Source organism: Perna viridis, chromosome 9 (genome assembly GCF_037379345.1).
Source record: "Perna viridis isolate PV_CMFRI_1.1 ecotype Kerala chromosome 9, ASM3737934v1, whole genome shotgun sequence".
NCBI lineage: Eukaryota > Metazoa > Mollusca > Bivalvia > Mytilida > Mytilidae > Perna > Perna viridis.
In genome coordinates, this window is record NC_142453.1 from 3,015,241 (window position 1) to 3,076,188 (window position 60,948).

Consider the following 60,948-nt stretch of genomic DNA (forward strand, 5'->3'; position numbering starts at 1 on the left):
AATAGTTTTTGCCATGATAAAATATATTATCTCTGTCAATTGGTTATTTATTAATGTAATATAAGTAACGTAAATTGGTGTCATCACAATGTCATTTTACACGTCTGTGTAAATTATCTCTTGTATAACAACTAATATTGTGAATATGTGTACAGCATATCGAATTTTACAATATATAAAAGTGGTATTTTATGCATTCAAAAACTTTTTTATCTTACATGAAAAAATCAATAACAATACTCAGATATCCCCTTATAACCAGAGGATTATGTAACACAAATATTTGCTAAACATTACTTTTGCCTGCACAAAGTGTGGCAAATTGTACACTGGTTTCTCTCTCATATCTTTGTCTAAATCACGAATTGACATGTTTTTCTCTCATTGTTGTGAATATTGAAAAAATTGACACAAAGAGTAATCAAGGGAACCAAGGTTATAGCGGTAATCAAACGAATGTAATCCAGGGACAAAGACCAGACATGGAAAACAGACATACACAACAAAGAACATAAAATAACTAAAATGATACTTACAAAGTAACAAAAGTAAATGAGCAACTCGGACTCCACTAAAAACTGGGAGTATGGACCAGGTGCACCGGTAGGGTAAGCGTCCTCTGCTTTTCTAGAAACACCCGCCGAGTTGCTCATAAAAGTCAAGTCCGTGATAGACGAAAGAGGAAATGATTTTTTTTTCTGTCAATTAATCGTATATCAATGAAATGTAAGTAATGTTAACTGATGTCATCACAATATCATTTTACACGTCAGTATGATTTTAAAAATGGTTTACTTCACATAAAAAAAATCAATAACAACCCTGTGATAGCCCCCACTTTTCACATTATTATGCATCATTATAACATACATATTAGCTAAACATTCATTTTGCGTCAGAAAAGTATTTCATACCGGCGAAATTTACAATGATTTCTCCCATATATCTTTGTCTAAATCACGAATGGACATGTATTTCTTTGTTTGTTGTGAATGCTGAAAAAATGAAACCTACAAAAAAGTCTATATGCGTACCGACAAACGTTTTCATTTGGTAAAGTTTGCGCATGATCTAATACTTCATTTTGCTTTTGGAAAGGCATTCTGAGTGCTACAGATGAAAAGAAAATAGATGATGCAAAACAACAGCAACCATTTAGGAAACACAATTAGAAATGATAAGATTTCAGCCACAGCTTTCGTTTTTGAAAAGGATAAAAGTTTACATACAGCTTTAACTTTTGAAGGTGATACAATTTAATCCACAAATTAATTTTTGAACATAGCAGAATTTTATCCACAACTTTTGACCTCTGATCATGATAACATTATATACAGTTTTAACTTTTGATCATATGATAACAATTTATTCCCAGCTGTTACATATGAAAAAGATAAACTTGTTCTATTTTAAAATTATAACCATACGTAATAATAGTTGGTTTCTTTTGTAGCTTAAAGACAGTGTTTTTCCAGTTTTGTCTTTAAAACGTTGTTCATTTGACTCTCCCCGTTGCTTGACTTATAATATAAACAGTATTTTGTGTGCACTTTTGTTTCATATATAAGAGAAAAGTGGTGATTTTTTTAGTTAAATAATAACAAAAAAAGTATCCATTATAGCATTGAAAGTCTATGATTTAAGAAAAAATCCAAAAAAGTACACTAGAGCCTAACGTAGGTTCTCACCATGAAACAGACAGTATTATTAATAACATTGGACGGGTAAAACCTGAAAACATTTCATAATTTCATGATGCTAGGCCTTATATATTATTCTAATAACCTTCCAATAATGTAAAAACCATGGTCTGAACAGTTTTCTGGTCGAACTGCCCGTCATTAATTAGTAGAGTATGTCATTTCTGTAAACTTTTTGTCTCGATCATGCCAATCATCCTTATGGCGAGTGTTTTCAGAGAATGGCTTGTTTCTCAATTGCGTTTACAAAGTATACGAATATGGTGCTGCCATGCATTATGCTACATTTCCATACGAACTGGATACTGATGGTTTTTTTCCAGTTCTAAGTTTAGCGGACCAAGCTGACAATTCAACCATTAACGCTTCTTTTGTATAAAAAAAAGTTTTATGTCTTGCAAAGTTTTGAAGACCTCCGTTTTGATAAAACAAACATGTACAAATAATTAAAAGACAAACAACGCACTAAACATGATTAAGCTTTTTACTGCTCTCCGCAAATAAGAACTGATATTGATTTTGAACTTGGTTAGCTTTTTAAAGATTACTGTTACATGTAATCTGTTTGTTTCTTGTCCCAAGAACGTGTATTGGCTTTGTGAGGATTATTTTCAAAGTTTTGTTAACAGTTTTACAACATTACGTCAGTGTTGTGTGAGAATTATCACCGCAAAATTTAAAATAGTTCCACAGCCTGAACGAATTTAATGGTCTAGCTAAACATATAGTAACCATGAGACAGGCACCCCGTTCTGACTAATGATTCTGTATCCCCAGTGCAAACGGTTGTTGATTCAAATTCTTAATATTATATATTTAGATTAAAGTATAACTTTTTTGCATATGAATTAGCAGAGTATGCTTAACCCCTTTATCGCCTACGTATATCACATACCCGTCAAAGACTATACTTGAAGTACGGATAAAATATATCATATAATGAACATAACATGACATCTCAAAATCTGTGTGGCCCTTGGAGTGATATAGGATTCATGGGTTATTACAGCATTTGATACAGATTTTAATATGTTATATTCAGTCTTAGAGAAGCAGTGGTTTTGTACCATTAAGGTATTGAGTATACCTATGTTTTAAATCGGTACTATGGGTAACCGCAGCCGCAGCGAACATGCTCTTTCGGAATTCTTATCATATGCGAATGTCTTACTTGTACCTAATAAGGGCGTAGCTAGATAATGACAGATATATAGGCACAGAAAATACGGTGATGGATGTGGGTGCCGCTGAAAGCCCCCAGTGGGTCCATAGGCTATGTAACACATATAATTAAGGAAAGTTGTTTTATGTTGTTTAAATCAAATACATTAATGCGATACATGAGTATATGAGTATTTACTGAAGTTTTTTTTCTGGAAACGTACACGATTGGAATAAATGAAGTTGAACATGTCTAACTCTTGAACTGTCACAAGCCTGTCTGTTGACGTTTGCATGGTTTGGGTGGAATAATATGACAGTTTCCTAACCAATATGATCTAAGACATGTTAAACACGATATTCATCATTGCTTTTCCAATAAAAAGAGTAATCAAGGGAACCAAGGTTATAGCGGTAATCAAAAGAATGTAATCCAGGGACAAAGACCAGACATGGAAAATCCCCGATATCAGGATTGTTAAAGAAAAAACGTCATATGTATAGCGGAAACTGAGATTGCTCATTTACTTTTGTTACTTTGTATGTATGATTTTAGTTACTTTATGTTCTTTGTTGTGTATGTCTGTTTTCCATGTCTGGTCTTTGTCCCTGAATTACATTCGTTTGATTACCGCTATAACATTGGTTCCCTTGATTACTCTTACTACTTCCTTAAGCATAACACAATTGTACTTCTTCTAAAAAGTATTGCAATCCTTTGAAACAAAGAGGGCTAAAATGTGGTAAACAGTAAAGTTTATATAACTCCTTTTGCAGGAAACTGGTACACGTCAATACACTTTGTATGTATGATTTTAGTTACTTTATGTTCTTTGTTGTGTATGTCTTTTTTGTTTTTCATGTCTGGTCTTTGTCCCTGGATTACCGCTATAACATTGGTTCCCTTGATTACTCTTTCAAATTGACATTTACTGATAATATATGTTATTTTGTTTTACTAAATACTTCGTTTTATCTTTTATAACATAACAAAACAGACAAATTTTCTGACTTATACCGTAATAAGGAATCAGTCTACACCTATTTAATTTAGAGTTATACCCCTTACACCACCAAACCAATGTACCAGTAGTAAGCTAATGCATCGATTGTTTATAGACAATCACTAGTGAATATAATTCTAAATTGATCCGATTTGCATTAGAAACAACCTTGCATTAAAAGCTTGTTTTTGGCATCATGTCATTTGCAATTAACAATCCACCAACCATTAGTCATGTTAAGTTATGCGTTTATATTAATCGTCCTTCTTCTACTTTTTTTCAACTTATTGTCAGTGAATGATATGTTATTTTACAAATAATATGACACAAATCGTCCACTTAACCATTAAGTAAGGTAAAGAATAAGACTTTTGAGAAACATATATTGAATATGTTTTATATTGATAATTAATTACACCTTTGTTATTGTACATTGTGTATTCAAATCTTGATAATGCTGCATGTAACTTCTGATTGATTGCTTAGAAAATCACTTCGGAGTATTCAATTCTATTGGCTGATCCTCTCACAATCGGGCTTTGTGGCTGTTGTTGAGTATCGAAGTCGATGTCAAGGTATACTAATCTTTGAACCAACTGTAAGATAATCATGTAAAATGAGTAAATGATTATAAGCAAATAGATAGTTTTTTGTCAACAAACTTAAACTTAAAACAAGTTCGGTTGAAAATGACCATATCTTATAACATATCGAAATGTCAATCGATGTTAAATTTTGTGGTCTTCTGATACAAAAGCTGGGTTTTCAGACGAAATACCTCTTGACATATTTTTTTTTGTCAGGCCAAATCTTTATATAATTGAACAAACATCACTTACTTGTTGTGAATTTTCATCACCAAATCCATTGCCTTAAATAAATATATACCAAAATGTTAAATAATCTGCACACCCTTGATAACTCAAAGCATACATTTAATTTGAATATTTAACGTTTATATAGCAAGGGGAATGCTTGTTGATACAAGTTAAACATCATTAGAAAAAAAATAATAATCAGATTGATTTATCAGTGGAATACATAAAATTCAGAAAAAAAAAAGAAAAAAGGTACGTATAACCCTACACGATTTATTAAAACCCATTGAACGGTTCGGGAGAAGTTGTTGCTGCAAAATTGGTTTTATCTACACCTATCTGTTCAAAAGTATGTTTATTTAGACCAAAATACATTAGAATTGTGCACCACAGTATCAGACACGCCATACCTTTTCTAAAAATAAACCCTGTTAGAAGTTTACTTACTTGAGATATAATATAAAATTGATTGAGCGACTTATATATATGTAAGAGACCTGATCTTGCCCAATAAACACTTGTTAAGTATAGTTTATCTTACACCAATTAAATCATCATTTCCTACCTAATACAATCATGATAAAACGACATGTAACAATCTAATAAAATATATATTATACATGTTTTGTGAAATATGAGAATGTTTGCCGTTTGTATAAAACATGTACCAGCATATGCGAAAACAGCGAACCTATACATTCTGTCTTTATATTTAAAAAAACAAATCAGAGTAAAGCTGGATCATTTAAAGTTAAATGGATTAGAAAAAATATTGAAAATAAATATGATATTATTAAGATAAGAAGAAAAACATATCTGACAGAAAAAAATGATTTAGTTAATACGCTACAAATACAGCATGTATTAGAGTGATAGAAACGTCCTGTAGACTTTAATGGATGTTGGAATCGATGTCTTTTGCAAATGCCGTATACAGCTACGATACGATTACTCATTTTTAGAGCATCTTGCAAGAAGTCCCCCATATTTGCGTTGTCGATATATCAGTGAAAGGATGTCTGAATAAAGGCACCCCCTTCCATTATAGGTTAAGCCTAATGTCATGTTAACAAATATTTTTTATATCTTAAATTAATCGTTTCAGATTTAAACAAAATATATCTAAAATATTTGTTTAACTCTAAAAGTAAAACATTTTTTTTTATTTTCAAAAGGGAAAATTATGTCACTTTAGAGCATATTTTCATTTATTCGAGGTTCGGCATGCGTTTAAGCATATATATAGAAAACATATGTAGTGAGTTAAATTTCTTACACACGTTATAGAAATATTTTGAGAGTGCATTACACGTAGTTTAAATATTACCTTGTACAGGATTATCATTGACATCATTATCATGTCTTTAATGAAATAATTAAAATATACTGCACATAGATTAGCAAACACAATGAAAAGACAATGATGTCCAAGTGTAGAAAGGACTACGACAAGGATAATTTTTAGTTGTTTTACCCGTTTGTCTTGAAAAAGTGGAAACAAAAACATCCAAACGCTTTTGATGTAATTGTAATGAATGTAAAATGATTCTTTTTTTTAAATGTTGCATTCTTATATTAAGGATACATGTATAATACATTTACATATCATTAAGGCAATTATAAAAACAAAACAACCCTTACCTGACTGAAGTCCTGAACTTCATGACTGAAAACACAACCGAGACTGTAAGGCAGAATGATTAGCAAATTTACAGTTCATATCTTGACCTACACTTTGAAATCGATGGTAAAGGAAAACTATTGACCAAACTTTACGACAAACGTGATGACTTTTCATTCAGAATTGTCAACTTTCCTTTCATCTGTTGGAACATCCCTTCGGCTCCTTCGTTAGGAGTGTTCATATCACAACTCATACGTTATGCCAAGCTTGCCGAAACTACGCAGACTTTTTGTATCGCCTTGAACTTTAACAAATAGGCTTCTGGAACAGAGTTATGTTGCTACAAGATTGAAGTCATCACTACAGAAGTTTTATGGTCGTTATCATGAGCTCGTGGATCGTTATGGTGTATCCATCAGCACCATGAAAACTGATTTATTCAACGGGTCATAGTTTTCCTTCCCTCGTTTGTCTACCCCGGACTTGACTTTGTATGAGCAACTCGGCGAGTGTTTCTAGAAAAGCAGAGGACGCTTACCATACCGGTGCACCTGGTCCATGCTCCCAGTTTTTAGTGGAGTCCGAGTTGCTCATTTACTTTTGTTACTTTGTATGTATGATTTTAGTTACTTTATGTTCTTTGTTGTGTATGTCTGTTTTCCATGTCTGGTCTTTGTCCCTGGATTACATTCTTTTGATTACCGCTTTAACCTTGGTTCCCTTGATTACTCTTTTACATTTATTTTTTCTGACAGTAATAAATATGCATAAATATACATATATATTTTTCATGAATTTCAGATCACTCACAAATGATTTATATTATGAATTATGCCACTGAAGTTAAGACTTTGCACACACATATTTATAGTCAAGACCGACAGAAAAAAACTGTGTGTGAAAACATAAAGTGAAACATATCAATTGGCTTTTATAAGACGCAAATGAATGTTGAATATTTTCCTTATACATATATATTAAACGTGGAATTTTGTAATTATGAATATCCTAATACAACAAAAAATACAGGTGTGACCATAGGTGCATGTTCAGGTAAATGACAATGAAGCGTGTCATATAATAATCAATAAACAAACCTCTAAAATAAACAAAATATACGACTGCAGCAACAAAAATGAAACCGGAAGTAATGCAAAAACTGATAATTAGCATGTTTAAATCTTTCCCTGGATACCGTTCTGTATTTTCATCTGAAATAGTAGAATTGGAATACAGATCGTTTCTTGTATACTTCTCACATTTAAAGAATAAAATTTCATATAGATTTATTCATGTGATTCCCGCCCCTTTTCGAATCCAACTTAAATTTTTTTATAATAAGTTTATGTTATATATAACTAAATGTATGTATAAATATAAAAAAGCTGAAACGTTTACGCTGTAAACACGATAATGTGACTACCATTTGTTAAAATCTTGTAGTGTATAACCGTACGTATTATATTATCGACTTTCTCGTACTATATATATACTAATTTAATCTTAAATTCATTGAGAGATAAAAGGTTATACAATAATGAACAAACGATACATCTTAAGTAATGATAATTACAATTCATATTCAATTGAATCTTCCTGCTAGAAAATTGTCCACTCGAGTATTTCACTTGGCACCATATTTTCTTCCTGTTATTAGACTTTTCGATCATTAAAGTATGGTTAGTAACAAATGTTCCGGACCTTCTGATCAAAGTTTTCATGTCAAGTATTATTTCAGTTTCATTTGGCACTGCATCACTTGTTGTTTTGCACATAATCGGAAACTCGGTTCCAACTTTTAATGACGATAGTATCGTCTGATTGACAACAATATCAACATCTGTAAAAAAATGTCATATAATATTAAAAACATTTTGATATAATTCATGATAATGTATTATATACTCAACACAACCATATTAATGGCGAATTATCTTTATATTCATATCATACAAACAACATACATGTAACTACGAACATGCACACTACACATGTTTTATTTAGTGCATTTTTTTATTCATGTTGTTATCGACGAACTTGGTCAAAGTAATGTGTGCATATTGCCTAAGAAATGCAATTCCTTCAGACATTAATTAATGTTAGTTTTTTGCACCCAACTCTCTAACTTCATTAATTTGCTGCCAAATTTTTACATATGCACATATATACCCATGTCTTCAAATTTACGTGTACTAACCAAAAACATAATAGACCATATTCAATGAGGTTTACCTATTGAAATTAAAACAAAGCTTTTTGACATTGAATGGTCGTCTCCAATACATCGATATTCTCCTCTTTTGGCCTCATCAAAATCGGTTATTACAATAGATTTTCCATTGTCTATTTTTCTAATCCAATTAACTTTCTCGTCTTTGTGGTTTGAAAATAATATTTTATCCTTGGGTCCTTTCCATGTAAAAATACTGGATTCGATTGGACAGCTCAAGTTTACACTTTTTCCTATTTGAGCAAACAGAAAGTGATCAGTCCGTATCCCTGCAATGTAAGGATTAGCATTGATATTTAAATCTGGTATAAAGAATTAATGAGCCCTACTTGTACTGAAAAAAAAAACATACACATCATAACAAGTAGAACAGTTTGAAACACATAAGGTGAAGGAGAAATATTTTTTGTGTTTAAATAACAGTTAAAAACAATGCAATCAATATACTCTGCTTATCTTGATCATTATAAACCATTTATTAACCAGATAGCAAATCTTAAAGAGTGAATAATCAAAATATAACCACGATTACTTATATTTTGGGAGGTCATGATAAACAATTGATAGGTTTATTAATCAGAAAGCTTTCCTCCAAAATTCGTAGCTATTTACAAAACTGATTGTAAATTTTCCGATCCGCAGATTTATATTTGGGTTGTGACAAGCTGGCGGAAATATCCGGAAGTAATATTTCCTGATTTATGTCACATATGAATGGTCGAAATTCTATAAACATTTAATAAACCAATACTAACTATGAAATAACGATTGTATATCACATTAATTGAATCGAAGTCTAAACATTTTTTTACCAAACCAATATTGATTTTATGTTGGTACTATGACGTTATTATTAACTTTGATCGGTCCGCAATATCTATTTCAATAATCCAAAATAAAATCAAGTTTTGATAACAAACAAGCTATATTAGAAATTAAATTATTAGGAATATTTCGGTGTTAATAATTGTAAACTGATGTACATGTAAATCGCGTATTTTATATTATTCGTATAATCTGTTAAAAAAAAAGAAACCTTTTTTTTAAATGAATTGATGTTTTCTCACGTGTTACATCCTTAATTAAGAAAATATGTTTGTTTCCGTTGTCCCAGTGACTCAAAGTACATTAATGCCAATATTAATTTTGTATGTATTCGTAAACATGCAAATTACTTGCTATCAATTTCCGAATAACATTCAACACAATTATTCATACAGTATATATTCATCAAGATGATAGAAATATGAGAGAAACAAAAGCTATTTTTTTGTATACGAAAGTATTTGTATTTGAAGAACTTGATGTTTTTTTCCCCTTTTCAATGAGGAGTGTATGCGTTTTTGTTTTTCTTTTTGAACGTCCGTATCATGTATAAGGAAATATTCTAAAACGTTATATGTATTACCTTGCAAACTTATGCAGGTTATGATCCAACATATGTAAGCAACGGCTTTGATCCTCATTGTCAACGATGGCAATGTAATTAATATGACACCATAAACGGGAACTATCGTTAAAAAAGTAAAAAAATTAGAATCGGGAATTTTTTTCGATTCAAACGGCAATTTAAACCAGTCTATTTTTGGCCGGCATTGTATGTTTTTTAATGTAAAACTGGAAAATCCTGTGTATTGATTTGACAGTACTAAAAATCATGCATTCGGTACAAAATGATTAATAAGTTTTTAGTCCTGTTTATTTATTTGAGAGTAAAAAATGTGTTTCATCATTGTATTTGATTCCAAAACTATCTGAGTTTATTTTCTTGTAGATTTTCTTTCAGTGTATTTTATACCTGAAATTAACTTGTCAAATGGTTGCATTCAACCGGATACGTGTTTGTAAATTTCAATATTCGAAGTAAATACGGGCAACTGATACGACATTCCTTAAATATCATTGTCTTTAACAAACGATTCAAATCTATCTTTTGTCGAAACGATAGCAGCCACATTGTGTACGACATGTACTACATTTACACTGTTGTTAAAACTGTCAAAGCCGAGGTTGGAAAGGATGAATAATCAATCATAAAACTGCACTAAAACGGCATGTGACATTCTACATGTTCTAGATTGGACTTATTATGACTTATGACAAAGCAGGTAGAATATACCACGGTAAAATAGAAACCATCTGTTTAGTATGCATTTAACACTTTTAAATGGTTATGACCAATACTGATTAGCACACATTGGTGAAGACTGTTTGCTATCTACTGATGGAATGACTCTTCTTGCATTATTGGTAGGCACAACGACTTCAGTATGTTTTTCCTGTTGTTAAAAGTCATTTACATTACACTGACAAGATGTAGGCAGATCAAGTTTTGTTGTTTCTTTTTTTACGATATGTGTGTATATGGTTTACACCAATTTATTTTTCATGGTAAAAATGTAACGACTGGGTATTCCTCCGCTGGTTAGTATTGTAATATGCATATATAAATGAATAATTGTGTTATCTTTATGTGCTAAATGAGTTACATGTCATAATATCTTACGCCGTACTTGCACTATAAAAATCCTAGCAATCCTAGTGGTGAGATAGATAACCAAAAAGTGATATTGTTATCAAAAGATGGAGTTTAACAAATTTTGCAAGTTAAAACTATTTTTTAAAGATTTTACAATATCACTGATAGGCACACGTGCAATCTTTAATTGAATGCGAATACTTCCGATTTCATTTCGCTTTTAATCAGAAACATGTATCATGTGAGTATTATATACTAAAATGTATTCACGGTCCCTTCCGATCTACAGGTTTAAATGCTCACATGGTTGCTAGTTTTAGAACATGGTATTGTCATTGACATTGAACGTACACACTTATACAGCTAAATTATTTTCCAAGGAAGAACTTTGATATACGAAATCACGTTTTATACGTTATCGTTATGTATAATAACCGGATATCATGCATTTTCAAAAAATGCGGAACGGTTTCGATAACTGTCATATACATGCTTAGTTAACAGGTATCTCCGAAATATACTACAAAAAATATGTTTCAAAGCGAAAATTCGGAGAAAATTTGTCGTTTTGTCATATGCATAGCTAACGATCAGCTCATTGTCTTACATACCAAAATCGTTGTCGTCAACATTTGTCTTGAAAACTCTAACTTTGTTCCCACTCTTGTGTTTTCTTATATTTTTTATATAATAAATTCAAAACTCCCCATTGTTAGCTTTACCTGGCATAAAAAGTCATGTGTGTTAGCGCCGTCACTTGGCGTCGACTTCGTCCCTCGTTCGTCGTTGCCAGTTTTTTGTTCAAAAAGCTTCTCCTCTGACAATACTGGACTAATTAGAACAAACTTATTATGACACTGCCATGAAAAGTGGCAGTCACCCTAAATTGAATACTTAGTCCGTCCGTCCTATCCGTCTATCTGTTAAAACATGTATCCAGGCTGCAACTTTGTTGTCGTTTCATGTATGCTTTTGATATTTTACATGTGTGTATATCACATTAAAATGTGTTGCGTGCCGAGGATGCGGCATGTGACCTTGAATATTGACCTTAAGGTCAAATTCCTATTTATGGCTGTAACAAAACATCTCCAGGCTATAACATGATTATCTTTCAATGAAGTGTTTGGTATTTGGCGTGTAGATACATATCACTTAATGACAATGTGTCGTGTACCATTCATTGTGGCCTATGGTCTTGCACTTAATACCTAAGGTCAAATTCCTGTATTTTTGCCGACAAAAATCACGAATGTGATGGATTTTTTTTGTCCTTGAATGTTATATTTTTTTTATAAATGGCATTTGGTGAAGTTGCGAATAAATCGGTTAAGCCATACTATTGGCCCTTTTTGACATCTTTTTTCATATTTTTAAGTAATTTCTTGTGCAAAATTTTTTCCTCAGAAACTACATGACTGAATTTTTCTATACGATGTTATATAATAATTATATCATTATGCATTTAACACAATTTAAAACAGTAAGATCATCATTGACTACGCACAATATGTTGGAAGATTTTCTTTTTACAAAAAAGTATTTGTAATATGGTTATGTACAGTTGTTATTTACTAGAATGCAATGGAGTTTTGTTTTTCTGAGGTTTTCGTCTTTTCCGATTGCACGGAACTGCTTCTTTTTACATGCAGGGACTTGGACCTGCAATTACATATAAACACGACATGTTATGGCAAAGGAGAAGTATCAGTACAAAATTAAAAAAAAATGTTGCTTATTACAAAACCAAATGAATAAATAAAACAATACGTTGATACATCAACAAACATTTTTTCTTCCTTTCCATTTATTGCCAACTAATTACGATGACCAGCTCAACTGTTGGACAAAATATAGATTACTTTATTGTTGAACGTGCAGACTGTAAAAACAACATAATTATAAAAGTTTAGACGGCGCCATAAGTATTTCCTGTCAAATATGAACAAGGACATGGGATGTATATGTAGAGTGAAATAGCTGGCACGGTGTATTGTACTTATTGACGCGAAAAGGATTTTCCTGTTCCTATTAATTGAATGGATAACATAGCATTACATATCATTTTTAATGGAAAGAACTAAAACGTTTTTAAACAAAACAAAAAAGATCATGTCGATTTGTTCTCGATAATTCATTGAAAAGTTAATTTTCAATTAGCAAGCCTTTGCTCGTTGACCACATTTTTATTTCGTGGTAATATACATTTATATAGAACAACTTATAAGTTGATCTCTTGTATAAAATATTTATAACAACATATTACTGACTTGGCATAAAACTAATCTATGGATTAGGTTAACAACAGCGGGATCTTGCAAGGTTGTAATGGTGGTAATTTTCACCAGGTCGAGCCGAATTCGTATATCATATAAACTATATATCACTTCAGCACCAGCGCATGGAGTTATCTTATTAAAGCTCATAAGTCATGTCAGAGCTTTCAGTAACTACGCAGATTTTTTTTGTATTGCGTAAGACTTCATACAATAAGGCGTGTACTTTTATTTATTTAGTGCAGTTGAACAATAATACGGTCACTTTTATAGTTGTCCTGTGAAATCTCTAGTTACAGCAATATAGATTAATAACGGAGGTTTAGCATACTATGAAAACTTCTGTATCGACTTTATTCTACCATTACCATCGGAAATGATTTTACCATTTCCGGTGATGTGTACAACTTTCCGGTGTTTGCCTTGAATAAGCCATTTACGATATCAAATGTACTTAGGAGAAATCGGAGTTATTCAGAAAGGTCATTTTGTCAATGGCCAACCTTGAATTGCTAACAGATGGTGGACGATGGCGTCAGTGGCCAGAACCTACACACACACATAGTGCTTCAAAACTTAAAATAGTTTTATGTTTATATATTTATGAATTATATTCACCATGAATTGTTTAAATTAGTGCATATGAAGAAAAACGATCATTTCTTCCACTACAGTTTGTCGACAAAGGTATAGATGCAATTAATTTGGCTATCATCCTTCATCACAAAAACGTTACCAACAAAATTCCCCGATATTTCAAAGACAAATCCATACCAATTATTTCATATTCCTATACTTCACCCAATTATAAAAGCCTAATGCAGAACCTCGAGATTTAGGACTTCAAGACTAGGCTAAACCACCTGACTGTTCTTGCAAAAATTCTCCATTCAAATATAGTCCTTCTGGTCACGTCGTTACAGAAGATTTAACCACCATCGAAAACGAATCCCTGCGTAATATCCTTTCTAAAGGTCCCAAAATACCGTAAACCACGCTCCATAAATTTGAATTATAACTTTAAATGGATAAAACGAGAACAAGAAGACATTGATTCTCTGTCAGAGTGGTTAAAAGCCGTGAGGTCTTTAATTTTGAAACGAATGAAAGATTAAAGTAGGTCAATGAGTGCCAAGGCTACATCGGTTTTCAAAGACACCGATGTAGCAAAAACATTGTCTACTATACATGACAAATATGATGTCGTACCAGCAGTCAAAGCCCAAAACAACATAGTTTTTGTCTGCAAAACGTTTTACATCCAATGTTTATTATCAGAGGTATTAGAAAATATTAGCAGTAGTAAGACTTATTCGGCTACCACACCCTCCAAAGAAGAGATTTTTGAAAACCATAAATCTGTGCTATCCTCTTTTGGTCTCTACCAAGGACGATGATTTTGATTTACCGTCTAGGTACTGGATTCCTAAACGCCACAAGAATCCATACAAACAACGTTTTATAGCTGGATCTGCAAAATGTACCACCAAACCTCTTTCAAAACTTTTAACTTCTATATTCACAACTGTCAAAGAGGGCCTTCAGTCCTTCCACAATACTTGCCACTCCCGTATTGGTATTGATTCAATGTGGATCCTAAATAATTCGACATAGCTATGATTTGTCAACACTGTATACTTCTATTCCTTATACTCAGTTAAAATCCCGACTTAAAAACTATTATACATCGTTGTTTTTTTCCCAAAAAGATGGTACACCTAGATACAAATATATAGTTCTTGGTAGAGATTCCTCATACTTTGTAAGAAATAATTCCAAATCATCTTCCAAATATACAGAGGAAGATGTTTACAAAATGCTGGAATTTTTAATCGACAACATATTTGTCCAGTGTGGTGGACGTGTTTTTCAACAAACGGTCGGCATTCCAATGAGAACAAATGTGCTCCCCTACTTGCTGACCTACTCCTTCACTCTTATGAGGTTGACTTTATAGTTGATCTGATCCGAAAGAAAGAATATCGTATTATTACGTATTATCTTTAAACAATCCTAATTTTGGAGATTAGATACATTGCATCTACCCCACAGAACTTGAGATAAAGGAAACTACAGACACTGTGAAATCAGCCTCATATCGTCAAAACGTCAAGCGTGCAGTATCCACCATTAGATGAGAATATATCATAAAAAATAATAAATAAATAAATCAGCAGAGAAAAGAAAATGGAACACCACAAACCCAACGTGAAATAAACATTCACTTCGTCTTTAGTTCTTCGTCAGATGACCCCATTATTTCGCTATTTTCTGAACTTCAGGTATGCAAAAAAAAAATGTAGGTCGTATTAGTTCTGAGCATTTCTTAATCTTCATATGTAAATAAAATTAGCATCCGACATTCGCCTCTTAGCGTATTAGACATGATGAAACAGTGTAGGCCGATCATGATGTATTTGCAAGTGTTAATCAAAGGTAAAATTTAAGGTTTCTCTTTGCTTCTTTTCTGAAATGTAGCTACTCCACATTTAACGACGACCTGCAATTTATCGTGGGATTTATCCACTACAATAGTTACTCCAAAACTGCTTTCCTCCTAAGTTTTCATAGGCTTACAAATTATTATTTCAAAAAGGAACTGTTATTGATGCAACGAAAAGTAATCAATTAACAATACCGTAATTATTATGCATGTGTACAGTCCGAAAAGAAACACTTGGATTTACCCCCACCCCCCTATCATCAGCTGTAAACCATTTTCGTTATCGCTTTGCATTCTGCTAGTTGGTTGGTCATTGCCCGCATGGAGGGCTTGGCATGATCGGTATTGTTGGTTGTCATGATCATTCGCTACTTGAAAACATAAATGCCATGTTTGTTCAAAAATGCATTACATTAAATCAGATAGTCAATGCCAGCTGTCGATGTATGAAGACGAACATAGCTATGCCAATTTTACAGGTACTGCAAATTGTGGTATGCTGTACACACGCAGATAATCCTAAATACAGTAAAACTCATGATTCATTCGGTAAACATGGCTCTTCGAATTCAATGACAGCTTCGGATTTTGGACAAAAGCAACCATTTTGCAGGTTTTTGCGACGATTGTTTTTGTATCTAGTATTACGTGTTTTATTTATCTTTTATCAAGTGGTCGTGATAAAGAAATATTACACAGTACTATTTAAATATTTTAATTTATTGATTTTATGATGTATAAAATGGCGTAATAGTAATTTCCTGTTATGGACACTTGGTTGAGTCTTTGTGCGTTAGACCTTAAATTTTAAATGTATATCTTTAAACTGTCAGGATTATAACACTTTGTTGATATGTTTTTTGTTCTCATATATATACAATACAAACAATTGTATTTTTCCATATTATACAGTAAACCTGTATTAAAATCGTACAATGTGTCTTTATATTGTCTGATGAGCTATACAAACACCTATTTTAAGTTGTTTTGTGGTGACTTGAACTCGGTATGTATACATATGTATTAGCTTATCAAGTGAATAATAACACCAACCAAAATCACAATATAACGTCATTTTTTCAATAAGTTATAAATTATGTTTAGCTATAAATTAAAGCAGAGAAATATGAATAATACATTTACCATTTTCTCTCTTGAATGTGTGTCCCTTATATTATTTCTACTGGTTATCTAATTAGTATGATAATTTACTTTTATTTTGATCGAGAAAAGTAATTGCAAATGAATAAAAAGTAAAACAAGCATTTTAGTAAAGAAATAGAGGAACCAATGACGTATATCAAAAAACAAGAGGCTCACAGGAGCCTGAAACGCTCACCCCCCTTAACCTTTTGCCTTTCAGTTGCAATAACTCTGACAAGGAGTTGTCTGACAACTTTAATGTCCGCATACTGTTGTGGGTCGTATCATCAGGATCATATTAGGAATCGAAAGTTTATATCCACATTGTGTACTAAGTTACAGCCCTAGATTAATCCCACGAGGAGGAATGACCCAGGCAACGAAAGCTATATTTATTATATTCATAGCTTGCCGAGTGATCTAGGGCGTTGGACTTTGTGCAGGCAGTGTTGCCATATATGTCAAAGCAGAGATTGAGGGAAAGACCAAAAATTTGCTAGTTCTAACACCGTTGGGAATGTTTCAGACCTTTGTATATATTGGCTGGCAACTATCTTTTATTTGGCCTATGGCCAAGTGAGCTAAAATATAGTGTATTAGTTTACATTGCATTTTGGAGGCTGCATGAAATCAACATGTAAAAAAGGGAATGATATTCAGATACAAAACCGATAGCATAGAATAAACGATGTTTAAGCAGAACATACCAAAATTATAAGTTAAGCCGTTAGGTTTCTTGCAAGTTACACATAAGGTGCATAAAACGGGGGGGGGGGGGGGGGGGGGGGTAGATTTAAGAAAGAAAAAAAAATAAAAATCCCCTGTTCCTTAGAATATTTGTAAATATTTCAATAACAATTATTCCACGAACTATCATTTTTTTTCATAATATATTTTGTTGTCTTTAATAAAGTGTATTTATCTTTTATTTACATCAAAATTTACTGTGATGACTTTCCTAACTTGTATTGCATTTTCAACATTCATAAGAATCCATGCAAAAAAAGGTATATAGCTTGAACTTTATCTCCACGAAGGAGATGTCAATTCACCTTACAATAATATACTCTACAGTGTAGGATGGACAGCAAGATATTTGCAATACCACCTACTCTCGTAGTGGAATTAATCATATGTGGATACTTAAAACTTCAAAACCTATAATTTCGCAGCTTTTCGGAAATTAGTTCCCTGCAAACTTTTGACTTCTCAACCATTTCCACTACGTTTCCACATGGTAAATCTCGTTTGAATGGACTTTACCGTAAATCTTTGATATTTCGAACAAAATATATTGTTCTTGATTATACATCCACATATTTTTCTAGGAAATTGTAGCAGGGCAATGCTGTATACAGAAAAGCAGGTTTGCTATATGCTTGATATCATCAATGATAAAACATATGCCACATTTAGAAGAACCATTTTTCAAAACAAGTTTGCATTCAAATAAGCACTAACTGTGCTCCTCTCCCAGCCTATTTGCTTTTATATTCATACGAGAATGAATGTCATAAAAGAATAAAACTATAAAAGATGATTAATCATATAACTTTACATACATATAAATTTATGATGTATTGTCCATCATTGTTTCTCATGGTCCAAAATTAAGAGAACTATGGTATCTCGATTGGAAACAATTTCAAAACCATAAAAGGAATAGGACATTGAAAATAATAACCCAGGAAATGTAAAAGTACTAATTTTGACAAAGATAAAATCCTTACTAACGACAAGTCCTTTATGTCTTCTCTTAACATCGAAACAAATTTTGATGTCATACCTTACTTGTGTTGGATTTCCAAACGTTATTAGAATCCATACAAAGAAAAATGTAAAGGTGGATCTTCATCTTGCTCCACAAGTGAGTTTTTAATTCATTTAAGAAAGATATTTCTGGTTTACAGCATGATTGATTTTCTCATTGATAACATATTTGTCACATTTTGAAGATCAATTTCCATCAACAAGTTGGCACTCCAACGGGTACTAAATGTACTCCTCTCCTAGGTAACTTGGTTTTTTTTAGTCATTCAAGGCTGACTTTCTTAATAATCTCGTAAGAATAAACATATAAAATATGCATAATCCGTTACTTTCACATCCAAATATATTAATGATGATGTATTATCCATTAACAACCCTTCGTTTGGTAAATAGTAACATTTGATACATCAACCAGAGCTTGACATAAAGGAGACAACAAAAACAGCTTTCTCAGCATGTTTTTGGACATCCATATCAAAGTCGACGACAGTGGTCATCTTGGAAGTAAGATTCATGATCAAAGAGACGATTTAATTTTTTTTTTAATTGTACAGTTGTCTTTCTTATGAGCATTATACATATACCTTCATGTCCTGCATATGGTATTTTTATCCTGCAATGAGGTTATTTGTTAAACGAATAAAAGTATACTGACATTTTTTTTTCTGTATCCGTACATTAGCAGGTTATCGACTTTCTGACTCACGTGATCGGCGAAACTATTTTTTTATATGCGTAAATTAATCATGGCCGCCACCATAGATACGATATAAACACATTGCAATTGCGTATCCGGTTAATTTTTTTTTTTTGCTGTTTTGTTTCGTTTTCACCTGAATGAAATAAAAGATTTTATGTAAACCAAATAATGATTTTGTTTGTATTTTTTTCACCGTCATATATATGGCAAATCCCAAATCTCGCTCAGATTTGATTCATTATCAGTTTGCAGACGACTTCCCCTGTCATTTCAGTCATGTCAGACTCGTAGCCAGAGTGTTCGTCACAATTTAACATAAACTGGTCCTCACTTAACGAAATTGAAGCATTACAATATGATAAAACTCTTGAAGAGACAAATGACCAGGAAACTGTTATGGTCTTGAAATTATTACTGCCTAAACCCCAAGATAATGAATCAGAAGAACACTACATTATAGATCTACCCATACAACTGCCTCCTCTTCTTTAAAAATCTCAAACAAATATTTCAAATCCCAAAGAAACTAGTGCACAAATTTCATCCCTGAACCCTCCTGCCATATACCAAACAGAAACAAATCAGCTTCCACCTTCCGCGCGTAATTCAAAACATTAATGTCTTAAAATCGACTTTACAACATTCAAAATAATTGTATTTATTGTTCATTTTACTTATTTGTCTCTTGAAATTGAGTAAATTTTGATACATTGCTTATTTTCTTCAAACAGCTTTGACGGATTATATGGTGCGGATTGAATTTCAATGTTTACTGAGTCCTGCACCATGCGTATTAATTTTTTTCTTCGGGTTTAACGATCGGGACTCCTCAGGGGATATGCATTTTAAAATTTTATTTTAAAAATGTACACAAGCGCGAAACTATTAATATAACATGATAAAAACAATATAGGTACATTGTCGAACATTATTGAAGATATGTGTATTCGGCTTGGAACGGGATAAATAGCTCGGCGAAGCCTCCAATTTTCTACCCGTTCCGTCGTTTCATCACATATCTTCAATAATTTTCGACAATGTACCTATATTGTATATATATTTTACAATTGGTACGCTACGCTAGAGCAAGTACTAACTAGTCTGATTTCCTTTAATACCATAAGTATTTGCGTAACAGACTTCTAAATCAGGGGTACGAGGAAATTCGTCTGAAATGGTCTCTTATCATTTTTTTTATATCAGTCCATGAAAGAGTTATCAAGGTAACCAAGATTTAAGCGAAATCAAACGAATGTAATCCAGATACGGAAAATGGAAAATCACATCAAAGATCAGAGAAAATAATATATATAATACTCAATTTCTTCTAAAAATTGTGTCTTTTTTTTGTATTTTTTTCTTTATGCTAATATAACTATTGACTTATCAATTATGACACTATATATTCTGCAAGAGATTTTTTAATAACTACCGGTCTATTTACATCTGAACGGAAGAAGGATGTTTGGCGCACTGTAACCACCGGTCTGTTCACATCTGAACGGAAGAAGGATGTTTGGCGCACTGTAACCACCGGTCTGTTCACATCTGAACGGAAGAAGGATGTTTGGCGCACTGTAACCACCGGTCTATTTACATCTGAACGGAAGAAGGATGTTTGGCGCACTGTAACCACCGGTCTGTTCACATCTGAACGGAAGAAGGATGTTTGGCGCACTGTAACCACCGGTCTGTTCACATCTGAACGGTAGAAGGATGTTTGGCGCACTGTAACCACCGGTCTGTTCACATCTGAACGGAAGAAGGATGTTTGGCGCACTGTAACCACCGGTCTATTTACATCTGAACGGAAGAAGGATGTTTGGCGCACTGTAACCACCGGTCTATTTACATCTGAACGGAAGAAGGATGTTTGGCGCACTGTAACCACCGGTCTGTTCACATCTGAACGGAAGAAGGATGTTTGGCGCACTGTAAAACGTATATTTTATCCTTCATTTTGACTGAAATTTCTGCTGTACCAAGTCAGGACCACTGTTGTACTATCTGTTAAGATGGTGTAATATATATTTTCTCTGATATAATTTGGTCATGACTTGATTATTGCTTGGATTAGTGATCGATAATTTTCTTTTTCCCTTATTAAAAAGTTTGAAAGTCAATTACATTATTGTTCAATTCTCTGTAGATTCACGAATTTGTCGAAACATTTTGTTCAACGGTTATCAAAATTTCATACGTATGGTAGAATAGAGGCAGTAGAAGTTAAGTGTTTAAATGTAGCTACGCTTTTATATTGTCAACTGGTCAATGAATTTAACTGCGTTGTTTAGGGGTGTCTTTCACAAAGATTTGGATTACATGTACATTTCAAAGTAACTCTTCAAGCGTATTTTCATAACGTTATATATTAACACAGAGAGAGCTTGTGGTGTCGAATCACATATTGGAAAAATCTTGAGATACACCTTATGCTCAGTCATCTTTCGGAAATTAATTGTAGTAAGGACGATAGATATTCATATTTTCGTATGTATCAAAATTAACGTTGTTGTGTATTCATTTCGCTAGATTGCATTCCTTAATTAAACTTTAATAAAATTTGCATGTGTGTTTTTCTCCATTTTGCAGGGTAATTATTCTTTTATGTTTTGAAATTTTGATTAATAACAAATCAGATCTTTGTGAATGCCAAGGTGTATTGACTCAGTCCAGGAATTGTGTTCACTTGATTTCCGGGTTATGCATGTTGAGGTAGGTATTAACAGTGAATGTGTTCATTAAAAACTTTTAAATCGTGTGCTTTCCTACATTCATATGTCATTTTAATCGCAATATACAAACTTATTTTATGTTTTGCCATAACAAAATAAACATTTATTTGCAATATTTTTTTTTATGTTCATGGCATTGTGATGGAAAAATATTCCCACGGGCACAACTCTGTCTCATTCGACTTGAGTACAGCCTTTTGGTTACATTTATCCACTTGTACTATTTTACACATTTCGTCGTCAATGCTACTTATCAGGATACCATATCTGAAATAATGTAATAACATCAGTTTTCTGGAAATTGTTTTAAGTGACTTTTCAGGAAAGCACAACAATTGTCACATACGGCATAATCAAATTTTAAAGTATCAGCAACAAAACGCAGAAGTGCCAGCAGTAGAATGATTCGTCTTAATCTAAAACTTGGCTTAATCGTGAACACAGAAAACAAAGACGATTTACATATGCAATGTAGCAAACCGAATAGAATTGATTACCCATACATAAAACTAAAATAAAAAAGTTTCAAAAAAAAAAAAAAAAAAAATAGTTCAAAAAAAAAAAAATACAATATTGACTTCCATAAAAACCCAGAAGTCACATCCGATGTCTTTTGGATAATAGGCATGTCCTTCTCAGCCTGTAAGCAAGGTTATTGCTAAATACAGGTAGCCATTAGTACAGGTTTAACTAACGATTGATCGTATTCAAACAATTAAAGGTTTTCAGATATATATTCAATGGTTTGTCCTGATAAAACAAAACAATAACAAAATGTAAAAATGAATGAAAACACACACACAAAATAAAAAGCACAAAACACTAAAATATTATTTAAAGTGGATGCTAGGCTAGCCAATCATTGTCAGTTGTATTTGTTTTTATATTGGAAAACAGATATCTTATTTTCTTTTTTAAGAGGTGGACACAAACAAAATTGTGCAGCTCTATGTCTCTGGAAATCAATGATAAAAACTTACCCTGAACAACCCACACGCCCATCTTTGCAGTAACAATTAAAACAATTTTCAGTTTCAAATTGCGACTCGTTGGTGTATATCTTTTCTCTGAATACACAATCACCTAAATTGAATTAAGTAGTAGTCTTTGTGAGTATGATGCAAATTATGTAATATGTGATGCACTATTCCCGCCCCCCCCCCTTCACCAAAAAAAAAGTACACATTTTTATTTGTGCTATGACGTTGCCTTATATGTCTATATGATGAAATATATAATTATTCCAATATGTCTGCTATTAGGGGATAATCCACATTGAAATTCAGACAGTTTATTTTTTAATTAGTGTCAGTTACAGAGTTATCTCCCTTAATTTCGAATTCCACACAACGTTCTATGTAATTTATATCTCGTATGAACAAGGGTTACATGAACATTTACATATTATTTTCTGTTTCCTTTTTAACAAAAAAAAATAAAAAAAATAAAAACAAAAACAAAAATATGTATCACATTTTGCATGATTCTTATCTGTAGTGATAATTTAATAAGCATACGTCTGAATCTAAATATACTGTTCGGTGACACCTTGTCTCCTTTTTTTCTCAAATAAAGGCCAAATATCGATGGCACCTTAAAATATATTGGCGGCAACATATTTTTATTGAGTTCGTCTTCTAATCTATGCTTATCAAAAAATCACCTTTTGAGAAAAAAAAATTAGGAAATCCTATGGACAATACGTATAATGTAAGACTTTTTGTAAATTAAATTTACTACTCTGTTTATCCACTTTGGGAAGGTGCTATTGCGAGCACCCATTAACGATAAAATACATGTTTCCTCTTCTCTGCTAGTGTATTATATGAACAACTGCCCTAGACTGTTTCTATTATGAAATTTGGGAGTTTTCCGTCAGCTGCAATTTTTTTAATTAGTTGATTAGTAAAGAACTGAGTAAAAGTGGAAAGCACATTTAATCGGCAAAACCTGGATTGAGAGACTTAATATATATATTTTAATTAAAAATTTACCTGTCTGCGGTAAATGTTGGCATGGCTTATATGTTGTGTTACATTTCTCTAAGAAGTACAATCTGTAATATAGATTTTTTTTACCGAGGCACATCAAAGTTACAACAATAAACGGGCAATTTTACCCATTTAGACATTATTTGTGAATCTATAAAATGCGTTTAAATCTTTAAGTTGAACACTATTTTTTCATGGTAGATTAAAATACCCCAAATAAAGGAATTGGATGACATTAAGACGTCGGTTGGTAAACTAACAGCGAATGGTAATAACAAATAATATCATTAAGAGCAAAGTATTTGTGCAATTAAACCGTTCAGTCATTTTCAAAATTATGGTTCAATTCTCTTCTTTCGATTTTAATTGTGTGATAATTGTTTACTTTCTTAAACTGTCAATCTACGAAATTACACTGAGTACAAGTAAATGCAAGCAAAATTTATTTTTAGTTTCACTATGTAACAATTATAATGTTTGGTAAAGAAACAAGAATTAAGCTATGCACTTGGAAATGTAAACACTTATGCACGATCATCAAATATGGTTCCATATATTGCAGTTTGAATATTTCATTTTGAAATTGATATCAGGGAAGAAAAGCATTCCAAAATTCGATATTTTAAACGGTTTACATAAATTTTACTTCAAATTCTACATCCACATTTGAAATCTAAACCAGGCTTTCGAATAACCCTAAGGTATAAAAAAATAATGTTCAGTGGCTGAAATGCACAACCAAGTAAAACTGTTGATGGACATTATCGTACACATTTTCTCCCCCACGAAAAAGAAAAAAAAATACAAAAATACAACAAAACGTCTTAATCATTTCATCCATCAACAATGTTAAATACTTACGGACAACAGTACATTGCACCATCCATACACACACACTCTTCACATTCAGCAATTTTATACGTGTTTCCCTCCTTCACGATATCCCCATTGTAAGCACAGTCTTGGCAAAAAGAAAAAAGAAATAAAAGAGCAATTCGTGATAAAACACTCATTTAATAATACGAAATTAAATGAAATTTCTCCTGTTTACTGCTGTGAATCTGGATTTGAAATGGCCTCACCAGTGTCCTGGGCGTTTCGCTTTGGAGAAAGAAGCGTTTATATTGAACTGTACCGACATGTAAAATGTTTATATTACAATGCAAAAATCAGGAAGAAAAGAACTCAAGAATAAAAAGTCATTTGCTGAGGCGTTTGAATTAAAAGGGTTAATGCAAATTTCCGTATATTTGTGTTTTGCTGTCCATTCGTCTGTCGACACATTAACACTTCAATTTTCACATGTATAACCCTCATACTGGAAAAAAAAATCAAGCAGAAAATAATATTAAAAAAAGTTTCGATGTACACAGGTTAACTTTATACAATCATGGAAATCAAAATTTATATGTGTAATTTTATGTAGTAAAGACAGATTCAGATGCCTGTAAGGTAGCATGTAAAAAACAGCAAAAATGTTGGCAATGACGTAGCTAAATATTTAACATTTTCTGGGTCCGAGTCGTGCGATAGTACATGTAAAATACATTCATTTCAATGCTTGGTCACGGTGATTGAACAGACTTCTTATAAAAAGTTGCATTTGGTATAAACACTATTTTAATGATCCTGCGCCATTTACCTGATGGAAGTGACTCAAACGTAGAGCCATCCGTACCAAAGAATGGACAAATCCCTACCGTCAATACCACCAAACACCATGTTAGTTCGGACGTCATCTTCAGAAAAAAATGACCATTTCAACACATAATTTAGTAAATAGATACTAAATAGATACACCATATGTAATTAGCATTGAAGGTCATATGAGTCCTTTTCAAAGTTCAAATAGCCACTGATGGATAACATATCCAATTAAGTAGTTTTTGCCATGATAAAATCTTCTATCTCTGTCAATTGGTCATTTATTAATATAATGTAAGTAATGTAAATCGGTGTCATCACAATGTCATTTTACAAGACCGTGTGATTTCTAAAATGTTTGCTTCACATAAAAATTTTAACAACAACCCCATTATAGCCCCCAGCTATCACACGATTAGGCAACATTTTAACATATATATTTGCTAAACATTCCTTTTGCTTGATCATATTGGCGAATGTTACACTGATTTCTCTCCCGTATCTTTGTCTAAATCACAAATTGACATGTATTTCTATCTTTGTTGTGAATGATTAAAAAATGAAACCTGCAAAAAAATCTACATGTGTACAGATATTATCCAAAAGAAAAGAAAAAAAAACACTATACATGCGTGCAGATATTATCCAAAAAAAAAGAACGGTACCTTAACATTATTGACTTCTATTGGTCTGCAATTCGGTTTAAAAAATATCAAGCTGAGTAATATTCTGATTAAAGATCCAATATATTAGGAATTTTTTTTAAATTTACTTAATTATGCTAACAAAAACCAAAATTAAAAGTTCATACAATATTACTGTGTTACATTTTAATAGTAAAGAAATAGAAATAAAATTGTTGTCGAAAGTGAATTAATCGTTAAATAGTACTTGCACCTAACATCGCAATCATTGCAGCAACGATTTTTACTGTCATTATTCGTCAGAGTATATCTTTCCTCTAAATCAAATGAAATGAACATGGAAAATTGTAATTTCAGTTCATATACACTACGAAGTTATATAAGTCTGAATAGGGTAAATTGTGTTCTAACTTGTGCTAATATTGTCTTAACTTTTCTAAAAAATGTCTGAAAGATACTCGGATTGTCTTGACCGAATCTCATCTTGTCCAAACTAGTCTCAACTAGTCTCGACCGTGTCTCGACTTGTCTTGACACAATATTGACCCGTCTCGACCATGTTTTCACAAGTCATAACTTGTCTCGACCAGTCTAAAACAGTCTTACCAGTCTCGAATAGTCTCGACTTAATATCAATTTAGTCTCAACCAGTCTCGACCAAGTCTTAAACTGTCTCGACAATTTAATTCAAAGCACGAACACTCTCTACAACCTTGTTATAACATTATAATGTTTGGAAGTTGTCTTATTTTATTTAAAAGTAGGAATGTTTATTGTATTTGAAGTATATTTTTCTGAATAAAAATACTTATTATTATAAAATATAAATATTAGATATACCTTTACTTTAACATTTCATGATATTTTGGCGTTTTGTCAATTTTGTACCTTTGATTTATTTTTTTTATTTACTTACGTTTTACCTTTTGTTCAGTAAGTCTTATTCGTTATTGTAATTAACGTTTAATTTGAGCCACTTCACAACATATAATATGTTTATTTTCCCTATCCGAGATAGTTGTGGGCCTTGAGATATTGCGTTTTATCTTGGCCTGTAACTTATGAAATAATGAAAATAAAAATATACTTCATTTTCAAAAGTTCTTTAAATTACACAAATGTTCCCACTTTTTAACAACATTACATACATGTATTTAGAAAAACTTAAAGTTTTACAATGGACGAAAACACTCATATGAGGGGTAGTACCCCATTTGCAAACGTGGGGGAGGGGGTACCCCTAATTTGAGGTCTTATAATCTCCGACTGTCGGCAAGGGGATATTTCCTTCATGATCATTTCGACTGTTTTTATGTGGGAGATTTTCCGTGAGAAACTTTTTCCTCCTCAAACTATATTAAAAAAATTCTTGTAAAATGTTCTGGCTATGCAACATTTACATTAAACTATTGTGATAGATCAAAACGGATTGTTTTCCTGATTTTAAAACACTGCAACTTGTTTCATAATTAAATAATCATGTTGCACCATATAAAGTCCTACATTTACACATGTCTGCCAATCGCAAGCCCACACCTGTGTCAAAAGATCCTCGAACCGCCAAAAAATAAAAGCTGCCCACACTATCTTTAATTGAGGAAAAAGTGTCCATTGAATACATAATGTATTTGCAAATCAGTCCAAACGAAAAATGTACGTTATGAATATATACATCATCGTGGATTTATCTCCTGGAACCCGATTAACTAAAGAAAGTAAAGAGCCGACAACAGGGTTGTGGCACAATCAACATAAACCGTCATTTAAAAAAAATGGTACACCTAGATACAAATATAGAGTTCTTGGTAGAGATTCCTCGTACTTTGTAAGAAATAATTCCAAATCATCTTCCAAATATTCAGAGGAAGATGTTTACAAAATGCTGGAATTTTTTATCGACAACGTATTTGTCCAGTGTGGTGGACGTGTTTTTTAACAAACGGTCGGCATTCCAATGGGAACAAATTGTGCTCCTTTACTTGCTGACCTATTCCTTCACTCTTACGAGGCTGACTTTATAGCTGATCTGATCAGAAAGAAATAATATCGTTTGGCTAGATCCTTCAATCTCAGTTTCCGCTAAATAGATGACGTATTATCTTTAAACAATCCTAATTTCAGGGATTTGATACATCCCATCTACCCAAAAGAACTTGAGATAAAGGATACTACAGACACTGTGAAGTCAGCCTCATATCTTGACCTACACTTAGAAATCGATGGTAAAGGAAAACTATTGATCAAACTTTACGACAAACGTGATGACTTTTCATTCAGAATTCTCAACTTTCCTTTCATCTGTGGCAACATCCCTTCGGCTCCTGCGTATGGAGTGTTCATATCACAACTCACACGTTATGCATATACGGTTTTAATGAACTAGAACCGATGGTCATAGGAGACACAGCCTTTACACAAACTTTAAACGCAGACTTTTTGTGTCGCGCTAGAACTCTAACAAAAAGGCTTCTGGAACAGGGTTATGTTGCTACAAAATTGAAGTCATCACTACAGAACTTGTATAGTCGTCATCATGAACTCGTGGATCGTTATGGTGTATCCATCGGCACCATGAAAACTGATTTATTCAACGGGTCATAGTTTACCTTTCCTCGTTTGTCTACCCCGGACTTGACTTTTTATGAGCAACTCGGCGGGTGTTTCTAGAAAAGCAGAGGACGCTTACCCTACCGGTGCACCTGGTCTATGCTCCCAGTTTTTAGTGGAGTCCGAGTTGCTCATTTACTTTTGTTACTTTGTATGTATAATTTTAGTTACTTTATGTTCTTTGTTGTGTATGTCTGTTTTCCATGTCTGGTCTTTGTCCCTGGATTATATTATTTTGATTACCATAAGGATTGTAAAGCTTTTATGTTCACAAATCCATCTCAAAAAAATACACAAATATTATACGTATTGTAGTATAGAATGAAAGTGGTGAACAATCTTACTAGTTTAAGAGATAATATGGAAAAGATCAACCTATCGATAAACAACACCAGCAACAACTGATATTAACTGACCTTGGTTCAAGCAACAAGAGTTACCTCCCCTAGACCAAACCAAACAACTACAAAAAAAACAAAGACCTACTAAATAGTAAAGATGTAATTCAAACTAAATGCACGGGGTTAAAGTATAAGGTTGGTATGGCCAGGTATATTAGTAAATGTTAGATGACAAAGTGTTATAAGGAATTGTACTCAATCACTATTGCACCCTTCTAAGTACCTATTTAAATTCTAAATTTATCAAAAGTTTAACTTGACTATTTAACTTTTATAAAGTAAACACAAAAATATATTACTCAATATCCTTACTGTGTTGGTAACACGGTATATGGGTAAGTATACACACTGATGTTACTGTGCACGAATGGCTTTCAAAAAATCTCAATGTGTATTACAATATGTCATAAACTTACATGTATACAACTGTCACATTAGTGAAATGTGACCTATGACTACAAGTATTACTAAATGAATAAATAGAAATGTATCTTGAAAACGTCCTAGTGTATGTGTGAATAAGGAAAGACTATTATTAAATCAAAGTAAGAAAAAAAATATATAAATCATAAACAAAAATAAACAGGAATTGCCTAACCACTAACTTCCGGTTGACCTTGACCTCAAGTGTGTATTGGGAGTTGAGAGTTTGAGGGGGTTCGGACCAATCTACATGTATGCAAAGTTCAATAATCGATAGAACATACAAGAAAGTATTCAACAAAACAATGTGTTTCATATATTATCACTCTATTACAAATGCGTGATGGGTACATGTCATTGAAAATTCAAAGTATCAAGTTGCTCACTTGATGTTCATTAAACAAAAGAAAACAAAATTCTGAGTTATTCTAACAAACTTTCTATGTCTATGATTTTCACAAGTTCAAATACACAGACAAACTACAGTATGACAAGACATTACATACAACATATAGACATAGAACAAATAACTTATGATAGTTACCAATGCTACCATCGGCAAATATTGTTCGTTTTTTCGACGTCTTCGATATTGACACTTCCGGAAGTAGACAAAATCACTGTACGATATGACGTAGAAATGTTCTAAATTCAGATACGTATCACTAGTTATGACGATTCAATCTCTTTGACGTCACATAAGAAAATTGAAATCGATCACTATTTGGGGAATTCCCACAGGTAAATGTAGACAGGTAGACTAGTCAATCAATACACAAACTATCGAACTTGTATACGATGAAAACAATAATACGTTCGGCGCCATTCTGTAATAGTGCTAGAGTTGCCATAAAACACAATCCCAGGTTCTGATTGTTTATTAAGCATCATGTACATCAGAATCATAGGAAACAATGAAAAATACCCTGCAATAACAAATAACCATTGTAAATACACGGCATGATCAATACGTGAATAATAAAACATTTAAGATGATCAAAATAGGAAAAAAATAACAATGTTTTCCTTATATTCTAAAACTAATTTCTGGTAAGTCTCTAGTACATATATATCACATTTTATAATCTAATTCAAAATGTGAAGATCATGGAAATAATACCATGTATAATATATGCATTTGTTAATTACACATATTAATCAAATCACACAAATATTAATCTGTGAATTATTCAAATAACTAAAAATAGCAACATGTGAATACAGCCAAAGGCATATTTCTGCAGTAAAAAGTAGACATAAAATACTACGGACATAACATACCTCACATGTTTGTGTAAAGGCTGTGTCTCCTATGATCTTCAGTTCTAGTTCATCGCAATTATATAAACCTAAAGTACCAATATTTATAATAATAGATATTCAGGTCATATAGATTAAATGCATTACTGTTGTATAAATATAGTGAAAATAGTTATCCCCCTTATATTTACATATTTTAACGAAGTTAAGCAGTATTAAGTTTATTTCGATATAAATGATGTATCACTCACTCATACATTCCACCACAATTTAGCCAGATGCCTATGGAATTATGCATTTAAATTGTTCAGATTAAATTTATGTAAATTTAAAAGATATATTAAAGTTATTTAGTGACAATTATTTAAATCTCAAGTTTATATAAGATTTATGTAACTCTAACTCTCGAATCAATCATACAGAGCATTCAACTCAATCACCAACTTTCTCCACAAAGATTACTTACGCTGAGAAATTAAAGGATTGAATGTTATAAATACTAAATTGTTAATAAGAAACAAACCTCAAAATATCAACAGTTTGCTAGATATAGAATGTGCCGGAGGACAGCAGCTACCATACAGTGCATTTATAGAGGCAGAATCACAACTACTGAATCAGGACACCACCTATTCCTGTGTACTACTTGTTGTATCTGATAGCCATAACACACACGTACCACTTCTATTTCGCACCAACGTACTGCAGATAATCCATGACAACATCAAAGAACATCTTGGAGGGCGATTTTGTCAGTCCTGTGCTATAACTACACACTAAGAGAAAGAGAATTGACCCGTTACAACCTTAGCAGTAGTGAAGAACACTTCAAGGACTCCTGTTACTATCAAACCAAATACCAGTACACAATTTCCTGCGTTCATAGATAAACATATACCATATTGCCCAACTCCTGCAATGCTACAAACCTAATTGGAAAATTTTAGAAGTAGAACAAGAACGAATTGATTATCAATATGGTAGGTCAGGAACCATCTCCATACAAGTTGCCCATGTTACTACCAGAAGTATTACAATTCCACCGAAAGCAGTCTTACCTGAATTACAACCAGTTACCATCGAACACCAGAAAGATGTTTCAACAGCTTCTTCAATACCTGTCCTTGAACAAGTGAAGATTACTGAAAGTGCTTTTACATATGATCAACTTAACGCTGGAGTCTCATCAAGGAGTATGAAGACATATTTGTCAAAGCTGATGGAGATATTGGACACACTTTAATGAAACATCGTATTAATCTTCATGATGACAAACCCTTCAAACGGAGGTATCGATGAATACCGGCTACCATGTACGATGAGGTTAAGGAACATCTTCATCAGCTTCTGAAAGCTGGAACTATCAGACAATCGCACAGACCGTGGACATCTAACGTGGTACTTGTGAGAAAGAAGAATGGAAGGCTTTGTCTTTCTGTTGACTACCGACAACTGAACTTGACAACTAGAAAGGATAGCTACAGTTTACCACGAATTGAGGAACTACTCGATTGCCTTGCTGGAAGCACCTTCTTCAGTACCATAGATTTGAAGAGTGGATACCACCAGATGGAAATCCCAGAAGAACACACCGCCTTTACTTTTGGACCGTTAGAATTCTATGAGTATAAAAGAATGCATTTATGCATCTCCAGAGGATGATGAAAAGGAGTGCTTGTGGGATATGGACCTTCGGATCTGTTGCATCTTCATCGATGATATTATCATCTTTGGACGATCGTACGAAGAGCACTTAAATGATTTTCCAAGATCAGCCGACCTTTGACTGAGTTGATGTCTACACCAGGAAATAAGAAATCCAAGGCAAAACAGCAGAAATCATGGAATTGGGGTACTGAGCAAGACGAAGCATTTGAGAACTAAAACATGACCTGTCGACAGCACCAGTACTTGGATATGCCATCAACGACAGCCCGTATGAACTTCACACAGATGCTTCTGGGTTTGCTCTTGAAGCTGTTTTATACCAACAACAGGAAGGAGTGAAGAGGGTGATAAGCTTTGCAAGCAGATGACTTACCAAAGCAGAACGGTGATACCCTCCACAAAAGTTAGAATTCCTGGCCTTAATTTGACAGTCTGCGACAAGTTTAAGGAGTACCTCTGGGGCAGCAAGTTCACTTTCTTGACAAATAACAACCCCATGACTTATGTGTTGACAACAGCAAAACCTAATGCTACTGGACACAGATGGCTTGCAGCATTGTCATCATTTGACTTTGAGATTCTGTATCCTCCAGGCAGGAAAAATGCAGATGGAGATGGACTGAGTAGGATTCCACGACAATCCGAAGACACAGATTCCGACAACCGAAATGCCATCTAAATCGAGTCTGTTCAAACCATTTGCAATTCCAACCTTCCTAAAGCACACATTGAAAGTTTGACTGTTAATCCGGATGCAATACCTTTGCAGGAAGAGGAACTCACTGATGACGACATCATAGGTTGGGCAGCTGTACAGTCTAAGAATCCAGTCATTCGACCATTTACAAATTATGTCACAGAAGGACGCAGACCTACACCACTTTTGCGCAAATTTGCTCACCTTGCTGTTAAGAAAGGCGTGCTTTACAGAGATTTCATGATTGGAGATGACAGGAAATCCCAGCTGGAACTACTATCTGCACATGTTGATATCATACTTGAGTCACTTCACAATGACATGGGCCATCCAGGTTAGGATAAGACGATGTCGCTGGTCTGAAACAGATCTTACTGGCCCGGGATGGACAAGGATGTGGAGAATTGGATACAACAATGCGGACGACGCATAAGACGAAAAACTCCAACTAACCAAAGAGCTCCACTGATCAGCGCTTGCTTGGACTACTTAAAACTAGAGCGTTCATACGGAGGATTTCAGAACGTTTTGGTAATTACAGATCACTTCACCAGATACGCTCAAGCTGTCCCAACGAAGAATCAGACTGCTGCTCGAACAACAGCACAAGTTCTATTTGATAACTTTATACTACATTATGGTATTCCTGAGAAGGTCCACTCTAATCAAGGCGGATGCTTCGAAAACAACATCATTAGAGAACTTAGTCGTACGATGGGAACGAAGAAGTCCAGAACAGCAGCATATCATCCAATGGGGAATGGGATGTGCGAGCGCTTTAATCGTACCCTCATCAACATGTTCGGCACATTTGAACAACTTCAAAAGCCCAATTGGAAGGCATATTTATCACCTTTAGTTCACGCCTACAACTGTACACAACATGAAACCACTGGAGTTTCACCGTACTTCTTGATGTTTGGGAGGAATACTAGACTTCCAATCGACCTTGCATTTGGCTCGCGGAAGGAAACCAAGTTGCCGACCACGAAGTATGTGAATGAGCTACACGACAGGTATTCACATGCATATCAGCTTGCAGCTGACGCAGCCAAGAAAGCTCAAGCTACACAGAAAGGGAACTACGACCAACGTGTTAGAGGTGCAGCCATCCAAAAAGGAGACAGAGTTCTTCTCAAGATCGTTGTATTTGACGGAAGGCACAAACTGGTAGATAAATGGGAGGATGTGCCGTATGTGGTTTTAGATCAACCAAACCCAGATATTCCTGTATTTGAAGTTATCAGAGAGGGCAGGGAAGGATGTATCAAAAGACTTCACAGGAACTTACTGTTGCCTGTTGGTTTAATTAGACCGCCACTAGACGATCCATCGGTACATAAACAGAAAGCAAGACCACAACCGAAACCATAGTCCATGTAACTTACCGAAAACAGATAGTACTTCGATTATAAATGGCAGTACTCAGTGCGTGATCTATCTGCTGAATATTTCAAACCCCAGCGTGCAAATTAATTGTGCATGTGAATTATACATGTACGATACATATGCTGCGTAGAAAATGAGCATCCGTACCAAACATCACACAATGAAAATAATTCATCCTTAAGGTGATTCTATGTTTATACTTGAGCTGTCTAATCTTTGAATAAAAAAATCATATTAATTTTATACGTGTAAAAGTGGAGTAAGGGAAAAGCCTTAAATCTCCATTCAGATCGGAATTTTATCAATTCCCTAAAATTATTTGTTACAAGCGTAGCTACATGTGCATAAGGTTTAAATTTTATTCATATTTCTCATCTTCACTTCATTTGGTCAGTACTAGATTTTATATCATTACTTTGATACCAAAATGATACGTGTACAAGTATACCGCTAGTATATTACATAAATAAGTCACCTCATTATCTGTGTAATGTCACTGAAGACGCAATATACACGCGTGTCACATATTAACTTACCATGTGTCTAAATACGTGTTTTTATGTTAAGTTCTGAAAACTTATTTAATTATAGAATATTAAAGCTCCTGATTAAGGGTTTTATAATATGGGGACTAACCCAAGAAAGGACGGCTTAAATTTAGCGATGAAACATACGTGTAATATTATAAAGATTACTATATACAAAACAGTAATATAAATGTACACATTGATAATTCATTATAAAGGTACATGTGCATACATGAAGTTCCTTTTAATTTGATACAGGTCAATAACTATACAAATGTAGGAAAAGACATATTTAACCTCTATACCCCGCGTTACTGGCTCCTCTCTGACACCAATAGACACGTGTTCGTATAAAATAAACTCGATCTAAGTATTACACTGAAACTACCGTCTAAACGAGAGTAGCTTAGAAACCGTAGAAACAACCTGCTTACATCCCAGATGATTATGAAGACTGTGTTTTATTGTTAACAAATTCAAACATTCGATTCTATAATGTATAGCCATACTAAAAGGAGTCAATAATTGCATGTTTTTATAACTTGTATATTGTTAAACATGTAATTTATACAAATTTGCTGCCTCTTGTCTGCTTTTTACGAGATAGTTCATAAACCTTGGTCGGGTCATTCCTCCTCTCGTTGGATTAATCTAGGGTTGTAACTTAGTATACGATGTATGGTAGTACGAGACAGTTCATTAAGGTGTTATTTTTTAGGAAAGAGGATGAAATTAATGATACATGTCACAACAAATCAATATTATACAACGTTGTAAAATGTGAAAACTCTATTCGCTACATTGCTCCTTTGGATCAATTTGATATAGGGAAGATAATGTAAAGTTATAGAAGGGACTAGGCAGTTTTAAATGAAATTATCTTTAAGCTGTTATGTGTTGTTTAAGTCAATTCGTATACATTTTGCGGGTCGTAAATATACTAAAAGCAAAAAAAAATGGATTTGATGTGAAATATCATTCAACAAATTAAAACCTCGTTTTCAAAAGGGCTGCTGAATCCAAGAGATTACAATAATAAACTTGAAGAAAGATCGAACCGAAAACCTTTTGTGAACATGCAATGTGTCGTCTTCATGTCATTTTTTGATTAAATAGTTTTTCGTCTTCTTTAAACATGAAATACTATGGCTATCTTTATGTTAAATTACAAGAGGAATTACCAAATGTAATGCTATAACCTAGCAAAGAACCGTATTCTGGTACGAGGGTGAACTGTGTGAAGTGTTTACCTATTTTACATGTTATAGAGCAAGGGACTTTTGATTATAGATTATATCGTACATTGAATGGACAAATTTATTAAGTTTGTATTTTCGTAATAATTGACCCATATCCATACTCTTTAACTTGGTTGATGATCAATGCAACCCTAGGAAGGTATAAATCAATGAAAATGGTGTGTTTTCTTGTAAATATATTTTAGAAATTTTTTATATTTAAGACCGACTTTATTCATTCATTAGCCTTTGTGTACATCTGCAATAAAATTGTTGCATAGATATAGGTTTTGTTTGTTTGTTTGTTTTATTTGTTTTTTTTCTCTGATATTGATAAATCAACATACATGTATGTGTATATATTCAGTGTTATATTCACGTGCAGTTTATTGGTGTAGTGAGTCGAATCGTTGGGGAAGACATGGAAGCATAAAGTCGCTTGAAACTTGCAACATTACGTTGTAAATTCGCCGTACTAAATAACAAAGACGCTGTTCAAAAGTGAAAATGAGATTTACTTCTGCGAATGAAAACAAAGCTCATTTCATGAATAAAACAAAAATAAAAAAGGAAATATCAGATTCTCAAGTGCGTACTTATTTTGTTCTTGTGACGACGTCAGGGCTAACCCGAGATACCCCGTTAGAAAGCAAATATCAAAAACCTATTGCCTTCCTGTATTTACTGTGTTAAGTACCGATTGCAATAGCATTTAAACACTCAAGTTATGTCAGAGGTTTTGCGCATTTAACATACTACTGAACTGGTGAATTCAATTTGCTAAAACGTCAAATGAAATGTTCTTTTATATTGTCTTCTTTAAAGCTAGGAGATGTGGTATGATAGTCAATGAGATTGTCATCCACCAAATGCCAAGGAAACGAACAATTGAACTTCAACAGTTTACCACACGTTCTTCAATGTAGGCAAAAGCCATAAAACATAAAAGGCCTCACAATGAAATTAGCTTCGTTCTCTTTACTTGTATGGGCAACGTAAAGTGAATGATAACACTTATATGTGAAATTAGCTTACGTATATACAATGTACACTGAAATAATATGAAACAAAAGATACAATAAATTTGATTCTGTAGTATTCTTAAGAACAGGTTTTATCTTATGATATTGCTTCAGAGGATTACGTTTATAGTTGTCAATGATTTCAGATTTCAACCACTTCAAGAACTTATCCAGGGGGATAAAGAGCCCCACATTCATTCTTGTATGCCGAACATTCAGAAATTAGTTGAGGCCTCCATTTTGTATTTACATTGTCATTATTTTCATTAACATAAAGTACATTTTTGACCAATCTTAAAGCTGCCGCTTTGTCTACAGATAATGACCCAAATTTTGTCCATACACTATTATCTTTATTTTCCAGAGCAGAACGTTACAATTGTAGCTGTTCCTGATCCACTCCCCTCCCCCGGTACGTTTGGTACTTGTGGCCTTGAAATTTCTATAAATCAATATAGCACTGAATGGAGCTAGATCGTTTTTGTCAGTGGAAGTTTCTACTACATTGTAATCGTGTTGCCCTATCTTTTTATAGAGGTCCATATACATACTATTTGTGTCTTATGATCTAATTAAGCGTTTGAAAAAAATGCCATTTATCTTGTCCTTAATTATTGATTCAACTTTCGACATTTCTTTATACAATGTTTCTAATGCTTCACAGAAACAGTCCTTGACTTTAATATTTCTATATTATAGTTCAATACCTTTATTTATCATTGTTATTCAATCATTGATTTTTTTTTCATTACAATCATTCGGTTATGTTATATACCCCACGCCGTTTTACCTCTAGTTCTGTTGATATTCAGTCCTTGCAATTGGGTGACGAAACTAATGTATGAAGGCAAGAAATGAATATGTATAGCTGGTAAAGACGCATAATTACTTTATCTGAAAAAAAATATCTAAGAGCATAGTAAATAGTTAAGATGATACACTATAAGAGAAAATGAAATGCACATTTTTAGGTCAACATAAGACCGGCTTCAGTGCCTAAATACATGACCTACATAGTTATTTTGTTTAGTTCGTATCTTCATGACTTAACAATCCGATGTCAATTAAGATTGTTAATTGGTTACTTCCTTTATACTTTATTTATATAAATATTTGAATATATTACAACCCAAACTCATAGTAAAATGTCAAATGAATATATCATATAGCCGATATCTTTTTTTCAGCATTACAGTAAGATAATACTGTTTAACTCTTTCTTCAAAAACAAAATTAGGAAAGAAATTTGAAAAATCAAGAAATGGAGCAGTAATACAATGAACTAGTAGATTGTCACAGGAACCAAACAATTTTAATTTCATCCGAAAAAACACTGTTGTAATTTGTTTATCCAAAAGATGATTTGACCGGTTGTTATGCTCTTTGATAGTAATAACGAGGTTGTAGAGATTCTCCTGTGTGTGTTCGGTAGATCTTAAAAAGCGACTTAGATTAAGGTCTGGTTAGTATGTGTAGTCATTGCAATGATGTATTCCCTGTTGAAAGGTTGTTATATCTCGCCAACACATTAGATACAACAGTGGAGAAGTAAGATGGTGTTTTCAGTTTTCCCAGTAACATGGCAAAACATGGTAAATTCCTGTCTGATGACTGATGTTGTTACCACGTAACCTAAGTCTGCTGCTTTGTAGCCATGTGATAACAAATGGTCACGGAGTTAATCTTAACGATTAAAGGATGTTTTCATATGAGTAAATGTGCCGAATTCAGTTAGCCCGGTATCTTTAACAGAAATATCAGTAAAATAAATTTTAGTGTCAGAATTTCGATATTGAATTTAATTCATGGATGAGCACTTGCAAATCTATTTTCCAATATCATTAGGAACATTTGCACAAGAAGACGCCATGTCTGTTCCAAAGCTGTACTGTTTAATTGATGGTAGTATTTGTCGTTGAAATGATTTGATGGTACAGTTTTCGCATAAAGCGTTCGGAAAAGAATGGCGCCATTTTGCCCTATATCTGTAATGTGAATTTGAAGGTAGTGTCTGTCTTTTGACTGATATTGTTACACCTCAAGAAGAAATTTATTCATTTTACTAGACTGTCATTAGGGGCATTTTACTCATCACTTGAAAATTAAACAAGAAAAAGGTATAACTTATGTATCTTTTCAAGTACTGTTCTAGAATCCAGTTTGTCGGTGAACAACCTATTAATAGAAAAATGAATGTAAACCAAACATACCTCTAAACAGCAATTTAAGATCTGAAAGACGCACCGAGGAGAATCTCTTTTGTGTCCCATGGGATTTTTTTTCTCCCATGGGATTTTTTTTGTCTCATGGGATTATTTTTGTCCCATAGGATTTTTTGTTTGTAAATCAATTCAGTTAGAAACATATAAAAATGGGTACATGTATATGAAGAGGTATTATGATAAGATACCAGAAAGTACAAATGTGTGTGTAGATTGAATAAAGCTATAGAATTTAAATAATTTTACATCTCTATTATTTATAAGCAAGTAATAACCAATGCAGTCTCACATTTAGTAAGTATATTTATTACTTTATTAAATTTTATAAGGAATGTGCATGTTTTTATGTAATAAATTATTCAACTTAAAAAATAATTGAAGCTAAACTATCTTAATAAGTGTTATTTCTTGAACATGCTTTATAACAAAATGTAGTTCATTTGTTTTTGCATCGCAAAAGTACTGATATTGTTGATAAACTACATAAAGGTTAGTCTTTCGTCACATTTCATAACCATATCCACATTCAACACAAAAGTATCTGTATTTTTTGGCATTTTATGTCCATTCTTAAACAGAAAGTGTTAAAACGCAAAATCAACTTTATTTAATACACCCCCCTTTTGTGTAAAAATTGGGTTGATTTTGTGCAAAATTGTGGCAAAAAGAGCAAATTAACGCCTAAACCTTCTTTTATAATTTCCAAGGATATGAAATAGATGCCCGTGCAATTTGACAGGAATTAAATGTCTGAATCAAAGTCTAACTTATCATTTTGAACCTTATATCATGGGCAAGAACCACAGTTCATATAAACTATTCCAATCTGGCTAACATAGACATAATAAAAACACCTAATATTGTCATGAATGTAAACAGATATAAAATTACTTAAACAGAAAATGAATGCTTGATACACACTACAGCACATCAAATCATAGTAAGGTACAATAATGTATGTTCTAAGTTTTTCCTGAATCGGCAGACATTTATTAATGATTATTTAAAAAAAATAAAACCTTTTTTGCAATGTTGGGGTTTTGAATAAAATGAATTGATTTCTTCTGATGAATAAACGTGTAACTACATTCCTATTTCAAAATTTACATGTTTGTTGCTTATGTCTAAACCCCTACAGTTTCCTCCAATTTTACCCTACTGTGAATGAGGCTGATACATCTAAACTATTTCTTGAATGTCAACACTTTAGCTTCAGTGGGAATAATATTAGCAGTCACAAGTACATGTATGTACATATATCATATTTAGATGGCAATGATGATTTCTTTACAACTGTACTCAAGTATCACCAAAAGAAGATTCTCAATTTCTCATTTGATGGTAATAATAGTAAAAGCTCATGTTATGTACTCCACACTTTGTAGTGATAATCCGATCATGATAGTGTTGCTCTTAAATATAATGTGAAAATCCTCCTAAAATTTTGCAGGAATTTCTTGCTGTATACCAGTAGCTATTCTGCCATAGAATCCCAACCAATAATGTTACCTAAAAAATAGTTAAGAACTAACAATGTCATAGTATTGGGTAGATTTTTAATTTTAAAAAATGCAAACAAAGCACAAAAATGTGATGTCAAGGTCAATGGTAATTAACCCTAGAGCATGTAGAAGGCTATACATCTTGCATATAAATGCTTAACAATATGCCAATTATCAAAAACCTACCTTGAAAGATAATAAAGTAACAACCTAATGTAAACGTGATTTGTGTTACTGGCTGACTAATTACTATGAGGGTGATTGGTCAGTTTCAGCAGGCAACAACCACCCCCTCACTTTTCAACGCCATGCAAAGCATAATCTGTAGTTCTTCAACTCTTAAAGGTTTCTTACAATATTTCTAACTTATTAATGTATTCTGATTTATATGGAACTCATTCATGTATAAAGACAGAACTTAATGTGCTAAGTTGAAAAAAACTAACTACAAGTAATATGCTTCTTGTGCTCAATTAACTAACAGAGTGCACAACATTAATAACAATTTGAAGTAAACTGATTACCTAAAAAAACCCATCAAAATCATGTACAAGTAATGCTTTACCATGCATATATAGGAATACCTGTAATTACAAGTTATCACATGTTGCTCTCACTACAGGATCCAAAACCCAATCCATTAGGTTGGTCAATGTATTAATAGTCATCTGGTATTATCAGGTTGTCTCTACAATATACAAAGCTAAAAGTACTACTGATGCATTTCTTCACATATTTTTTTTTAAATACCTTGAATGGTTTTGGAGAAGCTGTGCTAACAAGGTTTTCACATTCAAAACCAATCAGTTTAAGTATCTCCCTTTATGGGTCTAGTGCATATATTATATCTTTACATAAAGCCTAACTTTCCAATTTTAAAAATATATAAAATTTAAAATGCCAGCCACATGTGTTGAGTTAAATATGGTTCTGTTGAAAACTTTCTGTTGGTATTGAACCCTCCCCCCTCCAAAAAAAACAAAAAACAAAAACAAAAAAAAAAACAAAAAAAAACAAATTCCAATCAACATATTTCAATCTTTACACACAGCATATCTTATTTTAAGTTCTATTTATGAAGAACTTTTAAGAACTAACATGTATTAGGAACACATACTAAGCAACAAATCCAGTTAAAACTTTTTGCAGGATTGTCAGGTAGTGCCTGTTTTGTACTATAAGTAAACAAATTGTAAGTTTATTCTACTGACTGAAAACTTGTGACTTGTTCTTGTAATTGATGTTCAAATGAGGATGAATTGATTACAAAAACTTTAATTCTACTTTGACAGATAAGTAGCTATATGCTGGGCAGATCCAGAAATTTGTAAAAAGGGCTGGGTGTTCATTTGTTCACTAAATAAGTATAGCTGAAAAAAACTACCCATTAATTAAAAAGACATATTTTCAAATAGAAATATTGATTTTGCAAGCTGGTTAAATATAAATAAAAATATTGCACTTGCGAAGCAAAAATTTTCATCCGCCCCCCCCCCCCCGCTTTGTAATGTCCATTATTATTTTTATAATAATGGCACAGACGGTACATATACAGTAAAGCTCACGGTGCTCGCTGACTTAGGCAATGCCTACTCCATATTATAAACTTGGTAAGGAGTGACCAGTCCCTGTAATGTAAATTCCCTGACCACGGTAACTTTAATCATTAAATATTACAATTACAGTGAACCTAATTCACAAAAGGATTTTTCAGAGACAATAAATATTCCCCCTTCAAATAAAATACTAAAAAAATTCTTATTTTATAATGGGTAAACACCGCACGAGAATTCAGCTGTAGTTCCCAACCTGTGACTGTGGAAGGAGGAGACTGCTTCAGGAGCAGAGAAGTCAGAGCAAATCATGCAGATTTTCTGGAGCAGTACAACTCCTAACTTACTGTAGTCGGAACTTGACGTATGCATTCATTGCTGTATTGAATTCGTTAGTTTCTGAACGACTGCAGCATCAACACTGATCTCGCTGCTGGGACAAGGTCATAGCGGGGAATGAACCGTATACAAAAGCGTCTTGTGTCATGCGTGATTTCGGCACCCCGTTTTGCCACTGACTGACAATACATATCCGAAATTTTCTCTGTAATTATCCTTTCTTATAACACTTGTTGTTTTATCGATGCAGGAACGCACAAGATGAGCATTCCAGTAACGTAGTAAATAGTTGTACAAAAAGTTATTTCATAGCTAGGGAAGGAGTTAAATTTAGGTAAATGCTATATATGATATAAATCCTTGGGCTAACGAATGAAACTGCACTTTCTCGGGACTTTGTCTTGATTAGACATAGTACGTGTACATTTTAATACCCAGATCTAACGTAAGATGCTGGCATTTCCGTTTGTCTATAGGATGGTGCCATATCAGAAAATAACTTCCATGCAAGCGAACCTCTTTCACGGGCTTCAGTAATTCGGTTTTGTAATGTCAATTAAAGCATGGACTGTAAAATCATTGGTGACATTTACAAGCATGGACTGTAAAATCATTGGTGACAGTTACAATCATAGACCTGTAATTAATTATAACTCCCGTTTACATGTACGGTTTTAATTCACTAGTAAAATTATAAAAAACCTTATATAAATTAAAAGAAAAACAAACTCATTCACTAGTTAGCAGATCCTTTTAGTAAATATAATTATATACAAGGACTTTTATAATAGCCTATCAAAATCCTTTGGTTGTTATATTCAAAAAAGAAGTATTAAAAATGATATAATTGGATTAATGTGGATAATTTCATGCAAAAATTTGGTGAAAATGAGGAAATACTATGACATACCCCTTTTTTCTAGACCCCCACCCCTTCTAGAACCCATTTTCAAAATCTCGGTTAAGTTTACGTACGACACTACACAGGCCAGGTGACAAATAGAATCGCCCTGAGGTAATTTAAAAAAAAATAATTGTTTTATGACTCAGACAGAACAGGTGACTCAACAGGTGACAGGATTTACCTGTCCAATATTGCAGTAGAAGATGTTCGTTCCCTTACAGTTATGATCATCCGTGTGTATATAGTGTACATAAGTGCGTTCCTGTTATATACAAGAAGCTTTTACAGATGAGATGATGACAAAGGTATACTAGTATATTCCAACATTACAGTAAAAATCCTTAATTGTATAATTTCAAAATCGCCTACACACATGTACGGAAACTGAAGCTTTAAAGTTTGTCATATCTCTGGTTATAGCTACAATTTATATGATATGCATTAAACTGTAATGTACATACGTGTAATTAGATTCACCCATTCTACTTTTCGAAATACTATACGGTGGAATCTATATGTACAATCTATACCTGGTGTACACTGAACATACTATTTTGTACAGTTCATATTGGTTAACAAGTGTCTACACGTTGAAGTTCAATGAAAGTGTACATTGCGCGTTTTTCGATTCATTTTTTGCGCCAATTGGATAAAAAACTAGTTTAATTGTCCCGACATATTTCTCCGTGGTTGAATTGCGCTTAAAAAGACTGGCACTAATTGTGTCACTCTACCTATAAAAGGTAGTGATATCAAATATTTCATAAAAAATATGAAAATAAAATAGAAGTTAAGAATATGTATATCCAAAAAATGCCAAAAAGATGTAATCTACACTTAAATAGATATACATTGTATTGGATCTAGTATTGAAAAATCTTTTAAATGGACATTAACTCCGCCCGGATAACTTGCCGGTCCCAGGTCTGGATGTCCCTATCATATGTAAAATCAATTTCAATTCTTCCCATGCGCGGTTGAGCCATGGTGCTTCACACGTCATACAATAAGGACACAACCCATGTAATTTTTAATGATAATAGAGGTTTACATATAAATATCATTTCAAATTTATTTTTTAAGTAAAAGAGTAAAAAATTTACACACAAAATATGAATTATTTTATCTAAATGAAACATTTTACAGAACCAAAATTGGATATAAAATAACAAAGTTATAAAGTTTTGAAAATTGGGATTCTAATCATGAATTTGCTAATTGTTTATTTCGTTGTTTATTTGCCAACCGATTTGACACTTAATGACATAAAAATTAGTGAATATGACCTCACTAATGAGATTGGCGAACTCTCCTATAGCGGTCCAATTTCTATTTAAAGACTCCATGAGCGAAGCAATGAAATACCAAAAAAAATGTCATCCTTATAGATCTGACAAGAATATCATAACATTGTATCCCTTACGAATAAGCCTATTCAACGGTTAAGTTTACTTATTAGGCGAGTATCGAGCTTTCCGTGCTATGTGTAGAATATTACCGTAAAACAAGGGTGAGAGACAAACATGAATATTTGTCCATAACAAATGAATGGTTATTAACAAAGTTATCGAAGTGATAAACTCTATATAAGAGTCAAAATGAAAAGTCTGCATAAAATTTAACTGGTATTATCAAAGTACAACCGGAAAGTTTGCAACCATTGCAATGGTCATCGTCACTCGGTACAGGCATTTCCTTTGGACATTGAGGATTAAACCAAGTTTTATGGCGGCTGTCCTTGGTCCCCTTATAAATTGATTTTTTAATGTGATATTTGTGCATAAGAAATAATCAAACAAATAGTTGCTTCACATATTTTCGATAAAAGTGAATAGAATGTATCATTTTCATAATTTTCGTGGGTAAATTTAGGGTCCTATGTCAGCTCCTATTTTGTAAATATCTTGATCTGCCACACGAAACATGTACGAAGCCATATTACGGGATGTATTTATTACCTAGATTACAAGTGCCCCCAGCTGAACTGACCACTTCCTGTATATTGTACTTAATTAACAATAAAACAGAACATCGAGCTGTTAATACCTGTAGTCATTTTCTCATAATAAACGAAAATTTGAGTTTTACGTATACATTTTCAGATTTTGATTTTTTAAATTCATTGTAAAGATCAATTCAAATCAATATCTGTATAGGTTAAGTAAGGCAATCATGCTCACCAGTACAATGTTACAACAAACAACAGTACATATCCCAGTATTCTAACAACTGAACAGAAGATAATATACGTTACAAATTGAAATACACAATCATAATTAAAGTAATTAAGTTAAGATTGTAAATACATGGAAAAGGAACTTATATAAATTACGCATCACCTTGAAATTTCCAGTGATTTTGAAATATATATGCATGTACTATACTTTGAAAGAGGAAGGCTTCTAAAATTATAAGGCTAGACATACTGGCGTCACAATTCGGTACAAAATGAAATTCATCCTCGACACTTTTCATTTTGCACAAAGCACATTATCTATTTGACATCTCTATACCATAGTAACCCCCAGTTTCAACAAATAAGGAATGTGATGATTATCTTAGTTTACATCTAGTATGGCATTTTTTTGTAAAAAGTCCGTTTTGTTAAATATTTTTGCAGACTTGGTACAATTTCAACAACAAATTTGTACAAATAACACTTAGGAGAGCCCTGAAAGGTTCCGTTTAGATCAAATGTTAAGTACCAGTCAACATAAAATTCAGACACTGCTAATGGAAAAGTGATTCATGTTGGATAAAAAGTAATTCACGGTGAAGAAAAACCTACCAAACAAACGATGCTTCTGTGCAAATTTCATTTACAATCTTCATTTTTGTACATACTTTTTCTCTATTTAGCGCAACAAACAAATAAAAAACTAAGACTGGTTATGTGATCAGTAACTGTTTCTTAACAAGAAATAAAGGCTAAAAACCACTAATTCCACTTCCCATAGGCTTCTATGCTAATTTCACAATATTCAATGGCTTCTCTGGACTTTACCTTAACTTTAACCTGCAGATGACTATATATCAGCATGATTCTACATATGTCAGCTCACAATCCTCAGAATGGCATGTGGGGTTAGCAGACTTGCAGTGCAGTACTGGTCACCGGAAGTGAAGGGTCTACAAATAGCATGGGAAATCCCAGTGTTTTCACAAGATAGGGGTATATTTAAAAATCATTATGGAGATTAGGCTTCACATCACAAGAAGCAAAATGCACCTATAAAATGTACAGAAATGTTTTTTCCTTTCAGAAACTGTTTAAATTTTTTAAATCAGATGAGAACTTTTTTCACAGCACTATGAGGAACAGGGGTAATTTCTGCGTAGGACTATTTTTGCGTACGTTCCAAATGCTCATTGGTTGAATTGGTGGTCTGTAACCTAAAGAGTCACTTTTTGTCTTAGAAAAAATAAATAACTATACAGGTATCTTCCTACACACATACTGAATGCATTTGCAAAGTTTCAGTGAAATGTGACAAGCACTTTTTTAAATATTTGATTTTTAAATATAGGGTAACCAAGTTGTGCGAGCAAAAAAGTGAAAATATTCTACCATACTGAAATGCATTAAATATTTGCAAAGAACTTTTTCTGACTTTTCAAATAAAAAATATCAATCACAACTTGTTTTTTAACAATATTAATGAAGAAATAGTTTTAAAAGTAATCATTTTCTGAGAAATTGGTCTATTTTTAAAAATTTATTTCTGACATGCCTCCCCCTTTTTCTTGATCACATGTCAAAAATCCTAAATCTTTAAATTTTCACAAAAGGTGGTATATTTGGCTTTAAATTTGTAAATACAGTGTTTTCACATTAAAACATGACCAGTAAAGGGCACCTAAAGCAAAAAAAGTGCTCAATAATGGATTTTCCATGTTGCCATAGGGGAATGCTTATATGGCCTTAACCGCAGTAATGAAAGTGAGGTTTTCCTCAATTCTAACCTAATTTTTGCTCAAATCTACACAAAACTTGATTTCAAGTGCTTATTACTACCATATTTAGGTAAATATAGCCCTCAAAGTTTAATATTTGATATTTTTACTAAATTTTCTACACTTTTTACAAGATAGGACATAAAAATCAGCCAAAAAGACCAATTTTCCATAATTTGGACCTATTACTTAAAAAAATGCATATTTTGAAGGATTTTTGTAGTGTATTCCTCTCATGGCAAAGTTAACAAGATCTTCAAGTAGTTTAAAGCTATTTCAAGAAACTTTTCATTTTGCCATGGCTTCAGCTTAAGGCTAAAAACCACTAATTCCACTTCCCATAGGCTTCTATGCTAATTTCACAATATTCAATGGCTTCTCTGGACTTTACCTTAACTTTAACCTGCAGATGACTATATATCAGCATGATTCTACATATGTCAGCTCACAATCCTCAGAATGGCATGTGGGGTTAGCAGACTTGCAGTGCAGTACTGGTCACCGGAAGTGAAGGGTCTACAAATAGCATGGAAAATCCCAGTGTTTTCACAAGATAGGGGTATATTTAAAAATCATTATGGAGATTAGGCTTCACATCACAAGAAGCAAAATGCACCTATAAAATGTACAGAAATGTTTTTCCTTTCAGAAACTGTTTAAATTTTTTAAATAAGATGAGAACTTTTTTCACAGCACTATGAGGAACAGGGGTAATTTCTGCGTAGGACTATTTTTGCGTACGTTCCAAATGCTCATTGGTTGAATTGGTGGTCTGTAACCTAAAATTAAATTGGGTTGGTTTTTGACGTGCTGTCTGATTTTTAGAAAGCCTGATAAAAATGTACTTACGATTAAAATACTAGGAGTGTGGAATGTGGTGCACGATAGAACGTTTCCATGTGTTGTTACCTTTTGGTCCGTGGTCAAACCATAACTTGTCACATTACACCATAATTCGTTTCTTTCCCCTGTATTTCCAAACTCATTGAGAATAAGCACGCGAGAATAAGAACGTTCACTGCTTTCAAAATATTGGATGCAATTAATATTTTAAACTCGTTCTTTCCAAAATAGAAACAGGTCAGTATCATTCATTCCCGAGTATTGGATATTGTCGTTTACTAAACGGAAATAAACGCGAGTTGAAGGATCACTCAGTCATAACTATTTTACTGCTACAAGTGGGGCTGCATGTACTGGACAACAACAGCAGGTCTCACTTCCAGATAATGTTTACTAAAACCATGTAAACATGATGGCTTTTCAAAGGGTAGGGTCTGGATTAGACCCCTCTTTTTGTTGGAATTTTTTTTCATTATTTTGCCATTTTTTTTAGCAAATGTGGCAGAGTCAAACTTTATAGTTGGCATATAGTAAGCAATGATTTTCACTAGATAGAGGTAGGTACTGTCTCACATAAGATACAGTACAATTTTTTGTGTGTGTGTGTGTGTGTGTGTGTGTGTGTGTGTTAAAATGTAAATATGGATAGTTATGGGTACAAATGTAACTTGTTTATGTTTTTAATCTCCTGTATTAACAATTCAGAAGGGCTTTAAATTTGAAATTAACAATATAGATATGATCATTTGAAACCATAATAGATTCAGTGCTTCTATACCCAAATGTAGTACATAGTTTTGATTTTAGCCTTTTAAATATAAAAATACTAGTTTAGTTTTTCAACCTGTCCATCACACACTGAAGATTGGATGCAAGTTTTCATTAGTGGGAATTGGGGTGTAAGATTTCTTGTGTTTACGATTTGGAAATTGTATATATATGGCATATAAGTTGTACTGATTTCATTTTTTCTTCTCATGGACTTTCATCAGTGGACTTAGTACTGTCATATTTTAAAAAAATGGAATATTTTGTTGGCACCACTTTTTGCTCTTATTTCTGAACATTGATAAAGAAAATTGGTGACAGAATTTTATAAGTCAGTGCAGCCCCTGTTTCAGTTACATGTTTATAACTCCATTTCACTGTCTATATACAGAATCTGAAAGTTATCTAATTTTGAAATAATGCATAATAAGTATAATTTTGTTTTGAAGGTGCTCTATGTTGCTCAAGAGAGATTAGAGGATGCATGAAAGGATTCTTAGTAATGACTCGTAAAAGGTGAGTGACGTATAAAGAACTTGCAAAATTAAATATTAAACCAACTATGTCTGAGGAAAGATAAACAAGCTCTAACTAGATGTTAAGTTCTGGTAAAAATCACTATTACTTGCTATCAGGAGATTTCTTTTTTTTATATACAGATGCTTTTGTTATATGATTAAGCAAAAAACAAATATCTTTATCGTGTGAATATTCAATTGCAAATAGAGTTTGTCAAGTCCTATTCTAAAATTATAGTTGAACTGGACCATTATTTTTTAAGCTCTTCTCTTTGCACCACTAACATACCTTGTGTTTCAAAGGTAATCAAGGGAACCATTGTAATAGCGGCAATCAAAGGAATGTACAGGGACAAAGACCGAACGTGGAAAATAGACATACACACCAAAGAACATAAAGTAACTAAAATCATACACACAAAGTAACAAAAGCAAACGAGCAACTCAGACTACACTAAACTTGTTACATTTTTTGAAAGTTCAACGACAGCTTTCTCCACAATCTCTTAATGAATTTTGATTAAACTTACCCCCAGCATGTTGGACTTAACATTGAATGTTACTTATGTGCATTACAAGATAACTGCTTTAAGGATGCTTGCAATGAAAATTAATTCAACTAAATTGAAAGGTACCATATGTATTATCATGCAGAATTGTTTTTTACCATTTCAGGGACCAGCCACCTGCTTGCCTCTATGGTGAATGACTAATTCAGTATATGCAAACTTGATAGCTTATCATATCAGGTATACACTGTTCTCTAGAATTTAGACTTCCATTAGAATTTTTATAATTTATTTAAATACTAAGATAAAAGTGCTGCTCATACAGCATTCTAAGTTTATATTCTTAAACAGCATATTTATAGTCAGAGTGTCTTTGAATATTTTTTTTCTATTTCGTTGTTTTACATTTGTGGTTGATAAGTGAATTTTCAAAGTGATTTCATTTCAAAGCTATAAAAAATTAAAAACTTCAAAAACATCCCAAAACAATACAAAAAACCTCTCTCTTTCAGTCATTCAGCTTTTTTATTCATACTGCACAGAGGAAAAATGCACTAAATGAATATGTAAGGCATACACTCTCCATGACTATCATTGTATTTTTATCACAAGATATCCCATGGGAGAAATTAAAATCCCATGGGAGAAATTAAAATCCCATGGGAGAAAAAAAGTCCCATGGGAGAAAAAAATCCTATGGGAGAAAAAAATCCCATGGACACAAACAAATCCCATTGGATTCTATGAAATTCCCATGGGATATTGAAAAATCCCATGAATTTCAAATTGTAGCTACAAATTTATTTTAGTAAATATTGTAAAACAAAATGCATTTTATTAAATCCCATGCAAATCTGCATCCAATGGCTACTCACATGACATGGTAGGTTGAAGACAAAGCGGCGCAAGATTTGCAATTCAGTGTTTTGCAAATTTAAATTGTCTTGTGTTAACTGGTCTAAACATCAAACAGGAAAAGTTCGGTGATAATAAAATTACTAACATATTCCCTGGACGCAATTGTTTCTTCCTTTACAGATAAGGGAAAAATGTCCATCGATATCTGAAATTAACGTCCTGCAATCCGTCTCTCACAAAAAAAAAGAAATATTCAATATATTCTTGTTAGAATGAGTAATCAAGGGAACCAAGGTTAGAGCGGTAATCAAACGAATGTATTCCAGGGACAAAGACCACACATGGAAAACCGCCATACACAACAAAGAACATAAAGTAACTAAAATCATACATACAAAGTAACAAAAGTAAATGAGCAACTCAGACTCCATTAAAAACTAGGAGCATGGACCAGGTGCACCGGTAGGGCAAGCGTCCTCCGCCGAGTTGCTCATAAAAGTCAAGTCCGGGGTAGACAAACGAGGAAAGGAAAACTATGACCCGTTGAATACATCAGTTTTCATGGTGCTGATGGATACGCCATAACGATCCACGAGTTCATGATGACGACCATAAACTTCTGTAGTGATGAATTCAATCTTGTAGCAACATAACCCTGTTAAAAAAGCCTATTTGTTAGAGGGCGATACAAAAAGTCTGCGTAGTTTCGGCAAGCTCTGGTATTACGTATGAGTTGTGATATGAACACTCCATACGCAGGAGATGAAGGGATGTTGCCACAGATGAAAGGAAAGTTGACAATTCAGAATGAAAAGTCATCACGTTTGTCGTTAAGTTTGGTCAATAGTTTTCCTTTACCATCGATTTCTAAGTGTAGGTCATGATATGAGGCTGACTTCACAGTGTCTGTAGTATCCTTTATCTCAAGTTCTTTTGGGTAGATGGGATGTATCAAATCCCCGAAATTAGGATTTTTTAAAGATAATACGTCATCTATATAGAGGAAACTGAGATTAAAGGATATAGCCAAACGATATTCTTGTTTTTCTGATCTGATCAACTATAAAGTCAGCCTCATAAGAGTGAAGGTATAGGTCAGCAAGTAAAGGAGCACAATTTGTTCCCATTGAAATGCCGACCTTTTGTTGAAAAACACTTTCACCACACTGGACAAATATGTTGTCGATTAAAAATTCCAGCATTTTGTTAACATCTTCCTCTGTATATTTGGAAGATGATTTGGAATTATTCCTTACAAAGTATGAGGAATCTCTACCAAGAACTATATATTTGTATCCAGGTGTATGCTAAATAGTAATCGATAACAAGTTAAGAACACAGTAACGAATTAAAGCGTTATGTTCGAAATTTAGATCAACCTAGAATTCTAGACCGATCTTCAGCATTACGAAATTAAGAGATTACATTCCTGAATCAGTGAATACTAGCAGTCAATTACGACTATTAAAGAATGAACAATTCCAGAAGAATACGTTTTATCTTGGAATGTGAAGAAAATGAACGTGTAACATGCGAATACCATGGAAAAGATAAAATTTAATAGCATCAAGATAATACAAACCTTTACGGAAAATGCTGTTTACTGCGTTAAATGCTCTCTGTGCCAAAAAAAATATTATTCGTCATTTTGTTAAAGAATGACTCGACGTTATTAGGAACGCTAAACAAGGACGCTTATAAAGGTAAACGTTACTGTCTGAAGAGTCACAAAGGTCATAACAGTGTAATTATTGCTTTACATTACATGTTTTGCTTTTTTCTTTCTGTATTCAGATTATACAGTTCCATGATTTAATTATTTTCGACTGTATTTAGATGTATCAGATTTTATATATTTTCTTAATTCTATGTACTTTAGTTTGGCTTATTTGATTTGATTTGATTTCATGTTATCATTATTTGTTTGATAATCTTAACATTTAATTCAACTTAACTGTACACTTCAAGTATTGATTTACTCCAGTTTATAAGACACAAATATCAAGCAACTAACTGTTCGGACAAATAGGGATTGTCGTGTGACTAATGTGATTTACGATCAATATTACATATTTCTAGTAATAAGGTATAAACAGTATTAACCAATCAAATATCACAAGTTAAGATATCTATATAAATGTAAGAGACATATATTCTAAAGGAATTATTTTCATTTCATTGAAAGTTTCCTAGAATTTGATTATTAACACAATATCAAATATCAATACATCATGCGTTTCCAAATACAACTTGAAATCAGTTTAATCGAAACGATTTATACTTATTGTAGCAATTCCTGAGTATTGATAACCATGTACCTCGAATATAAGATATTTTATTAACATTTTATTTAATTTAGTATATAGAATAAAACTCAAAATCAAAAAAAGAAAGCATTTTGTTTTAAATCCAAAGCCACGGCATTGATACAATAGCAGAGTCGTTATCACATTGAAGTGTGCTATATGGAACATATCCACTTCCGAAAGATAATAAAATATATCTTATGTATCAAGATAAGTACATGTAGACGTTAATAACTATTATAATTGTAGCGTACTCTCAGGATAGCAGTGTGATTTATAAGTGTTATAGAGAACGGTGATCGCTCATGTCAAAGGAGCTACTTTACTGCCGCTAATAGGTGTCAAGTTCGCTGTGGGGTCAATCTAGTTAGACATCGAATCAAATTGGTAAAATCTTGTCTTACCTTGAAGATTTACACTTCAGAATGGTCGATCTGAATGTGAGGTCAACCGAACTTCTGAAGTGATGATATTAACAAAGGGCTGATTGAGAAGTTTAGTTGACAATATCCGCGGTATACAAACTGGTCTTGACACTTTAAGAAACCAGAGTTATCAATAGAGTTTTTAACTTTTTTTTAAAGTGACACGTAATTTTGAATTGTTAAATTCATGGCATTTTGTTGTTCCATTGTGTTACCAATGACTGAATTTTATCTCAAAATATATCTTAAATGGTAAAGTATGAAAATATTGTACATGTCACAAATCACAATTTTCAAAATGAAATATCGTAATTGGTTGATCAAAAGAACATAAAATTACCAAAATAACACGTACAAAGCAACTCAAACAAATGAGCAACTCAACTCGGACTCCACTAAAAACTGGGAACATGGACTAGATGCACCGGTAGTGTATTATTGTATTTATTAAACTGGTAAATTAATCATAATAACTTCAGTATGCCTATATGTAAAATATTATACAATAACTATTTAAAATAGATGTGGGTTCATACTTTTACTATCAAATTGTCTTTTGAACAGTTTATGTTACGTGTATGTAGATTTTCTGAAAAAGCGAGGTTAACGTTAAACATGAAATGTATATGTTGTAGGCTTTGTTGTGAAATGCAGATGTTGTAGGCTTTGTTGTTACTTTTCCTATACCATATTATATGTTTGAAATTTAAACTATGGTAAAAGTGGGTCACCCAACAGATTATTATACCAGTGAGATCGTGATAATAGTATGTAAAACCACTTTTTTTTTAAATGTGTTTAAGTTCAGTTTTTGTGTGACTGGTCACAATGCAAAACATGGTAAATTCATGTCCAGTGCAGTAGTTTTTTTTATTATTTGGTACTAACATTTGTTATCTCTATATACAATATAGTTGCCAGTGTCCAAAGATATTTTGTTTTTAGCGTAGATAATATCCCTTCTCTTACCTGGGCATCCTAGACTAAAAGGCCTACATAATGCGAAATCAGGTTTTGATAGAAAGAATACGGGAACTAAGTGTGGTTTTGATAGATTTCCAATACGAATGAAGTAGCTTTGGCAGGTTTTGAAAAGCTTGAGGGTTAGTCAGAAAACAATGAACTATTTTGGTAATTTGCTTGTATTCAAGGAGATAATTACATGCAAGGCTGATGTTGTAAGCACGTAACCTATGTCTGCTTGTTTGAACACTTATGATAATAAATGATCACTGAGATATTAAGAGTATTTTCAGTGGGAGACAAGTATTTGCGACCATCAGTTGGTTTTCTGTGAATGCTCACATATACGAACAAAAAATTACTTAAAACTCTGCTGAACGTATTAACTATAAATTTTTGGTTAAAAACGAGATATCTCGATCCAGTTTTGAAGGCCCTAGGTCAATCTGTGGCGCAAATGATCTCGATTTCGGGTATTAGACAAAAAAAAAATACACAAACAAATATGTTTTAAATGTATGATGGAACATCATAACTATCATAAAGTTGCTGCTTTGGTATTTTGTCTGTAGTACATAGTTGATGTTTTGAATATATGTTTATCAAAGTACATAATTGAAATCCATTCAAAGCAACGCAACTTATCTTTGCCCTTGTACACTCCTTCAGACATTCACGTTTCCCATTTTAGCGTTAATGCATCATTTATCGTGCGTTTACACATCGTTTTACGTTTTCTATTTCAACGCACGACAAACGCACCATAGAAGCGTTCGTTTAAATGCACGATAGAAGAGTTCCTTTATTTTGTACTTTATTTTTTTTAATTAAACTGTTATTTTCTACATCTTTTGCAATTATTAATTGTATAATTTTATTAATTTTATTTTCTATCTTTTTTCTGTTTTCATTATATGTCAACATTATTATTTCTCGTCGTTCTTCTATCGTGCGTTTAAACGCACGATATGAGCATTCGTCTATCGTGCGTTTAAACGCACGCTTGCAGCGTTCGTTTATCGTGCGTTCAAACGCTCGCTGGGAGCGTTCGTTTATCGTGCGTTCAAACGCTCGCTGGGAGCGTTCGTTTATCGTGCGTTTTGGTGAGCGTTTAACGTGCGTTTGGGTGTCGTGGGTGCGGGGAACCTAAATCTCTAAAGGAGTGTATGATAAATAAGGAAGGCCTGTCAAGTGATAACGGTTATAATAAGAACCATTTCACCCACTCAGAGGTTAATTGAATAAATGCCGACTTAAACACACTAAACATGGTTGCAGATATTAGACCTTTAACCATATGTTTACGTTAAGTTAACATACGTTTAATGCATAGGATTTACCTGTGAGTAAGACAGGCCTATAACCGACCTTCAAGAAGTTAAGTTTTCAAAGTGTAATGTTGTTCCCTTTGATCAAATGATTCAATGATTAGCATACACAAATCTGAAACAATAATATAATTCAAGAAAAAAGTCTATATAAAAATATTACTTTGATTTCCTGTTCATCGTACTGTGAACATTTAAGTTCTTTTGTTGTGTACGATTTTTCTTGACAATTCTATTTTGTCCACGAGATTACCCTTGATTGCACCTCCGCAATTACATATTTAACTCTTCGAATTTCAGCAGTGAGATTTTGCTGTGGTTGACATGTGTTGCAAGAGGGCCTTAATTCATTATGTTGGAATGTGAATGTCGTATCTAAATGCTTACTGTTCCTTCTTGGATACATACCGAACCTGGTGAACTTACACGTTTGGAAAACCGAAACGAAATGAAGCAGGAAGTAGTTAGTCTTCATAGATAAGACAACAATACGTAGAAGGAAATACGTGTTTAATAATACAATTTGCCTGTAAAATGACACCTGCTTCAGGGTAAGAATCATTAAAAGGTAGCATGCATTTGTGGATGTTCTTAATTCTTTACTATTGAAATATTTATAAATAGTGTTGGTCTTGACATTGGTGCAAGATGTCTTATTTCTACTATTTTAAAGGGAACAATAGCACTTAAATTATATCTCTTATATCTCGGACGAATGCATTGTTACACATTACATGCAAGTATTCAATCGACGTTTTCCTTTTGTTACTTTAATACTTACACGATGACAATGCAGTAAAGTGTTTCATTCAGAGGGAAGCTTAAATATTTTATAATATCAGCTCAATTTACTTAGTATCAATATCATAACAAACAAGACTCACCGTGTTATGATGTTAAAAGCAAACAAATCGGGTTAATATTTTACATGTTTTATCAGTTTGTTTTAGTATAATTCCTTTCAAATATTTTGCGCTTTGATATTTTTGTATCTGAATGGTGTAAATACGAAAGAATAGTGTACGAAATGTCACAACGTCGATTTGCACCAATGAGATTTAATAAACAACGCGACGCAATCACACAAAATCCAATCGGAATGATGAGTATTTCATATATCTTGTTCGTTTCACATTATCAATGGTTTGCTATCGCAAACTATTAAGCCGTCCACGAAGGAATGAACATTATCAAATGAAGAGGTATATTTGCTAAAAAAATATAAAAAAAAATATGTTCTATACTGTTTGTACATTTTTACCTGCGTCAACGTGATCTTTACTGCAGTTACCATCATCCTAACATGACGGAAGAAAACGCAGGTATATTTCATGAGACTAATTTATCTATGATAAAAGTTCATTTTCTTATTTATAACGTGTCAATATATATGATATTAAGCTAGTTCATTGAATTGTCGTTTTCCATAAGATTGAAAGTTGACGAGAAGAAAGTAAATCGAAATGCAAAACAGTCAATGATGATCGTAAGGTAATCGACTGATGATAGTAACGTAATTGACAGATGATCGTAACGTAATTGACAGATGATCGTAACTTACAATATATTTGTGGAAAGAAGATCGGTCTATGCAGAAAATACCGGTCTATGAAGAAATAATCTCAATCACGTGGTGCACACCAAACAACCTGCGAAGCAGGTTATTGTTAAGTTAACACTACATGAATTGAAGTTATTTCAAACAGACCGAACCGATAATAGCATCTATTTCTTTGGATTTGATTTTAGTAAAAAAAAATCAACGAAAAAGACAAGAAGATACAATATTGTAATATGAGCTTTTGAATAACTGTTCATCTGTCACTGTTTGCCGTGGACTATTGTTATTTTTTTAAATCTAACATGGATCAACTGATAATGTAGGATACTGACTGTAAAGAATTGTCAATTTTTGAAATTTAGTGTAGAACATAGCTACTCTTGCAATATTAAACCAAGGGTTTTATTAAAAATTCCTTTTTATTTCTAATTAAAAATATAAGATATACTTGAAATAAATGTGAGTTTTATTTTCACCTTTAAGACCGCTACAAAGTCGTTATTTTGCAAAGTTGTATGCGGACTCCTGTTTAGAGTTATTGTCACGAGGAAATTGGCGATTTTATGGTATAAACTTATCTTATCAGATGGAACTACACTTTTTACTTTTATGATCCATATGACATAAATCTTTAAAAGCTCAGGTTGTGTAATTATTTCTTATTTATAAATTGAAATCGTAATAGACTAAAATAAACTTTAGATTATTGAAATGATCTTTATGATAAAGCCTTCATAAATCACATTGGATCCCCAAAACATCAATTTGTCAGTTCTTATATAATTCTAAGCATAAAGGAAATGGATTACTATTTTCGATTATTATACTATCCATGATAAAATCTATTCAATAGACAAAAACAATCGATTCATGCCGTCTCATACATATCTAATGCATATTATAATTCTTATTTCGCTAATCTCTAAGATATGCGGTAGATCGCTCGGTATCTATAGTTAATTTAATATCCCATTAATGAGTGTAAGATTCGTTGTACATGAATAAATGAATCATATTTTAATTATAGAACGGTTAAGAGAGGTAATATTTTTTTACAGAAAACAAAGCATGCTTCTTGAGTACGTGGTACCAGTGATGGTAACAACAATAATCTTTACAGTCGATTGTTGTAATTCTCATGTGACTAGTGCGAGATTCCGGCGAGATCTTGGCGTCGAACCTGTTGACTGTCAGGCAAAGATATCAGAACTTGGGATAAAAATGAATACAATTGGAATAAAACTTTTGTATCCGAGCATTGAAGTTAATGGTCGCTATTACGTTGCGTTAAAAGAATTATATGACAAAATGACAACCGACGACGAAATAAAGACAAAAATAAATAGGTATCTTTCAAATTTCAAGGTGTATGCTGTTTTGGAAAATGCCTCAAATTGGGATGACAGTATTGTACACCTTTATACTCGAGAATTTAAAGGGGAAAGTGTATATACACGGCTTAATGCTATTTTGAGACAACACAATTGCAGCAGTTTAAATAATGTCGATAACGTCACATACGCATTATCTCCTTATAGTGCGGCTCTGACAGCTATTTTACTGTACGGCAAGTACGAAGCTGTGAGTAGAACAACATATAGAGGAAGTGTAGTCCTGGATAGTCAATTAAAACTGTATTATGATGCTGTGGAGAATAAGAAACCAGTTTTATGGACATCGTTTGGATCATCAAGTATTTTCAAAAATGTTACGCAATATTTCCAGGGTAATGCGAGCTACACTTTCATTAACGATGGAGACTTCGACAAAAAGTGGAAACCGAAAATGATAGATGTTTGTTCTGCGATATCATGCGAACGTGAAGCACTTTTCCCTCCAGGGTCAATATTTGGTGTTGCAAGTGTCGATGAAGCAGGTTTTTGCCAAACAGGCAGGTGCATTCAAATAAAACTTGTTTTAAAAGCTGCTGAAGATAAAAACCCGAATGAAGGCACGGAAAATGGTGATTTGTTTTATCTTTTTTTTCTCCTTATCCCACTTATTGCTTTCGCTGGTTGTGGTACCTGGCTGTACCGTCGACAGGATGTGAACAATTTGGACAATGAACAATTCAATATTTAAAAAAAATATTAATCAAGTAGTATGGTATGATCAATTTTACGCATTTTTTTCATTATTTTGCATCATACACGTGGATAGTCTTTTATCATTACATTTTCCTTGTTCGTTTCCACTATATTTGCACATTTGTATTATGATTAAAATTCAACGCTCTGTAGTTGTTCTAAGCTTTGCGTTTACTTCACGCTTTATTTTTACAGTAACGTATTGTGTATTGGCCAACTAGTAGCTGTTTTTGTTAAACCACGTGTAACATTCTTCAATCTGTTCGACATTATGTTTCACTTTGAAATTGGTTCTTCTTGGTTCTGACCATTGCATATTTTTTTTTAATTTTTTATTGTGTAATTGACAAAAGAGAGTATGAAACAAGCTATATCATTAGAAAAGAGACATTAAATACCCGTTGTCTTAATAAGGATTAATAATATCATGAATATCAAAGCACAGGTGACATATATATTTCTTGAGAACATGGAGGCAACCTTTTTGAGTCAGCCCTGTGGTATGAGGATTCCCTGGTTATTCATTGGGGTTTATTACAAACACTTCTCTGTTAAGCTATGTTAATATTGAAATATAGTGTAAATGTTTGGCATGCCCTTTGCCTACAGCAACGAACTCAAAAAGGTTCCAAATACTCAATGTTTATATCTTAAATCTTCGGAGCAGCTACTGCTATATCCGTCTACGTTTAACAGGTCTTATCAATATTATGT

The 60,948-nt window shown here is 32.9% G+C and overlaps 3 protein-coding genes across 8 annotated transcripts; 1 reads left to right on the forward strand and 2 right to left on the reverse strand.

Annotated features, from left to right (window-relative positions):
- Positions 1-4,277: 4,277 nt before the first annotated feature.
- Positions 4,278-10,073, reverse strand: LOC148606120 (uncharacterized). Of its 2 annotated transcripts, XM_088546795.1 has the most exons (8): positions 9,946-10,073; positions 8,540-8,806; positions 7,881-8,147; positions 7,405-7,518; positions 6,325-6,349; positions 6,011-6,045; positions 4,705-4,736; positions 4,278-4,461 (listed from the first exon to the last, which is right to left on the reverse strand). In XM_088546795.1, exons 1-8 carry the CDS (start codon positions 10,001-10,003, stop codon positions 4,348-4,350), a joined length of 912 nt encoding a protein of 303 aa, XP_088402921.1. In that variant the 5' UTR covers positions 10,004-10,073; the 3' UTR covers positions 4,278-4,347. The 2 variants fall into 2 exon arrangements, with proteins under 2 accessions (XP_088402921.1, XP_088402922.1); XM_088546796.1 differs by lacking the exon at positions 6,011-6,045 and having other exon boundaries at positions 4,322-4,461; positions 9,946-10,072.
- Positions 10,074-22,112: 12,039 nt separating this feature from the next.
- LOC148606121 (cysteine-rich motor neuron 1 protein-like) lies at positions 22,113-53,586 on the reverse strand. 3 transcript variants are annotated; one of them, XM_088543954.1, is made up of 8 exons: positions 31,075-31,205; positions 30,338-30,719; positions 29,386-29,432; positions 25,717-25,813; positions 24,936-25,035; positions 24,078-24,139; positions 23,064-23,166; positions 22,113-22,350 (listed from the first exon to the last, which is right to left on the reverse strand). In XM_088543954.1, exons 4-8 carry the CDS (start codon positions 25,811-25,813, stop codon positions 22,212-22,214), a joined length of 501 nt encoding a protein of 166 aa, XP_088400080.1. In that variant the 5' UTR covers positions 29,386-29,432; positions 30,338-30,719; positions 31,075-31,205; the 3' UTR covers positions 22,113-22,211. The 3 variants fall into 3 exon arrangements, with proteins under 3 accessions (XP_088400080.1, XP_088400081.1, XP_088400079.1); XM_088543955.1 differs by lacking the exons at positions 29,386-29,432; positions 30,338-30,719; positions 31,075-31,205 and adding exons at positions 53,147-53,183; positions 53,520-53,586; XM_088543953.1 differs by lacking the exon at positions 29,386-29,432.
- LOC148606122 (uncharacterized) lies at positions 44,395-60,382 on the forward strand. 3 transcript variants are annotated; one of them, XM_088543951.1, is made up of 5 exons: positions 44,395-44,419; positions 50,129-50,195; positions 50,873-50,946; positions 56,887-57,137; positions 59,206-60,382. In XM_088543951.1, the coding sequence occupies exons 4-5, from the start codon at positions 57,121-57,123 to the stop codon at positions 60,227-60,229; spliced, it is 1,041 nt and encodes a 346-aa protein (XP_088400077.1). In that variant the 5' UTR covers positions 44,395-44,419; positions 50,129-50,195; positions 50,873-50,946; positions 56,887-57,120; the 3' UTR covers positions 60,230-60,382. The 3 variants fall into 3 exon arrangements, with proteins under 3 accessions (XP_088400077.1, XP_088400076.1, XP_088400078.1); XM_088543950.1 differs by lacking the exon at positions 44,395-44,419 and adding an exon at positions 49,032-49,148; XM_088543952.1 differs by lacking the exons at positions 44,395-44,419; positions 50,129-50,195 and adding an exon at positions 49,063-49,148.
- Positions 60,383-60,948: the final 566 nt, after the last annotated feature.

Bases quoted from the DNA above. Each gene is read 5' to 3' on its own strand.
- LOC148606120 (XM_088546795.1), bottom strand. From the start codon at position 10,003: ATGAGGATCAAAGCCGTTGCTTACATATGTTGGATCATAACCTGCATA. The intron at 8,148-8,539 runs GTAAACCTCATT...ATTTTTTTACAG, and splicing joins CTTTGTTTTAATTTCAATAG to ATGTTGATATTGTTGTCAAT. The intron at 6,046-6,324 runs GTAAGGGTTGTT...ATTTCATTAAAG, and splicing joins AAGTTCAGGACTTCAGTCAG to ACATGATAATGATGTCAATG.
- LOC148606121 (XM_088543953.1), bottom strand. The intron at 25,036-25,716 runs GTAAATGGCGCA...CTTTTTGCCAAG, and splicing joins GTTTGAGTCACTTCCATCAG to ACTGTGCTTACAATGGGGAT. The intron at 24,140-24,935 runs GTAAGTATTTAA...TCTATATTACAG, and splicing joins GGTGCAATGTACTGTTGTCC to ATTGTACTTCTTAGAGAAAT.